We start from the raw sequence: 72,089 nt of genomic DNA, 5'->3' as shown, positions 1-72,089 counted from the left end.
ACCACTCAGTTAATCCCTATCAGGGAATTAAGTCACTGATTTGGTTAAGGCTCTCACAACCCAATGATTTCGTCTCTAAACCTTTTTGCATTATGTCACGTGAGTTTTGGGGGGATACCTCACATCCAAACCATAACGACTAATTAATTGCTAGTGAGAATTCAAAATGGGATGCCCACATTACAAATGGGGAGAAATATAATTTTTCTTACCCTTTGTAAATTCACAGTTAAGATAGTCTCCTATATTCAAAGATAGAGTAATAAGAGAAAAACAAGCAAGTTTATTAACATGTGCAGTGCACATTACATGGAGAAACCTCAGTTCAAAAGTAACCTGAGTGGCACATGCCTGTAACCCCAGCTGCTTGGGAGGCTGAGGCAGGAGGATCACGAGTTCGAAGCTAGCTTCAGCAATTTAGTAAGGCCCTAAACAATTCAGTGAGACCCTGTCTCTAAATAAAATATAAAAAGGGCTGGGGATGTGGCTCAGTGGTTAAGCACCCCTGGGTTCAATCCCCAGTACCAAAAAAGAAAAAAAGTATCCTGAGGTGATGGTTTAATGTCCTGGCTTATATAGAATCTTTAAGAAAAAGCAATACATTTTGGAAAAGAGACAGGTCAAAGAAGAAACTAGTGTTAGTCAGCTTTCCATTATTGGAACAAATATTTGAGATAAATCAATTTAATATGAGAAAGTTTATTTTGGCTAACAGTTTTGGAGGCTACAGCCTGGGGTCAGTTGGCCCTGTTGCCTTAGGCCTGTGGCGAGGCAGCATATCATGGCAGGAGTGTGTGATGGGACAAGATGCTCATCTCAAGGCACCCAGGAAGCAAAAGAGTGAGGAAGAGACCAGGGTCCCACAATCTCCCTCAAGGGCGTGCCCCCAATGACCTAAAATCTCAGTCCCATTTCTTAAAGGTTCTGTTGCCTGCCCATAGCTCTGTGGATTGGGGACCAAAGCTCTAACCCATGGAGAACATTCCAGACTCCAAACTACAGCAGTCCCAGGCTACCAAAAGCAGGACAACTGAAAAGAGGTAAAGTTGCTCCCAGATTCCCCTAGTACTGCCGTCCTTGAGCGGATAAGGGAGTGTTATGAACAAGAATTTACATCCTGTCTTTAGGTGGGGAAAAGAAGGAAAAGGGGGAAAAGGTATTTGTGAATCTCTGTCCAGCCAAACAGGGAGAAGACAGAGAGGTCTCTACATACTGATCGTCTTCAGCACATCAATCCTTCTTCATATTTTGGGAGAAATACTTTTGATTTCTTTCAATACATTTGTTCAAACTCATAGAACCTACAATACAAAGAGTGAACCCAAATGTAAATTATGGACTTGTAAAATTGTATCAATATTGTAAATATTATAATATTGTATATTGTAAATATCAATATTGTAAAATGTATCAATATTGGGTCATCAAAAAAGCACTTAAAATATAGGTATAAGTCAGATTGGGTGGGGCAAAGCAGCAGAGCTTGGAGACAGGGAGCAGTGGGAGCAGGTAATGCTGGTGCTTGGGAGTGAGGTTGGCAAGTCTGGAAATACACATTGAAATGGGGTTTGCAATGGATGTAAGAACAATCTGCAGAACTATCAATAAATATGGATTCTCTAGGGATTAGGCCTTGGAGCCTGGGTTTTTCTTAAATAATTCCAGTTGATTCCTAGGACCAGCCTCCATTCAGAATTTCTGGTCTTGAGGTTCTTACTGTGTTCCTGACTTAGGATTCTTGGACTTGGCTGTTCAGTCCTAAGACTAACGGAGAAGTCACCTCAAAGGCAAGGATCCTGCACTTGGGCCCCTGAAAGCACTTGCACATAGTGAGCTATTCCAAACAGATTTCTTCAGTTTTTAGATGAGGAAGTTGAGCAAAGGAAAGATTTGCTCTGAGTGAACAGCCTATAGGCTCTACCCTCCCTTGTCATTCAAGCCTCTGCCTCTGGCTGGATTTGTCAACTGTTCAGGCAGCCTTCTCCTCCCAGGCTTTGAGCCCCCCGCGCGCTGTGGTACCACGGGTCGTGAGGTTGTCAGTGAGAGTGTCAGTGACTGCCTATAACTCTCTTGGTAGAGGTATCCTGTGCTTAATGCCAGGATCTCTCACCTGTGCCTTCCAGACTCTTGCTACTCAACTGTGTTCTAGTGGCCAGTAGTATCAATGTCACCTGAGAACTTGTTAGAAATTCAGACTCTCAGGCCCCACCCACCTAACAGACCTATATTCTCGTAAGATCTCCAGGTGATTCGTTCGCATTCGAGGACACTGTGATCTCCCCTGCACCTGCCAGCCTCACCTGTCTTTCTTTTTCAGGTTTGCTTTGCATGCCTGTGGACTTCATTGCCATCTTCCAGGCTTTCCTGGGTCTCTGGACATTCGTCTCTGTGCCACCAACTTCATTATCACCAGCATTTCTCTGATGAGCTACCTGTCAAGACCCGCGTGGTTGGTGAGTTGGCAAGAATCATTACAGGAGAAAACAGGTCTATTATTTCATGGGGGTTTGTTTTGATCTTTTCTTTCTCCCTTCCTTCTTCCCTTCTATCCTCCCTCCCTCCCTTTCTTACTCCCTTCTTCCTTCCCTACTTCCTTCCTTCACTTTTTACTTCTTCTTGCAGTGGTCTCTGTATCCATAGCATCGACATCACCGGAGACTTTATGAGTAATGCAGATTTTCAGGCCCCAGCCCAGTCCTGTCAAATCAGAAGCTCAGGGGAGGGCTAGCAGCCTGTACATTAACAAGCTAATTCTTCCTTGCCATTCAGGAGAGGCTGTGTATGGAATGCCTCTCTGTAAGAGACAAGCCATTTCAGGTGAAGCTACCAGCTTTCTTAAAGCGTCACAATTGGTATATTGATTCCCATCTGTCCCATGAATTTATTGACTTGGAAAACAAAATACAAGATACACGAATGATGAATGACTATTGAACTGGCAGATCATAATACCTCAGGTAGGCTTTTGGTTCTTTGGTATTAGGATGCAGAGAAGAGTTTCCTACATCTAATCATTGATTTGAGAAGGAGCAATTTCAGTCCATTTTGTGAATCCAGCTCCTTTTGCCTAAATAGCAGGCTATTCTGCTTTCCAGATAATTATAGGCCCTCCTTCCCATGCAGAACTCACCCCATGTGGTGGCAAAATGATCATCAGTCTGAATGTTCTAAGGAAAAGAAATATCAGATTCAGAAGCAATTTTTCTGTGCAAAAAATATAAATTGTTTCAAAAACATATGTCCTTCCAACAATTCCAGGCATCGTTTTTGTAAGTCAGAGATGAATGGGAGAGTGAGCATTTTAAAAGTAGCTCAACACTTTAATTATATAAACAGCAAAGTTTCAGTGTAAATGTATTTCAAAACTTACTTTTCACCTTGATATTACAGTCCAAGTCCATTGTCATAAATAAATGGGGAGGAATTGTTGGGACACAGAAATGAAACCTCGAGGTTAATTAAGGCCTCTTTTTGCAGACAGAAATCTACGTCTGTGTCCTGGGATTTGGAGGAGACAAATAGTAGTGGCATTAGCAGAGGAAAGGGTCAGGTTGGACTCTTTTCTCTGAAACCAGGGAGCCCCCATGGCACCTTGTGCCCTGTGGCCATTTATCTACCATGTCTAATCTCTGGGCCTCCAGGCCTCCCCACACCCTACATGCCTTTCTCCCTCTGGAGGCTAATTCCTACTCATCCCTCCAGTCTTCAAGTCAACTCAGAGAGGCGTTCTTTGACCTCCCAGACTAGGTTGGATCCCTTTGCTCAGCTGTCTCATGGAACCCTTGTCCCTGCTTCCTAATACAGAGCAGGTTGAACTATCTATAATTTTTCCCTCTGCAGAGACAGTGCAAAATTACTGATGCTGGTTAGTTTAAAGGTGGCCACGTGGGTAGGTAGGGTCAGCTCACCAGCAGAAAGGCCTGGTCCGAAGATGGCCACTACAAGTGCTTCTCTTGCCTATTCTTAATCAACTCTCCACCCTTCCAATGAGCATATGAAGACCTGAAATTGGGTTTTTAAGGTGGAAAACAGTTGAATGCTAGCAATAAGTCCTCATTAGAGGGAATTAGAGGAGGTCAAAATGTGTGGACAGAAGATATTCTCACCCTGTATAAGGGTGGCCTGCAGCACTTAATGCTCACAGGCTTGACTCCAGTGGTCTTGTTTGTGACCTTTGTTCGAAGAGGAATTTTGGTGCCTGATGCCAACAGAATTCTATTTAAGGAATTTACTCTTATCTGGCATAAACTTTCCATGCAAGAGGATTACTTGGAAACTTAAACTGAAAACTGGGCCTTCATCAAATTTTAAATCAGTTATCTAAACTATTTTGGGCTTGTGAGCAAAAACAAAACCATTTGTTAGTAAGTGCCTCAGTGTGGGGCCAATTTTGGTGTAAGGCTTGCTTTTATTATAACCTGACAGAGAGGTGGAGGGCATAGTCAGCTCTCAGTCACTTTGAATTTCTTCAGGACTGTAATTAGCCTAGTGAAAAGGACCCAAGGACTGTGCAAGACCCATTTGTGATTATTTGCCTTAATTCTGATTGTTCCTGGTCAATTGTCAGTTCCAAAGGACAAGAACCAATTACTAAAATAAGTCATGGGAGCAATGTTCATTCTGGATGGATGGATGGATGGTCAAAGTGACTGGGCCCAAATATATACAAGAAGGTAGCCCAGGAGCATGCCAGAGAAAATGTAAACAGACATGTAAAGAATAAGTATGAGAATGTATTTTCCAAAAAAAATGAAATTTTTAAATGAAATTTCACAGAAAAGAAGGATTATAGGATAGCAACATAGCAAGAACTTTCATATGCTGATTTCCTTATTGACTTTTTTATTTCAAGTTTTGGTTCTTATTTTCCATTCTTGAAAATGCCCTGCTTCCATAACAATTGGAGATTATGTACTACTCTGGGGTGGGATGCAGTGATTTTTAATATTTTTATTTTCATTATTTTTAAATTACTGAATTTATTGTAAAATTATCAACACCTTTGTTTCTGTCTTTTTGGGTTTTTTTCAAGCTTGTGTATGAGCAGGAAACAAATAATGCACATGTAAGAGAAAACCAATTTTTTTTAAATGGAAAAAATATACTCCAAGTGCAGATATGGTGATAATTATCAGTTAGATTGAACTGAAAAAAGTCCAGGCTTCCTTCCTTCTGGTGGTTATTGCCTTCATTCATCATCAGGAAAAGAGCCTGCAAAAGACAAAAACCCTTTACACCTGACTACTGATTATTCTGGATGCATGACTTGTCAAGCCTGTGTATTACTTTAATTGGACCAACAAGGAGTTGAAGACTAATCACTGTTGCTATAGATTCCACTCACAGCTCTGCTGTGCAACATGGCGCCAGTGGCCAGGTAGCCATGGAACACTTGGATGTGGCCAGTGTGAGTGGAAATGTGCACTGAGTAAAATTATGTGCTGGATCTCTAAGATTTGATATCAAAATGGAATGTAAAATCTCTCCATTGTGATGCTTATATTAATCACATAAAGCTGAACAAAGGCTTTAAGGATTTCTTAGCTTCCATATTAATTAAGTCAAGAAACTCTGGGAGAAAATAACTGACTTCATATGAGGTACTTAAAACACCTGTATTCGTCCTTTATTTTTGATTGACTGAAATAGAAGAGCTTCATCACTCATATTAGACAAACATTAAGCAGTCATCTCTTGTCACATATTGAGTCAGTTATGGTCTGGGGTTGTGACCCTGAGGTGGCATTGGGGGTCCCAGTACTTTCCCCTTAAGTCGAGTGAACTGGTAGTTGGTGCTCATACCAGGAGGTGAAGCCCTGTACGTCTCCCTCTGTGGATTGAGAGGCAGGTGTTTAGCCAGGTATTGCTAGTGCCCTCTCTCATCCAGGCTGCCCCTTGGTGGATTTGGTACTCTTTGGGTTTTTATAGGCCTAGGCCTGAAATGGACATCATATTAACCTTAGAAATAAAAATTGCTTTAGGAAAGAGTATACTTTGTGCCCTCAACTCTTGCTCCAACTTTTCATTTGGAATAATGTCCTCTTGTTTTTCTTTTTTGGTGCTGGGAGTGGAACCCAAGACTTTTCTCATACCAGCCCAGTGTTCTACCACCGAGATACACCCCAGCCCAATGTCCGTCCCATTGCAAATAGAAAAGTTGGAAGAATGATATAGTGAATGCACTGTACTCTCTTACCAATTGTTCACATTTTGTACATGTCTCTTCTCTCTGTCCTCATACAATTTGCAAATCAGAAGGACCATAATACTCTTTCTCAGTTTTACAGTATGTGTCTCACTGTAGCAAAGACATTCTCCTATGTGATCAAAATAGCATAATCACCAAGAAATTTAATTTTAAAAGTATCAATATTATCTAATATGAAATCCACATTCAAAGTTCCCAATAGTTAACTAATGTCCTTTCCTTTACTGGCTGATGTTCTCTTTAAGTTTTCTTTAATATGGAGCAATCCTTGCCTTTTTTTGTTTGGTTGTTTTTTGTTTATTTGTTGGATACTAAAACAGGCCACTTTTGCATATTGATATTTTTGGAGGGTGGACAATGCTAGGGATCAAACCCAAGGCCTTGGGCATGCTAGGCAAGTGCTCTACCACTGAGCTACATTCCCAGCCCTGGATTATTTTCAACAGAAGACAGTTGAGAAACAGCAGGTATAAGAAGGCATCTGCCCATTCCCTTTTTGCCTAAAGCCAGGGCGTAGATTTCCCATAAGAAATATGCCCTCCCTATACTTGTAAATGGAGAATATCCTGTCATTAAAGAGTACGAATGGATGCTGAGATGAATCTGTACAAATAAACCTTAGTAAAATAACCCTTAGTTTCCCCTATTTTTTGACAGTCAAATCCCCTCTTTGTCTTGTCACTTCTCCAGAATGTATAACTCTACGTATATAAGCTCCCCAAACTACTTCCTTGGGTTTTTCACTTCTTTCTATGAAGTCCCCATACCATATAATAATATTAATATCAAATACCATTTATATATTTTTTTCTTCTTGTTAATGTATCTCTTGTTAGTTCAACTCACAGAAACTTATGAGTCCAACTCATGTATTCAGAAAACCTAAAAAGAAGTCTTTCCTCCTCTAATAACTTTTTTTTTTTTTTTTTTGAGGAGCTTAGGCTGATTTTCTTATGGAGTATCCACATGTCTGATGTTCTCGGATGATGAGGCCTTGTTAAACGTTTTTGGCGAAAATACTACATGGGTGGATGTGTGTCCTTCCCACTGTGTCTCATCAGGAGATGCTCAAGTCAGTTTGTGAGCAGAGTAGACATTCATGAATTATGTGCTTGAAATAGTCCTGGATGAGAGATAACTCTTAATAGTTTCACCTGCATGACCCAAATGCAATGAATAAAGCACCTGAGAGGTCTACATTTATCCAGTTATTTATTGATAAGATCTAACTTAGATGCACAGAGAACAATGGAAAAGAACATGTTCTTTTGGGGGTCCTGCCAGCCATGGAAAAAGGTTCACCTCTCTCCCTGCCTGTTCCCTTGGGCAGCTAATGAGATGTTAATATTATGTTAATCACCCTCTTGCTGCCTCTCCAGCTCATATTTATGAAATATTCCTCCTAACAAAGCTCTGCCTATACAACTCTGGCCAAGGCTTTCTCTCCTCCCTAGGGAGACATTTTCTTCCCTTGCACATGTGGAGTTGAACTTTTCTTTTCTCTTCATTCTGCTTAGTAAGCAGACCCTGAGGGACTCCACACCTGCATCTGATTCATTCTATGACCTGAGCCAGAGGGTAAAGAAACTGGTGTTCAAGGGAACCGGTGGGCTGGGCGCACCCCTCAGTACTTATCTTCCCTGCCTCTTTTCCTATGAAGTGAGGTAATTCGGAGGTTTCATAAAGCTCAGTGTTTTGGACCGATCCATCATGATGCTCACTGTTTATTGATTGATACATACATCCAGAGTTCATGTCCGGGCTGGGGATATAGCTCAGTTGCCTCACAAGCACAAGGCCCTGGGTTCAAATCCCCAGCACTGAAAAAAAAAAAAAAAATGTAGAGTTCATGTCCACTGAGAGTCAATTCTTGTTTCCTTGTTACTTCTCTTTCGGTTGAACAAAAACCCGACTCCTTATTAGGATCCTAATAAGGTGGACTTTGGAACAAAAGAGAAAAGAAAAATGCAGATTGTTTGTTTCCCAAATTTAACATTGAACATTTTCATACTAAAAGCATTTTTATACTGATCACAAAGATGGTAGCTATTGCTTAAATAAACAGACCACTTATTTGAGAAGAGAGTCATTAACGTAAGACCAAATATCTGGGTCCTTGCTATTAGTGAACATGGGCTCCTCATACATGATTACAAACCCTTACCAAATAAGTGTACGTTATCTCTGTTGTCCCAAAATGCTGTCACTGGGGAGCTTCTTAACATGGAGTTAACATTACCAAACACATTGCCCAGATCATATTTGTTTTTCTATGAACTAACATTTAGGTCACATTCTCCCTCCCTTTCTCAAGCTGGGCATGAGCAATGACATTTCTGATGGAATCGCTTGCTGACTAAGAGCTAGAATAATGATTTCCCACATAACATCTGAGCAGTTAGGCCAGGAGGCTGCACATCCCTATGTCAACATGCCTTTTCTTACTCAAGGGGTACTAAATACAGCTAATTTTTTTTTTTTTTTTAATCATCTATTCTGGGCACCCTGTTAAGTGTCTGTAAAGATAGCCTTATTTATTCTGCATCTTTTGAGGTAGATGGTAAATAGGATACTAAAAGCAAAAATAATTTCCAAAAGCAGATGAATAGGATAAACAGAATGTGGCATACAACAGCATATGTACAGCAGCATACGTACAACAGCATACTTTTCAACCATAAAAATAAAGGAAATTATGGCATTTGCTACCACATTGATGAACCTTAAAGATATTCACCTTGTAAGTGAAATAAGCCAGTCATAAAGGGACAAGTAGTGTATGATTCTTCTTATATGAGGTTTCTAGATAGTTGAATGTATCCAGACCAAAAGCAGAATGGTGATGTCCAGGATCTGGGGAAGAAGGAGATGGAGTTAGTACTTAATGAGCTCAGATTTCAGTTTTGGAAGACAGCAAAGTTCTGGAGTTGGGCATTGGTGATGATTGTACTTGATGGTGGTAAATGTACTCAGTGGTACAGAACTGTACCCTTAAAATATCAAAAATAGTAAAGGTCACATTATATCTATTTTTGCCACAATAAAAATATAAACATATTGTCATGTGAGAAGTTGATGTTACAAAGAGGGTTACTCATTTGATAAGTTTAGGAATTCCCATTCAAAAGCTTCCATTTTTGGAAAGCCCACTATCTGTACCTTTAGTCATTTTGTTTCATAATGGTGGAGTCGGTTTTTTCTCAACTATGAAAACTTGTATCTAAGAAACCTTTATATAAATATCCTGGACAAAGGAAGTTTCTGTTTTCTGTTGACAGTTGTATATATTTAATTTGCTTCTGGAACAATAGGGTAACTTTCCTAAGCTCTCTTGAATGTTTATCTCCTGGGTTTATTTCCACTTCCTCCTTAAAAACTCTGAGGTAAAAGGTTCCAATCTATGCAGCCTGAAGTAATGCGGCCTAAACTCTCTTTCACTAAAATGAGTCAACTGTAAGGATGTGTGGTGGTATTGTGATATGAATGTGGTTTGTCCCCCAAAGTTTCATGTCTTGGAAGCTTGATCTCCAGTGTGGTGACATGAGAGGTTGTGGGATCTTTAAGAGGAGGAACCTAGTAGAAGGTGGGTAAGTCTTTAGGGGGCACTACCCTTGGAAGAAATAAGTAGGTTTCCTGAGACCCCAGTTCATTCTCACCAGAACAAGTTGTTATAGAAGAGGAAGCTAATTCTTCACTGCTCTCTGGCTTTCTGTCTTGCCATGTGATCCTTTTCATATGTACCCCCACTGTGGTTAGATATTTTCTTGTAGCAATGGAAAATGACCTAATACAGATGAGATTTATCATGATGTGGGCATTTAAAATATGGCCATGAGTGAAGACTAATGGAACAGAATTGAAAACACAAAGACAAACCCACATAAATACAGTTACCTCATACTAAACAAGGGTGCCATAAACATACATTGGAGAAAAGATAGCCTCTTCAACAAATGGTGCTGGGAAAACTGGAAGTCCATATGTGGTTGAATGAAATTTAATCCCTATCTCTCATCCTGCACCAAAACTCAACTCGATGTGGTCCAAGAACCTGGGCATTAGGCCAGAGACCCCGCACCTACTAGAAGAAAATGTAGGCTCAACACTCTATCACGTCAGCATAGGAACCAACTTCCTCAATAAGACTCCTAGAGTGCAAAAAATAAAAATCAAGAATCAATAAATGGGAAAGTATCAAACTAAAATGCTTCTTCCCAGTGAAGGAAACAATAAAGAGCATGAAGAGAGAGCCTAGAGAATGGGAGAAAATCTGCATCTCAGTCAGAATATTAATCTCCAGTATATATAAAGAACTCAAAAAACTTAACACCAAAAACCCAAATAACCCAATCAATAAATGGGTAAAGAACTGAACGGTCACTTCACAGAAGAAGAAATGCAAATGGAAAACAAATATATAAAAATATGTTCAACATATTTAACAATTGGAGAAATGCAAATTGAAACTACACTGAGATTCCATCTCACTCCAGTCAGAATGGCAATTATCAAGAATACAAGTAACAATAAATGTTGGTGAGAACGTGGGGGAAAAGGTACCCTCATACATTGCTGTTAGAACTCCTCTGGAAAGCAGTATGGAGATTGCTCAGAAAACTTGGAATGGAACCACCATTTGACCCAGTCATTCCACTCCTTGGTATATATCCAAAAGGACTTAAAGTCAGCGTACTACAGTGATACAGTCATATCAAAATTTATAGAAGCTCAATTCACAATAGCTAAGCTATGGAACCAACCTAGGTGCCCTTCAACAGATGGATGGATAAAGAAAATGTGTTATATGTACACAATGGAATATTACTCAGCCATAAAAAGAATGACTCAGAAATGATATTATAGTGAAACAGATCTTATTACCTCATATAAATGTATGACTGCATGACTGATGTGATCCTGCAATATGTATAATCAGAAAAATGAGAGATTACACTCTATGTATGATCTATCAAAATGTATAAATGCATTCTACTGTTGTGTACAACTAATTAGAACAAATAAAATAAGAAAAAAAAAATGACATGACTTTTGCCAGCAAATGGATGGATCTGGAGACTATCATGCTAAGTGGAATAAGCTAATCCCAGAAAACCAAAAGTTGAATGTCCCCTCTGATATGCAAACGCTAACACACAACAAGGGTTGAGGAGGAAGAATAGAATTTCAGTGGATCAAACAAAGGGGAATGCAGATAAGGGAGGGGGGATAGGAACAGGAAAGACAGTAGAATGAATCAAACATAACTTTCCTATATTCATATATGAATACATGACCAATGTAACTTCACATCATTTTACAACCACAAGAATGGGAAATAATACTCCATGTATGCATAATATGCTAAAATTCATTCTACTGTCATGTGTATCTAAAAAGAACAAATAAAAAAAAATATGGTCATGTGTGGAAGGCACTTCCTGGCTATTTTTCATGATGGAGACCATTTCTGAAATACAGCACCCTAGAAAATCATTGCCAGGGGTGGTTGATTTCCTTTGGAGATGTTTTATATTTTGTGCTGGTGATAATGACATGTTATTACCTGATAATTTGTTATTGTCCTTTATTACCTGTCAACTGCCTTGATTAACTCATTGGATCCTCACATTTAGTGGGGTGACTGTGACAAATGATTTTTATTATTGGGGGTGTGGTGAGTTGAAGGACATAAGATCAAGGAAATGAAGAGATTTGCATCTGACGAAAGTTCTCAAATTTGAGTGTTTCAGAATTACCAGGAGGACTTGTAAAAACCCAGATTCCCGGACCCAACTCTCAGAGTTTCCAATTCGGTCAGTCCGGTCCAGGGCCTGAGAATTTGTGTTTCTTACTAGCTTCCAGGTGGCAGTGTTGCTGTTGCCTAGAGGATACACTTTGAGAAGCACTGGCCTAAGGTCCCAGAACTGTCTTCTGGTAGAAACCAAAACCAGTGTTCCTTCCACTTTGAGCAACGCCTATCTATTGATGAGAATGTGGGTAGAAGGGGTGATGTCAATTCATGACATAGAAACCACAAACCATTCCTTAAGACCATTGTTTTATAACCAGGCAATAGACGGCAAGTTCCTTGAAGTCTGGGATCCTGTCTTTTACTCCGTCCCCCACCCCCCAGAGCTTCTAGCCTGGTGATCCACGAGTGGTTACAGATTAATAAGGAAGATATAATTTACCAAGATAAATGGTATTCAAATCAGTATATTGATTTCTAAAGTGTATTTTTCAATCCCAGAGAAAACCGAAGAGCCAAGTGCTTCTTCCCTCATACCGTAACCTAACCTGCCGGAATGTCTCCCTTGTCATGTAGCTCAACTTGGACTTGATGAATTGAACGCCCCTTCTTCCTGCCTGCCACACAGAAGGCTCTGCTTCTGGAAACAAGATCTATAGTAAAACGCTGGAACGCCCATAAATCTCCTTTTAATGAATTGGGCCTGCAGGCTGAGTTAAATATGAAGCTGAGCAACGTCTGCTGCTGTTAGCCAGGCCAACAACAATATGGAGGCTGCTCATTGTCATCAGGGCATCGCCAGCTGCCCAGAGCAGCTCCAGCTCTCTGAGAGTCACCACATCAGTATCACATTAATGCTGAGACCAGACGATTGCATCAGGAATTGCAGTGTGCCTGGGAGGGTCTGCATTAAACACACACACACACACACACACACACACACACACACATATTCATACACAGGGACATGCATGTTCACACTGACATATGCAAATACTCACTGACACTCATTCCTCCAGACACACAACACATTGACACACACAGATATCCATATACATCGACACACACATCTGACACCAAAATGCACTACACACTGACACATACACACTGACCAACACGGACACACATGCACACATATGCACTGACACTCACACTAACACCTATACACACTGATACATGTATACATACCCTGACATACACAGTAATTTATTTGTTCAATCTTCTACATGAATACTTTTCCATATCCTTGTTGTGGTACAAATTATTTTAACTTCTGTTGTTTTAACTGTCTAAACGTGTGAGTTTCCATTACTGTCAAACACAAATAATTATATTTGATGTGTCTGTGTGTTTTGGAAGTGAAGGAGAGGTCTATCCAAGGCCTCGGCCCTGACAGGAAAAGGGTCTGTTGCTTTAGAAAACCCAGATCCTGGGTTTGTTTGGGCTTTAACTTGTGAGGTCCATGAATCCACCCCGCCATGGCCACAGACCTCCGAGGCTGTGGATCTAGACCTTGATGTGGAGCCATCTTAATTATTTGTTTCCACTTTCCTTAGCCCTGCCAACAACAATCAGGAGTTTTTTGGTTTATGTTCTGGTGAATGTCAAAAAAATTCAGGCATACTGAGCCTGTTTTCATTTAAAATGGTGGTGTTTTGTTCATTGTGGATTCTTTAGCATATGTTTATAATGTCGCATTAATATTTTATTTATCTTAATTAGAGTTTTTTGGTGCCCCCTTTAAATTTTGCTTATGAAACTAGGGCCTCTCTTCACCCTAATCCAGCTTGGAGTTTGTGCACAAATTTTAGATGACCACATTCCCAAATCCCCAAGTTACATAGAAAATCTAGGGTAATGGTGGGTGGGATGGGTAATGTACTTTACACCACACACCTTAGGTTTATGGAGTGCTTTGTGTTTGCTGGGCACTGTTCATGGCTTCTCCATCACAGTGGTTGCTGATTTACTTATACTGGGTCATACTCATGTTCTCCAAAACAAGGCCAGACCCTAATACATATTAGGGTGCTCGATACATATTAGTTGGATGAATTCAACCCTATAAGGTTAATCTCACTATTATCCTTATTTTATTATCCTGTTGTTTTGGAGGAATTTTGAAATGGCTCTAATTTATGCATCCAGGCAGAGTTTAACTCGGTCCACTCTAAGTCCTATTCTCCTGACAAGTAACCTCTTTATTCCTTATATTGTCACATAATTCAAGGATTCCATCCCTCAAATTGTCCTGTTGCCCCTCTGTGTTGATGGTTGTTACCTCTTGAAAAATCAAATCAAATAAAACTCTGTGGTTTGCATTTTACTTGTAGAACATAAGCATTTTTATATTGCAGGGAGTTGCCAATCCTTCCACCTTCTTTTTGAGAAATAATTTTAGTTTGGGAATATCTGCCCTGCCTGTTTTTAGGAACCGAGATACAAGGGCATCTTGTAAGCTGCTGCTGTCTTTCTCTGGAAGTCAGGCCTTTGAGAGAAACCATACATATGACAGCATCTCCTTTAAGTACTACCAGCAACTCTGACTTTGATGGGATCTGATTAAAATATCCTAAGCATACTGACTCTGAATACCAATCTAAAATAAAATACCAATGCCAGTGGCTTTCCTGCTTTATTCTTATTTATTCTGTAAGACAAGAATACATAGAATTATAGGTAGTTGCATGCATGTAGCCACAGCTTTCCTTTTAGCTAGGAAGAGGGAAAATGGCCTTTGCTTTTTGGGCACAAGGCAAGGGGAGCCCTGGTCTCAGGACCAGTAAGGCCAGGGCGAAAGAAATTTAACTATCATCAATAGGAAACATACTGATCAAGAGCAGAGATCAGCAAACTTGTCTGTAAAAAGCCAAACACAAGTATTTCATCCTTTGCAGGCCATGTGGCCTCTGTTACAACTACTCAACTCACCATCAAAGGCAGCCACAGACAATATGGAAACACACAGGCTCAGTTGTGTTCCAATAAAACTTTATTTATAAAATCAAGCACTGGGCCAGCTTAGGCTTCACAAGACAAGCTGTGACTTGCCATATTTGATCTAGAGTGCATTTCTCTTTACAGAAAATATTAATTTATCTTTGTATTTCCAATCCAAATAAAAAACTATTAACAATAATTGTTACTAACATTTATAGAACCTTGTTACTGATTGCATGCATGCAAAGACCCTCTCTGGGGCCTGCACCAACTAACACCTATCCAGACCACTCCATCTCCTATTCCACCCTAATCCAGGTCCATTGTTCCTCACCTGAATGATTATGATGGAGTCTTAACTGGGCATTCCTTCTCCCACTTCCTCCACTCCTTTCCTGTCCAATTAATTTTCTATACTAAATCCTGAATGAGCTTTTAAACAGACACATTGAATCACATCTTCCCTCTGCTTAAATAAAACCTTTCAGTGACTTCATGTTCCTTTTAGGACAAAATCTCAAATGTACCCTCTGACCCACAGAACACTCCAGGGCCTGGCCCTGCCTACCTTCCTTCCCTACCACTGCCCCTCACTCTCTGGTCTTTCCCAGTTCCCTGATTTAATTGCCACCTCAGGTTTCCCACAGCTATTCCCTCACCCTGAAATTTCTCCCTCACGCCTCTTTACTCTTGACTAATATTTCTGCATCTGTTTCAACTGTCGTTTTCTTAAGAAAACCTCTCCTGACCCTCAGATGTGGTCAGAATTCACTATTATCTGTTCACTCAACTCTGAATATTCACTCCTAGTGCTCATTTCAGCTAATAAATTATTTTTCACTCATCTATCTAGTGCTTGGCTCCTGTTTAGACCATAAGCTCCACAAGGGAAGTGACAATCCCTGCAATATTCAAGTTATGTCCCTAGCAAAGACTCTCTCACAGAATGGATACTCTGTAAATACTTAGCCAAGGAGCACAGAAATAAATTGAGGCATGAATATGCCCAATGTAATCAGTTCCCTTACCCAAGGTATCAGCATCAGGTGTAGGTTCGTTTATAGAAAGGAGAGAGTCACAAGAAGGTAGAGATGACCAAGAAACTGAGAGTGTCATTCATCCTGGAGAAAGGTGTGGAAAGGGTCAGCTGTGTGCAAAAGGAAGAGGGGGATTACAAAGCCCATTGCAGAGGGAGCAAGCAGGACAGCCCTGAAGGGGAACCAAGCAAGCAGGCCTGCTCAAGATGGGGAAGCAGACATCTGGGTCAGGACTCTCAGTAACTACAAAAGCACATTTTATCATAGGCCAGTTAAAAGCTTTCTGCTTGTCATTTCCTGGTCTGTCATGTTGAGATCAAAAGTCTGCTGTCCAGCCCCCTGTGTTCCTAGATATATAGTTAGCCAAAAAACATTTAGACTTGTTTGCCCTTTTGGTCAACATGTTCAAATACCCTGTGGATGTTCTAACAATTGAACACAAACTTATAGTCAGAGATTTTTACACGGGTTTATTGTATGTGAATTAACAAGTTTTTAAAACTCACATTTCCCTTCTTGAACATGCGGAAGCAACATGGCGTATGGTTGGCATCATAAGATCTGGAGTCTGAATGTGCATCCCGACTGCACTGCCTGTAGCTCTTGGCTTTATGACAATGACTCAACCACACTCCACTCCACTGTTTCACCTATAAATTGGAGGAAATCAGAATGCCTACCCCAAAGAATAGTTGCATGGATTAAATGACACTATCCAAGGTGGCGGAGTGCCTAGGCCACTATAAGCACTTAGTAACTGGTGTCTCCATTATTCCATTATTATATCAACATCAGACAGTGGGGCCATCTTGGCATAAAGGAGACTGAAATGATGTACAGGCCACGTTAGGATCTGGAAATTTCTTTTCTTGCTTGAATATGAAGTGGTCCTTGGGACTCTAGTGTAACACATAACTTCTGTCCCACTCTGGTTCTAGGACCATCAACAGAAAGGACTGGAAGAATGGAATTGGGTGAAAACCAGTACACCCTTTTCCCACTGCCATTGAATTGCTGGCTTCCACTGTCCAGAAGAATCACAGGCTTTCTTTCAGGCTCCAAAGCGACCCACTAACAAAGTGTGGGGGCTGGGGAATGTGTCTTTGATCTCTGTCTCATTCATTCTTCCCAAAATCACAGACCCAGGACCTCCCGCCAATTTCTGATCTTTTGTCCCAAGTCCATTCATGAACAGTCATAAATTGCTTTGAAGATGAAAGCACCACATCAGTGCACCAGGATACCACTATTATTTTAATAAGTGGAGCTTGCACATGTCTTTTTGACATATGAGCTGTTCAAAATATTTGTCTTGTTTTTCAGTTCAGCTGCATGAGAAAAGGACTTGTGTTGTCTCTCGTGTATACTCCTCCATATACCACTATGTGGAATGAGTACTGTTTTCATAAAAATGTTTGCCTCTTCTCCAACAAAAGAAATTGATGTTTCTCTCGAGAATTCATCTCTTTAAGCCAAAGCTTGAGTAATTATTTTGAGAGATATGTACTTTTGTACTTTTAAAATGTCTAATTTATTGCAATGCTTACAAATGCCAATAAAATGTACTACCATATTCAAAAGGCCAACAAAAGTCAATGCACATTGAAAATAAATGAGAAGAAATATATATGTGAACATAATAATGGAGTCATCAGCAAACATAAGAATGGATTCTACTTGCAGAGGAAGAAGAGAACAGAGAATTTTATTCTGTACATCTACCATGACAGCTATTCTATACCCAGGCCTTTTAAGGGAATTTCTCTGGGGAACATATTTCACCACATCATGGCACATTACTTCAACCACCTCTCACTAATGCTTCTGCAAGCACCACCAAAATGTAACGTGTTTTCATGGGCTCAGCTTCATTGGCGGTCCCCCATGAGCTGTCAGGGCTGGCCTGGTATCTGGGACTGGGCAGAGAATAAGGCAGGCTGCTGGAGCAGGTTAATGAGGAGCCACTGCCAGAGGCTTAGCAGTGCAGTCAGTCCATAAACCCTGGACCTTGGACTAGCACCTAGGAATGTCCCTCACATCTGCCACAGGCTACAGGCTTTGTCACTTGGTCTCCACTCCAACCCTGACTGTGGTGTCTGTGTCAGTCTGATTGTGCCTCTCATCCATTGATGAAGGAACTCCATGGTGTGCTCTACTGGGCCATGCCTCAGAGAAGAGATGACTTCATAAAGCAAAATAGGCCCACTCTTTGGGAGGAAGTTGGAGCTTTCCCAGGTAGCCAGGGCTTCTCCTCCTCCTTGGGCTCAGATCCATGGGATTCTGACTAGAGACATTTTTCTAATTCCTGCTTCCTTCAAATGTTTTCTCAGAAGCTGATCTGTCTTTCTATAGATCTGCCTCTCTGGGATTGACCTGAGCCCCTTATATGGCTCTATGAACTGCCCTATGAACTGCTCTTGAACCTCAGTGACCTCCCTGACCACTGATGTCACAGAAGCCCTTCTCTCCCCTGAACAAGGAAGGAGCTGCTGCCTGCTCCCTGCATGGCCTCGTGGCACCTCAGGCATGGCTCAGCACACATTGCACTTTTCACATATGCCTTGTTTTGCAGAGTAATTTGTGTCAAGCAGGGAAGGAAGGAGCAACCTGGTTAAAACCACTCCTAAGAATTTCAGTCCCAGGATGGCTGTGGAAGACTGGCATCCACTGGGAGTCAGTGTCCCTGGCACATTTTAGACTAGGTGCACCCGAGGCTATCTTAACACCCTCCACAAGGCAAGAATGGGTTCCAGAATACTCCCTGAAATACCTTCTCAGGGAGATCACCTCCACTAATAACAAAATTAATGAATGCTTCCAAAGGTCTTGAATTCACAAGAGCAAATGGACCCTGGTTCTCCTTGCTCCATCACTGCCCTACCTCCATCCCCTCTCTCACCAACTTGCCAGGTGAGCTGATGTCAAAAACGGAAGCCCTGAAGTCAGGCATGGGCATAGGTGGACTTTGTTTGAGCCATGGGTTTCCAGGAAGGAAGAGATTTTCTTTTCCAGACCAAAATATTGGTCTGGTTTTACTGATGATTTCCAGAAAGCATCAACCTCACTTTGGGGTGCACTTCAGCCTTCAATGTGATCAACAGTATTGGGTCTGTAGTGGAGTCTATGCCTTTCTTCCATCTCTGCCCCACAAGCATGGCTAGAGGAGGAGGCTGCTGCCATCTGTATGTTCAGCCGTCAAACTGCTGATGTTGCCTTTTTTATTGCTCTTCCAGGGATCAGTCTGCTTCCTTGATGCACCAAATCTTACAGAGGCAGGATGCCTTTTTTCTTGGGTCAAACTGAACTCCATGCAGCTAGCTGGATTTGCTGGCAGTTTTGAACACGGGATGGGAAATCTCTATCCTTGACAGGTCCAGCCAAGCAATAGGCATGTGTCCCAGTCCCCATATGCTGCAGCCTGAGTACACTGATCTTCTCTTCCAGATAGCCAAATGCTCAGCTGCAAAAGCCCAAGAACACAGACATTCAGCCATGTATAATTGATGATGTAATAAAAGCTGCTGTGGCTGCAGGAGGAAATATGATATGGCATAAATCACCCTGCCAGGGGGAATATGAAGTTGAGATCCAAAATCTTAAAATGATGATGGCTTGCTAAAGGCATCATCAGATAAGGCATTCTTCCCATATCACAAAACCTCTGAATGAGAAGGGGGAAGCTTCCTTTTCTGTCCAGGGAAGTGGGAGAATGGGAAAAAGGGAAGGAAATTGCTCTTCTTGGGGTTTCTGGATGTACTGGACACATCACTGGTGAGGGCTTCTTATTTAACCCTCCTGGCAAGCTGACTAGTACAGATCTTGTTTGGCAAATTGGGGAACTATGTTTCAACTGGCTCAAGCTGCTATAACCAAATACCATGGACTGGGGGCTTATAAACAATAGAAATTCATTCCTTTCTGTTTGGGAGTCTGGAAGTCTTAAGTCAGGGTACAGCATGACCAGGCTCTGGTAAAGGCCCTCTTCCTGATTCATAGATGGCATCTTTTGGTTGTATCCTCACATGATTGATGTGTTAAGTGGGTTCCCTTGGGTCCTTTCTATAAGGGTGCTGATCCCATTCATGGGGGGTCCACTCTCATGATTGACTTGCCTCCCAAAGTTCCCGACTTCAAACACCATCACGTTGGGGGCTAGGATTCAACATACGAATTTTGGGAGGGACACAAACATTCATTCTATAGCAGAAAGACTCAGGAAATTAAGAAACTTATATGTGGGCATACTAGGAACATGGGTTGCACATATAATTTGTAACTAAATCTTTTTAATTCAGGGCCCCCTTTTAATACCACAAGGTCAAAATAAGACAGAAAGGACCAGGGTCCCAAACTGCCAAGACAAGAAGCCTTGGGGAGGTTCTAGTGAAAGTAATGTGCTACTCAGAGAATAGCAGGGCCAGTGTGGGCAGCCTCTTGGCAGTCAGACAGGCAGGTGGAGCCCTGGCATTAGGCAGGGAGAACTGAATCCAGGAACGTATACTTCCTGAGTGAAATGTGTAACTGTATCTCAAAATCTGAATACATTCTCTCTGATATGACAAGACTCATACTATGATGGGCATATTGAGTTCTTCTCTCTCCTATGGTGCCTAATTAAAGCATTGCACATAATAGGTGCTCCATAAATATTTGTGTCTGTATGAGCCCACTATAACCATCACCCTTGCTTTTGCTCTATCGTTAACTCCTCTTCTGCATTTCAGTGAGATCAAGCTGTGTCCAAAGTTCTCACTGTTATGATGATATTATCGATGGAGATGATCCTTGGTGATAGGTCTCTAAATTCCTTCTTTTGCTGTGTTGCCTCTGAGAAATGTCTCTAAGATGCTTCCAGCAAGATTCCAAAACCATCTAGACTGTGAGGGGTGCACAAAGAGTGCTCGTTCATTTGCTGCCCTCTTCCTCTCATATACCTTGCTTCCTTGGACTGGGTTCACCTCCTATGAGATAGATCCCTGGGACAGAAGAATGAGCTGGGCAAGCAACACTGGCTGGTTGACAACTGTTTTGTACAAAACAAGAGAGGATGTCTCTTTGCAAGGATGAAGACAAGAAGCAGTCCCTTAAGACCAGAGCTTAGGGCCCTTCCAGGTTGTTTGTGAGCCATTCCCTGCAGCTTCCAAAGAGTCTGAGCCTTGCCTGGCCATGGTCAAGGCCTTTCCCAGAGGACTCAGAGACACCAGGATAGACTGTTTAAGCAGTAATGCCTGACTTCCCTGGGGGATGACGGGAATCAGAGCCAAGCAAGAAAGCAATGAGGGAGAAAGTCTTGGCACCAGAGATGTGACAGAGGGGCCAAATTGTGCCAAAAAAGAGAAATCAATCTATGGGTTGTCACTCCTGCAGCTTCATACCAGAGATCCCAAGGCATTCAAAAGTGAAGTCTCCAATTTGAACAAAATGTTTCTCTTGCTACCAAACATGCCCAGGTATTCCTGTCCAGGTTCAAGTCTAAATATCTGCTTATTTCCAGTCTCACTAGGAGCTGGAAAGAATAGGAAGAAAAGGGAGGGTGTAGCAGCTCACCAGGATCTGGGTGTAGGACCTTTCTCCATAGGCTCTCCCTAGAAACCATGAGAGAGGGAAGGCAGGGAACCTGATAAGAGGTGAGAATGGAGCCTTCTTATAGGAAGCCTGGGTAAAGAGGAGTTCTACAGCTGCCACTGCTGCAATATAGTGTATTTTCCATGTAGGTTGTCTTTGTTTTGTACTACCAAAACAGAATACCTGAGGTCAGGTAATTTATTTTAAAAATAGAGATTTATTTTTTTACAGTTCTGGAGGGTGGGAAGTCCAGACTTGAAGGGGCCATATCTGTGAAAGGCCTTCATGCTGCATCATTCCATGATGGAAGGCAGAAGGGCAGGAGAGCTCAAGAAAGCAAGAGGGAGCTGAACTCACTTTTATAATAAACCCACTCTGATAATAATGGCATCAATCTCATTCATGAAGACAGAATCTTCATGATCTTATGTCCTCTTGAAGGTTCTACTTCTCAACATTGTTGCATTGGGAATTAAGTTTCCAACATATGGACTTTGGGGGACAAATTCATACCATAGTAAGGGCATATACAATGTGACTATTTAATCCTCTAAGAAAGACATCAAAGTGCTAACAATAATTATGTATGGATAGAAGAATTTTAGATGATTTGTTCTTCTTTTTCTCTCTGGCATATTCTCATTTTCTGCAACAAATATAAGACTTTGTTACTAAAAGTTACTTAAATTATTATTTTATAACTATTTGAATTTTAATTAATTAATTTTACATTTAAGACATGAGCCCTGCCCTGAAGTTGGAATCTGTTGAGGAAGACAACACTGACCTTAGGAAAATAGAAAAGCAGTTTAAGCCATGGTGTGCTCAAGTTCTGAGGCATACAGTACACAGCCTACCCTTCAGATACTCAGATTAGTGGGAGTGTGGGGCAGCCATGGTCTATGTGAATAAGAAGTTTCCCAGCATGAAGGCACATTCTTATCCTCTTTGTCCTGGTCACCTACACCTTCCTTTCTGACTCCTGGGTTAGTGTGTCACACATAGTGTTTGATAAGTCCCTGCCCAATTGGAGCAGAGTTTGATTACATGGTATAGAGGGTTGACCCTTGGAGGGCTTGGAGCACAGTCAAAAGGGCTTTGCTTATGCCCCTTCAGTCACTGAGTGTGACTGATCTCCCCAACAGTGGACTAGGAATGTCTTAGTGCAGAATTCATAATGGCTCAAGCTTTACCACTGTCTTTAAACTGAGTTACACCAAACTCTGGGGAATCTGAAACTTTTCAAAGGGTTTGTGGACACTCTAGGTTGAAGGGAATCAATTTCTGGATCCTCAATCATGGCATGCATACCAAAGATAAAATATTTGCAGCACACTCATGGTAGAAACAAAGCCAGCTCTGGCATATACATATCTTTTGCAAATATCCTTTTCTTTCTTTATAAGAAGATGTCCTAACCTTCCCATCCCGACTACTCCTACTGCACTAATCTTGAGTGTGTTCACTCTAGTGAGAAATGGGTAAACTTAGCTAATATCACCCTTGGTTACTGTCTCATGATCAGAGTACAGGCATGGTCTAGCTGAGTCCTCCACTTCAGGGTCTCTTATGAAGCTGCATCCCAGTGTCTGCCAGGGCTGGCATCTCATCCAAAGCTTAAGTGGGAAAGGATCTATTTCCAAGCTCATGAGGGTTGAGGAAGGCTCAAATCCTTGTATGTTATTAGACTGAAGGCCACAGCTAGAGGCTGCCTTGAGTTCCTGTCATTTGGTCTTCTGCACAGAGTGGTTTACCCTGTCAAAGCCAGCAAGGGAAAGAGTCAAGACAGTCTGCCAGGAAGATGGAAGTTAACAATCATATATTAGAACCACAAAAGTGACATCTCAGTGTCCTTGCTCTATCCTGCTAACTAGAAGCAAGGCACAAGTTTTACCTGTAAGTCAACAGATCCCAGGATGTGGGAAAAATTGGGGGCCATCTGAGAGCCTGCTTGCTGCAGTGGACATTTCAAAGAAAGGGATCATCAGAAATATTGGTATCAGCCAGATTCAATGCAATTCCAATTAAAATCCCAATGATGTACCTTACAGAAATAGAGCAAGCAATCATGAAATTCATCTGGAAGAATAAGAAACCCAGAATAGCTAAAACAGTCCTTAGCAGGAAGAATGAAGCAGGGGGTATCGCAATACCAGAACTTCAACTATACAACAAAGCAATAGTAACAAAAACAGCATGGTATTGGCACCAAAATAGACAGGTAAATCAATGGTACAGAATAGAGGACATGGACACAAACCCAAATAAATACAATTTTCTCATACTAGACAAAGATGCCAAAAATATGCAATGGAGAAAAGATAGCCTCTCCAACAAATGGTGCTGGGAAAACTGGAAATCCATATGCAACAGAATGAAACTAAACCCCATCTCTCATCCTGCACAAAAATCAACTCACAATGGATCAAGGACCTCAAAATCAGACCAGAGACCTTGCATCTTATAGAAGAAAAAGTAGGTCCAAATCTTGACCTTGTTGGCTTAGGATCAGACTTCCTTAACAGGACTCCCATAGCACAAGAAATAAAAGCAAGAATCAACAACTGGGATAGATTCAAACTAAAAAGCTTTCTCTCAGCAAAGGAAACTATCAGCAATGTGAAGAGAGAGCCTACAGAGTGGGAGAATATCTTTGCCACTCATACTTCAGATAGAGCACTAATTTCCAGATCTATAAAGAACTCAAAAACTCTACACCAAGAATACAAATAATCCAATCAACAAATGGGCTAAGGATATGAACAGACACTTCACAGAAGATGTACAAGCAATCAACAGATATATGAAAAAATGTTCAACATCTCTAGTAATAAGAGAAATGCAAATCAAAACTACCCTAAGATTTCATCTCACCCCAATTAGAATGGCGATTATCAAGAACACAAGCAACAATAGGTGTTGGCGAGGATGTGGGGAAAAAGGTACACTCATACATTGCTGGTGGGGATGGAAATTAGTGCAGCCACTCTGGAAAGCAGTGTGGAGATTCCTTAGAAAGCTTGAAATGGACCCACCATTTGACTCAGCTATCCCACTCCTTGGCCTATACCCAAAGGACTTAAAATCAGCATACTACAGAGATACAGCCACATCAATGTTCATAGCTGCTCAATTCACCATAGCCAGATTGTGGAACCAACCTAGATGTCCTTCAATTGAAGAATGGATAAAGAAACTGTGATATATATATATACAATGGAATATTACTCAGCTATAAAGAATAATAAAATTATGGCATTTGCAGGCAAATGGATGAAATTGAAGAATATCATACTAAGTGAGATAAGCCAATCTCAAAAATCCAAAAGGCAAATGATCTCACTGAAAAGCGGATGATGACACATAATGGGGGGTGGGAGGGGGGCAAGAATGGAGGAAGGAGAGACTGTATAGAGGGAAAAGAGGGATAGAAGGGGTGGGGAGGGAAAATAACAGAACAAATCAAACATCATTACCCTATGTAAATGTATGATTACGCAAATGGTATGCTGTTACTCCATGTACAAACAGAAACAACATGTATCCCATTTGTTTACAATAAAAATAAATTTAAAAAAAGAAATATTGGTATGAGCAATCCATCCTTTAGTGAAGGCATCATGACACCCCTAACCATCTCATTAGAGACACATTTCCAACAAAAGTTTACTGTTTATATTTGACAATTATTTAATCAAAATTTAATTTTTGTCAAAATGTGGGCCAATATTAAAAAGTGATGCCCAAACCCAGAATAAATAATTTTTATATTTTTCACTTTCATACACGTTTCTGTGACAAAGAAGATGGGTAGTCAATAAAAATTTTAAATCATAAAAATACATTTTCTTCAAAGAAAATTTGCTATCAAAGAGGAATGGAAATGCAATATAAAGACATTAAACTTCCAACAGCTAAAGAAGAGAACATTGTGTATTTTAAATGGATAATAATTGGTATCAAGCCATTTTTGTATTTATATTCTAATAGTATATTTTAAGGAGTAATAAAACATTTTATTTGAAGTGTCAATATTTACATTATGCAGAAAAATCTTTTGTAGTTATTCAAATTATTGAAGAAAATTTTAAATGTCATCTTGAAAATGTGCAACACCAAGGAGGAACACCATTTTTAAAAATCCCTTAGAGTAGGTTAGAAAGATCGGAAAATGGTAGCTTTACAGAATTCAGGGTTACTAGATTGGAGGTACTAAAGAACAAACATCTGCCTCTGCCAGGGTATCTTATTAAGAAAAATTCTGGAATTTTATATCGAATTAATTATTTTTGCAAGTTTATTGACTTAACAATTACATGCATTTTTCTAAAACAAGATGAATCCCTCAGTTGGATTTATTTTCCCTAAATTTTATCTATTTATATATTTTTGGGGTGCTGGGGATCAAACCCCAGGGTCTTGAGCATGGCAGACCAGTGCTCTACCACTGAGCTACACCCCCAGCCATCCCTAAATTTTTGATCATCTTATCGTGTTTGGGATTCAGGCGGTCGGAGGCAAGGGTGGCAACGTTAGCTGGATTTTACTTACCGGCAATGTTGAATATATACAACTGAATATATACATATAACCAAACATAACATTCATATTTGCCTGTCCATGGACAGAGACAATGAGAGTTTGGCCATCCCCTTTAGAAAAAAATATTATAATCTTGATCAACCTGAACAGAGTTGGGCAATTTGTTTCCTGATTTTGGGGAGAAATAGCTGTTTGGAAAGTTACGTTGGACCAGGGCTGGATTCTCTGCCCAGATGGCATGGGTTTTAAATAAAATGGACACTGGTTAGCAAAAAAGGAATATGTAGGTTCTGGTTTTGAATCTTGGCTGCCACATCTCATTCCTGGGTTTCTATGAAATGGGAAAAGAAGAGACAAGGAGACCTGAGCAAAGGAGTCCCCTTCTCAGGAGGTTGCAGCTGGCTGCTGTCCTTCCAGTGGTGGCCTGTGTTTATTTTGGGAGAGCTACAGTGCTGCTGTGTTTCTGGAATTTTCCATACCCACTGCCAGCAGGTGACTGTACTCATCTACCCCCAGGACATTTGCACAGCCAGCTGAATACCCTCTGTAAGCTGAGGGCTGTGGAAGGCAGATCTTAGTTCCATACATTTTAAATACATTAAAACTTCAGGGACTGGAAAATCCTATATGGTCCTAATCTATTTGCATTTTAAATTCCCATCCTTTGATTTTACTTATTTATTTTTGTTTTACTTTTCAATAGACTTCACTTTTTAGTGCAGCTTTAGGTTCACAGCAAAATAATTCTCATTCTTTTCCTAAACTGACTGGCTGGCGGCCAAGTTCCTTTGTATTCATCGCCTTTCAATATATTCATCTGCTGACAGTACTCAGTAAGGGATGGCTTTAGGCCCACATTTCTAAGAGAAAGAATGAAAAGAAAAGGAAATTAAACTATATGCCAAGCGGGATAAATACTGAAGGATGTGCAGTGTAGAAAGCCTTAAAAGGATAGAGGTCCGTGCTCCATAAAGTAAACAAATTCCATGGAACCTGGACTGACTTAGATCTATAGTGGGAATCAAAATTCCCCTTAACCCCTCGGGGATGGAACCTGCAACAGCTGGTAATAAATTAGAAAAAACTCAAGGAGGTGCTAGGATTTTAGATGTAGTGTTAAAGAGGTCCTGAAACACTACCATTAGCATCAATCATACCTAGAATTTTAAAAAATTCTCAGCTATTGTGACACTGTCAAACCTCACAAGTGAGTAACAGCTCTTCTTGAGTTCACAAGTTATTCTTCCATTTCCATCCATTCTAACTCCCCTTATTATTGTTCTACATCTGCAAGAATAATCCTGAGTGTGCTTCCACAGAAAATATGCTTCCATTTCCCTCTCCTTTCAGCTCCAAGAAAGTGTGTGTGTGTGTGTGTGTTACCACCTCCTAATTGTTGATTCTTTCTAGAAGGTTCCTGGAATTGTTAGAAATACTGAGGTGCCACAAGAAATTAAACATATACTCGAAAGTGGGTGGACAAGGCAAACTTTTACTCCTGCCAAACAGGGTGTGCTACCGGAACCTGGCTAGCAAACACACCTGGGTGGGCAATTCACCTGTTTATATCCCTTTGCCCTGATTGGAGGAACTTGGCAGGATATAATTCACATGATTAGCTAATTTTAAAATTGGGGCAGGCAAAGGGAAGAGTCATAATTAAAATATCTACAACTGGATTCAATTAAGGCTATATTCTCAAAATGGATCACCAGACTTTCTATTTCTCATGGTAACTATAAAGTGTTGAGCTGAGGGGAGATCATTCCTGGCCTCCACCACTCCCCAGAAGTTTGGCATGTCATAAGACCTTCTCTTCCCTGGTTTTTGGTTATGGGATGGAGATGACCTCTCAGGCTTCCCTTAGAGGACTGAGTCACGTGAACCACTGTTGAAAAAGGATTCTGCTTGTAGTTTGAATAAGGTCTTTTTCATTCAGGCAGGCATTAGTATGGATTATAGGAATTTGTACCTATTATATTATATACAAGTCCCAAAACACCGGAGTCCAACACCAGCAGGGATTTTGGTCTGGTTCAAATGTTCTGCACAATGACTTGGTGAGGTTTTAAGGTGTTGTGTAGTCCCAGAGATTTCTCAAGAAAAGGAGACCACAAATTATTTTGAGGAGGCAGGGGGTGAAGCTCAGCACAAGGCTGAGTTCAATCCCCATCATGGAAAAATATAAAATAAAATAAAATCATGTCAAATGTATTATATATGTCATATTTATCCTAAACTAGATATGAACCCAATGTCTTGGTCAAGTTTTTCTACAAAAACCACAAAGTTTCGTAGAAAAAAAAAGAGCACACCTCAGGTGGGGCAAAGGCTAAATACATTGTTTTATAACAAAGCTTAAAGGTCTGGAATAGATTTTGGTGAAACCAGCTGAAGTTCTTTGCTATGCTTACACCTGGAGTAGATGGAGTTTCCAGATTTCAAGATGAAACCTGGCCCAGCAACAAGGCTTATTATGTATCATTTAGAAACATGTCTTCAGACCGGAGGCCTCTTCAGCAGGACCATTACTTGAAAATACTCTAAAACCCACAGAGAACATTTTCCCAATGAATCATAATCTGTCTGGGTAGTAAAAGAAATCAATCAAATAAGCATCAGTTTTTCCTTGAACCATTTGGACAATTCAGATAACGACACATTGTGGCCACAATCCACAGTTTTTTAGACCTTAATTTGAATTTGTTATTTGAATTCGTTTGAAGCAGGAAGTGAATGTCTGCAAAGATAAATGAAAGGGGGAATGATTTTAGCAAACAGACCTTGGATACATTTTCTAAGTGATTTTTCCAAGATTCACTAGTCCCAGAATTTAGCAGTCTCCTAGCCAAATCCCACTAAATGAGAAATGTCCAAATTCCTTTGCCGACTAGTGCCTGGATTCTTTCTATGAGTGCCAAAGGAAGAAGTTAATTAGGCTAGGAGTACCTCTCAGGCTGCGAATCAAAACAGCCAAGGGCAAAGAATCACAAACAAACCCTGTGAATTTCAGGCTCCCACTCTCCAAACCACACTGTGGTCTGTGGAATCCATGTTCCTTGCACCTCATCAAAGCCAGCTCAACAGTAGCTGCCATTGGGACTTGTTTTCACAGAGCCTGCCTGGGACAGGTTTTGTTTGACCCAGCCCAAGCCATGTGAGCAGCTGCTTCTATGCTTAGAGAGTTTGGAAAGCTGGTATCTTTCACATGGAGAGAAAGCAGTGTATGGAAAACCCGAAAGTGATAGTTTAGGGTAGCAGCTGGACTCCTGTTCACCTTTACGGTCTGACAGAATAAATTATTAATGAGGTTCAGAAGAGGAGCAGAATTTAAGCACGGGTCAACACATTTTTCAAGCATTTTTGAAAATACCTCTGTATATAACACCACCAACAAAAAAGGACAAGTGATTCTTCTCCATGTGCCAAATCCAGGTGTATTTTTATTACATCTGTGCATCCTGGCCAGGATCAGGGGCATTCAAAAAAGGGTCTGACTGCTTTGGAAGATTTCCTGCAGGAGATCTGGGGGAGACCCAACAAGTGGGAGTCCCTGCAAAAGAATTTAAAACAATTACCAAGGTGCACAGATAAAATAGGAGCATGCATATCTTACAATAAGTGTGAAAATAACGAAGCCCAGAAGAACTGGCCAAGAGAAGATGAACACACTAAAGGCACCTAAGGACTCGTCTGTGTTTGTTAGAGAAAGATACAAATCAGCTCCAAAATTCCTAGTAGCCAGTATAAAGAAGAAAATGTCATCTGTTCTGCTAAGCTACCATGTCCACAAGGTGGATCATGAATCTAGGACAAATACAGCCATTTGAGTTGGTAGGAAGGGGGACAGGGACAGATGAACTGTTTCCAGGAGTTAAAGGGTTTGGTGACAAGTTATCCTGTATTGCCTAGGACTGAGGGCTTCCCCCAATGTGACTCACTCAGTGCTAAAACCAAGAAAGTCCCAGGTAAACCAGGAAGAGTTGGTCACCCTAACTGGGAATGTCTGTCTGCCAGGCCGTCCTGGCATGAAGCTCTCTCCTTCCATCTAGCAGACACACCACTGTTCAAGGATACACATTTATTCTAAGACCCACAGCTGCAGGAGGTGACAGGTTCTGTGAGCACTGACCTTGGGGTTCTGGTGAGCTGTCGGTTCAGTGTTTATAAACCATGTCAAAGCCACAGGGTGTAGGGGACTGAAAGGACAGTACAGAGAAAAGGGGAGACTTTCCCATGGAAATCCCAGCAGAAGCCAGGGCTTTGATTTTGCTCAGGCAGCTGCATAAAGAGGAGTGGGTGAGGGAAAGGTGCCCATAGAGACTTGCGAAACAGAGTCTCCAGCTGCCTGCCCCAGTAGGTCCGGTGACTCATTCCCAACGACTCCTGGGCATGTACAGCTGGTGTCCCCAGAGCAGGGAAGCCTGCATTGCAAACCAGCTCGGCTCCTGTCCCTGACTAACTTTCCTTGCCTCAATCTACCTTGGACCTTTCTCATTAGTTCATGAGACAAATCCTTAGTCTGATCATTGGCAATGAAAACCGGAGATGTGGAACCTCAGACTAAATAGACTGCTTTCATGGTGGCCTTTTATCTAGTGCTATAGTTAAGAACTAAGCAGCCCCCATAAAGGACACTCCCTTCCTTTTATAACCAGTGCTGAAACACAGATATCCTGCGCTGGAACATTCTGTCCCTTGCCAGCAGAGCCCTTCATCTCAGCAGAGTGCATAAACAGAGGGATTCTTGCTGCCCTGTTCAAGGAATACAACGTAACTCTACCCAACCCTTCCATGGTCGTCCTCCTTAAAAGCTTGACAGTCACCCAGGTTCTCCAGGCAAGAGAATGCTGTCTCCTGGTAGTCATCATCTCCTCAGTCCCTCTCTGGATGTCGCTGTTCTTTCTTCCACTACGTTGACAGGCAGGAGGATCATAGTCCACTTTTACATGTATGAATTTCTTGCAAAGTTCCACCAATATTCTGGATCTCTTTAGAGAAAGTAATAGACCTCACAATGCTGTATTGCTTCAGCTGGCATGAATCTAAGGCTGTGAAACAGACTAGGGCAAACTTGTTTTTAAAACCTTGCTTTTTATCTATTGTGATTTAAAAACATTTTTTTGCATATAAACTTTTATCCTTCTGACTTTTAATTTTTTCCAGATTTTTAAATTGCTGTATTATAGTTATACATATTGATGGGATTTGTTATTAGTATCTGTACATGTACATAAAATGACAATATAATTTGACCAATATCACTCCCCATCTTTTTCCCCCTCCCTCCATCCTGCCTCCCACCTCTTGGTCACTTTTCTCTACTGATTGTCCTTTGAGTTTTAAGAGATCCACCTCACCTTTGCTTTCTTTTTCCTCTCTAGTTTCCTCATACATATAAACTTTTTAAAAACAAAAAATTCAATCTGTCTTTCTTGAAATAAACTTGCTAGACTTAAAAAAAAAAAAATGGGGGGAGGGTGTTCTCAAATGGTTGACTATCCCAATCACCATATTCATGGATTCCTAAATAAAAGGCTTATTCTGAATACTTTTCACAATGTGTTCTGGATACAGAAGTTAAAGGCATTAACCAGGCCCTTGAGAAAGTCACAGTTTATTCAGAGAAAAGGGTAAACAAATGGTTGCAATAATTGTGATTAATGTTATAACAGATATGTTTGGGGGGCTGTGGAGACCCAGTGCATGTCACATGCTTGTAACAAGGGACACAGTAAAGGAAGACTTCTCATAAAATGAAGGCTGAGTAGACTCTCAAAGGCCAAGTGGCATTAGCTGTATAGAAAAGGAAGAAAAGACATTTGAGAGGTGGCCTGTCCCTCAAAAGGCAGGGCATTAGATTGAAAAGGTAAAACAAAGCCAGCTCCCACAAGGCCCTGGGCATCCGGTTGAGGAATTTAGGCTTCATCCTGTGGGCAGTGGGGATTTATTGTCAAGGATTTTAGACAGGGAAGTAACATGATCAGATTTTTATCTGGTGTCTCTATGAAGAAAAGATTGGGGAGAGCAAACTCTCAAGGCAAATGAACGAGCCATGGACTTTCAGCGGTGGTCCAGATGCGGAGGGCTGGAACTAAGTGCTGGAAGTGGAGGTGGAGAGAAGCCAACAAAATCAAGTGACATTTAGAAGACAAAACTAATAGGATTCCTGAGTGCCGGCTGTGAGAGGCGAGGAGGAGGGGACATTGGGGAAACACCACTCAGCAAAGGCAGCGTACTCCGGAAGCACTTGTCTCCTCCTGGGGAGGCTTTTTCTTGTATGTGTGGGAGGTTAGAGACTGGAGCCATGGAGTGTTCTGGAGATGGTGAGTGTTCTCTTATGGCTCCAGACTGAGGGGCATGTGGAGAAGAGACAGGAGTGTAACACACAACTCCACATCCAATCTACAATATCCCTGTTGTTCTCATTTGCATGTGGAATGGGGAAGTGTCCACAGGGGATCTGAACACACTGATGTTCAAACCAAAATTCAGGAAATTTGAGGATATACTGAGCTTCAACAAGGAAAGGTGCTAAGGAAACATATTGTGGGAAAGTCATTTGAGAAACTTAGGTGCCTGTGCCGTCCCGTGGGCTGCCCCCTCCGCCCAGAATGCCAGCTCAGGAGAATAAACTAGGTCAGGTCTGTCAAGAGCAGAGACAGGAATCACAAGGGAAACGAACTGGTTACAACTGTGTCTATGTTGCCAAGCTAACTAGAATGCAGGGGTAGTGGTTCTTCTAGGATCCTCAGTATTCCTACCATCTCAGAAAACTTGATCTATGGAAATAGTTCCACAACTAATGTGCAGCTTGGGTGGCTTGGAAAAAGAAGGGATTTCCAACTAAATTTCCACTGTGTGCACATGGGCTGAGGTTCAACAATCCTACTTTCTGCACTTTCTTTGCACAATTTGCCTTTTGCTGGATTTACCATTAAGATAGAAGTTCCTTTAACCAAGTTCCACCTCAGACACTCCAGGAACTATAGCATCCCTTTTTTCAGGAGAACATTCACGCTGAAGCTCATGCTTCATTGACCACGTGGGTTGCTTAGCAGCCCTCCAGGAGAACTGTCCCTCCTGCTCTTAGCAGCCAAGCTGTGTGGGTACCAAGAGTCAGATGTGTTTGCTGCCAGATCTGTTTCTGCCAGTTGCACTTGTGATAAAAATTCTGTGATTTAGTTAACAGTATATAAACTGATGAAATACAACTACTGAAAAGAGCAGTTTCTATGAAAATGAAGCTGAATGCCTGAGAACACTCAACAACAGCAAATCAATGGAACTGCTTATTGCTGAATTATGTATTGGTGAGAGAAATCACAGAATGCTCTAGAAGGAGGCTTCACTCAGGTTGCTTCCCCAAAAGTTTTAAACCCAAATTATAGGGGAGGATTTCTGGGTATGGTTTATATCAGAAAACCAAAGACAAAAGCTCATTTGACCAACACAGACTCAACAGGCTTTGGCCTTATACCCATGACTTGCTGCTGAAGATGCTTTTGTGGTCACTTAAAGCAAAATGTTAAATGAATATATATTTAGCCATTGTTATATTTTATGGTGATGATTTTATTATTAAGGATCTCCCATTTCGCCTCTTGATGAAAAGGCAAACCCAAAGTCTTTACCCCTGCATCCCAATACTCACTCCTTTCTTCTTCTGACCTTGGACCTCCGACTTGACTGACCCTTTCTCACCTTTTCAGAAACCCCGTCTCCACACAATCTCCCTCCCTAAGTGCGTGTACTAGCTGCCCAGGACCCACCAAGTTCAAGGTCTGAGGCCTAAAACTTACACAATTCAGGGACCTCCTCAAGACACGTTTTAAATTGGAAAGAAAGCAAAGATTTATTAGGATGATAAAAGAAACAATTTCAAATTATAAATTTTAAAATGCTAACAAATGCATAAATGTCAAAAAGTCCAGAAAAAAAAACAGAATCCTTTTTGTTAATTAGGTTCCTGATTGAACTCCATAATGTTTTCTTCCAATTTTTTTTTTGCAACATAATCTTTTCTTTTTAAGACACATGACACTTTTATAATACCATTTTCTGTAGAAAAACATGGAAAACTAATATAGACTTTCCTCAGACATGGTTGATCTTTATTTTTATCTATAAATTTGTATTATGGATAATTCTAAAAGTTTGTTTCAACTTCACAATTCTTTATTAGTAATATTGAGTAAATTGTTAGAATTATGTCAAATTTTGGAAAACACATTTCAAGTTTCTTTCTTTAAGAGCTCAAGAATTGTAGGTCATTTCAAATTTCCTTGACAATACCAATTGTACAAACTCAAAAAATGACATAACTTATAGACCGGTTTGTCTTTGATATCTTTCTTTAGGGTCATATTTCTGAGTTTTACGTATCTTCATCAATGTCTATATTTCAGGTCAAATCAACAAGGAATTAGTGAGGATCTATAAGGATGTGACTGGGTAAGGTCATTTCAGTGAAACAAAGGGCATGAGGAAAAGAACAGCCCAGCAGAAGCAACGAGCCCAGTTCTGGTAGGGAGTTATGGACAAGTAGGTAACAGTGAGCAAGAAGGTCAGAGACAGGGGGGAAGTGCAAAACGGTGTCCAATACAGTCATCTTCTGGTCTCTTGGTGACCATGGGGATTGGTTCCTGGACCCCGGGCTTTTACTATCAGGGATGCACAGGACCCTTATGTAAAATGGCATTGTGTTTGCAATCACTTACAAACACCCTCCATATACTTTAAATTATCTCCAGATCACTTGTAATTCTGTAGAATATAAAAGCCATGAAATGGTGGAGCACCGTATTGTTAGGGACTGATGGTAAGGAAAAAGAGTCTGTCCATGTTTAGTACAGATGCAATTTTTTTCCAAATGTTTTCCATAGCAGTTGATTGAATCTTGGATGCAGAATCTGTGGACAGGGAGAGCCGACTGTTCTGGAAAATGACCGAGGACAGACTTGTCAAGAGGGAAAGCCATGTTCATGAGTCACGAAACTACCATAGGCAATAGAGTTCTTATATCATTGCATTAGACTCAAACAAGTCTCAATGTAAATCCCAACTCCATCTGTGAAACACTGCTAGCAATAGATTGACTATATATACAAATGTCTGCAAATCCTATACATATATTCATGGGGTCTCAGAAAAGGGTATGGCAGTAACTGTTTTCTCCTCAAGCTGGTAGTGTCACAGTACATTCAATGGGTGAGTCAGTACATGTCACTCTCCCATCCCTCCTCAATTCAAGTACTGAGTGTGACCCAGTGCAGAGGGTGATATCCCTCAAGAGTCCCTGTGGCATGGACAATGGGTCAGGGCTGAAGGATGCTGGGAAAGGGAGACTGACATTCCCACACCTTTCTGGGGCATGGTGCATGGGCAGATGAATCTACAGCTGGGGACTGTGCTCTCCATGAAAAAGCTCATTGAGTTCCCATTTATGCAGAGCTCCCTGTGGCTGTGGGGCCTGCATCAGCCCCTCAGAAACACATTGCCCCAATTAGAGCACAATATAGAAAATAAAAGGCACTATCAGGGCTGGAGAGACTGCAAAAGAAAGGACAAAGTTTTATAGATTATTACTTTAACAGTATTTCCCCTGCCTTTTGAACAAGGATGCCTAAAGTTTCATTGTGCACTGGTTACCACAATGGTGAAACCATTCTCCTCAGGGGGTGTCTTATTCCCATTGGACTAATATAACAGAATACACATACTGGGTGGCTTATAAATAACAGATTTTTTTTTTCCCTCACAGTTATAAAGTCTGGGAAGTCCAAGATCAAGGTCCTGTCAGAATCAGTATCTGGTAAGAGACCACTTTCTGGTTCATAAATAGCATGGACAAAGCAAATCTCTGAGGTCTTTTTTTGTAAGAGCACTACCTCCATGACCTGTTCACCTCCCAAAGGCCCCATCTTTTAATGCATCACCTTGGGAGTAGGACTTCATTTAACCTATTAATTTTGGGGAGACACAAATATTCGGGTCATAGAAATAGAAATGCAAGTTGACCGTTAGCTTTCTGACCTACGAAATGAAGGTAAAAAGTAAAATTCTTCTTGTAAATCTTTCCAATTCTAAATGCTGCCAGTGACTTTTTTTTTGTTTGTTTGTTTGTTTGTTTGTTTGTTTGAGGTGCTAGGGATTGAACCCAGGGCCTTGTGCTTAATAGGCAAGCACTCTATGAACTGAGCTATATCACCAGCCCTGCTTCTGTTTTTTTAAACACTGACAAAACAGGTGATGGCCAACTTGTATTGATTATTATTTTTTTAGTTTGTTCTTTTTAGATATACATGACAGTAGCATGTATTTTGACATATTATACATACATGGAGTATAACATCATTCTTCTGGTTGTACATGATGCAGAATTATGCCATTTGTGTAATCATATATGCACACAGGGTAATAATGGCTGATTCATTCTACTGTCCTTCCCACCCCCCCATCCTTTCACTCCCCTCTGCCTGATCCAAAGTAACTCTATTCTCCCTAGCTGCATCCCCCTTAATGTGAATTAGCATCTGCATATCAGAGAAAGAATTGGCCTTTGGTTTTTTGGTATTGGCTTATTTCACTTAGCATGATATTCTCTGGCTTCATCCATTTACCAGAAAATGCCATCATTTCATTCTTCTTAAAGGCTGAGTAACATTCCATTGTGTATGTACACCACATTTTCTTTATCCATGCATCTGTTGAAGGACACCTAGGTTGGTTACATAATTCAGTTATTGTGAGTTGAGCTGCAATGAATTATTTTTTGATACCTATTGGCCAATGTAAATCGCTCATTGGAAAGGTGCCTATTCATATTTATTGCCCATATTTTTAAAAGGAATTTTTATTTTTATCCTATTTGTAAATCAGTTTACCTATTGTGTTATCAACCCTTTATCAGATGCATTTAAAATTCTTTTTCTATTCACTTTTTCTTTTGATTCTCTTTCTAATATTTCTAACAAAGGCAATTAAAAATAAAAAAAAATAAATAAATGCAATTAAAAAAAACTGTTAATTCTTCTTTGTCAAGCAGTATCTTTCTTTAAAAGTCTCTAAGTTTTCTGCTTTTACTTAAAAAAGTAAAAGATCTTTTACTTAAAAGATCTCCACAATCCCTAGATAATAAAGATAGTCTGAAAAATACTTTTTCTCAGTTCATATTGTTTTATTTTTTATAGCAAAGCCTTTAATATACTTGAAATATATTTTGGGGTACAATATGAGGTATGATCAACTTTCTTTCAAAGAAGAGCATGTTTTATTTGCAACATTTATTCAATAAATTATCTTTTTCTCTCACTGAATTTGAGCTCCACCTCTATTGTATATAAAGTTCCTGTATATACCAGAATTTCTTCATGGGTTCTCTTCTATTCTTCTAATTGACTTGTGTATTTTATGTGAAATTCAGTAGAGAAGATGGTAATACCATGGGGATTATTAGGGTCCAAGGGATGGCAGTCAGAATTAGAAGAGAGAAGTTCTAAGGACAGATTCCTAGGGTGTGTTATGAGATTAATTCTGTTCTGTTAATGATATTTCAAGTCCTAACCCTCAGTACCTGTAAATGTGACCTTATTTGGAAATAAGATCTTTCCAGATATAATCTAATTAAGATGAGGGCATACTGGATTAAGGTGGGCCCTAAATCCAATTACTGGTGTTTAAAACCAGAGACACCAGGGAGTTTTTGATATTGATATTTGTTTTCATCAGCTTGCTGTCACTATGACAAAAAAACCTGAGATAATCAACTTATTAGGGTGAAAAGTTTATTTTGATTCATGCTTTCAAAGGTTTCAGTCCCTGGTTGATTGGCCCTATTGCTTTTAGTCCTGTGGAAAGCAGTACATCATGGCAGGGGCATATGGTAGAGGAAGCTACTCACCTCACAGCAGCTGGGAAGAAAAGAGAGAGGAAGAGGGGCCAGGGTCCCAATGTCCCCTGAGGGACAGCACTCGAAATGATCTAACTTCCTTTTACTAGGCCACACCTCCTAAATGTTCCACCACCTTCCCAACAGTGTCTTGACTGAGGACAAAGCCTGAAACACATGCACCTAGAGGGGACATTCATCCACCAGGGTAACACTGCACAAGGGAAGCTGGAGGAAGGGCTGGGAAAATGTTCTTCAGAGAAAGCAAGGCCAGGATGACACCTGATTTAGGACTTTCAGCTTCCAGAACTATGAAGACAAATACCTGTTGTCTTTATTCACCCATTTTGTGGTACTTTTTTAGTGGCTCTATGAAACTAATAGAGGGAACTTGAACATTTCAGGGATGGAGGCAGAGAAGCTGTAGGAAGGAGGTGAGAAGGGGATACTTGGGTCAAACGGTGCTGAGAGACTGTTGTGTTTGGCAAGTAGATTTGTTTAGTGGAGGGGTAGGAGAAGGAACCAATTATCTATGAATTGGAGAATAAATAAAGGATGAGAAAAATACTAAAAGTTAGTGCAGGAATTCTATCAAAATTTTTTGATGGGAACAAAATAGAGCTCTCTGAAGTTGGAAAGGGAAAACACCTAGAACCAGGACACTAACACCCACGGGGGTATTCAGATTAAACCAAGCCTAACCTAACAAAATCATCTGGATCATTCAGGCTGGATTAAAAGCACCTCTCCAGATGAAAACAATTCACAGAAGGGTGGCCCTACACTTATTTTTCAACAAAACCTCTAAAACCATGAATCAAAATTAATTTTTCTCCTCTAAGTAAATTAATCCAGTAAATTAATACCAAAAATTGAAATAATGCTCTATTTTCAGTACTTCTCAGGTTCCCATTGGAAGTTTCTCTACCAAAACTTCCTGATGTTTTCCTGAAAGCTTCCTCCAATCCTGTTTCATGAAGAAAGGTTATCCTAAGTCACATCCCCTGGCTGGTGTCCCTCTTGGAAAGGACTTGTCTCTAGTCAATTGAGTTTGAAACATTAGAAAAATGTGAGCAGGACTTACATGAAGCAGATGCCAGAGTCCAGGTTGCTGGAAGACTTCTCATGGGAATCATTTGCAATGAATACCATTTTCTGGCTTGCATCCTTCATCTGCCCTGGACACCACAAGTCCAGATTTTTCCATGTTGCATTCTATTTGTTCCTGTTTTTGTTTGGTTTTGAAATGTCTCCTTAAGGCTCATGTGTTGGTGCCCAGCTGGTGGTGCTGTTGGGAGGCAGAGGAGACTTTAGGAAGTAGGACCTAGTGCAGGGAAGTAAGTCATTGAGGGGCTTGTCCTTGAAGATGTATCTTGTCCCCAGACCCTCCCCCTCTGCTTTCTGCCTGCCATGAGGCGAGTAGCTTTGTTCCACAATCCCCTTCTGCCATAATGTTGTGCCTCACCAGAGACCCAGAAACAATGGAGCCAAGTGGAAAACAAAACAAAAAAAAACCTCTAAAACCATGAATAAAATTAGTTTTTCTCCTCTAAGTTTATTTTTCTCAGGTATTTTGTCACAGCTGTGAAAAACTTAACACATACCACCTGTCTCAACCCATTATGGTACACTGTGTTCTCAGTTCTCTTGTTATTGCTTCTTTCTTCTATGACGTTCTGATAGCAAGAAAAAAAGATGCTTGGGCTGGGGAGATAGCTCAGCTGGTAGAGTGCTTGCCTCGCAAGCATAAGGCCCTGAGTACGATCCCCAGTACTGAAAAAAAAAAAAAAAAAAAAGATGCTGAGAAGGAAGAGAGTCAAGAGTGGTCAAGAGCTCATAGTAGATGAGACAAGCTTAGTAGGGTCCACCAAACACTACACTTCTATGGGTAGCCTGTCTGTGGAAAATAAAACCTGAAGTTCTGTAACCCTGGCTCCAAAAGGACCAATATTGTCCATTCCTCTTGTCCCCTCCCTGATCTAACCAAGCAGAAACTGATGCTTTTCCCAGTGCTGTGTGGTGTTGCCTAAGGCTAAGAGTTCACTCCCCAGCAGATCAGCTCCAGAAAAGGTCACACTAATTCCAGAGCCCTCTGGAAGCCAGGGTCATTTGCTTCTGGAAATCTGTGTCCCAGTGCTGTTAGAAAAAACTTTGCTTTTCCAAATGAGCATATTTGGACTATGGACTTCCTTTGTTTTCTGTTCTTTTTAGAAACACCAAAAACAAAACTAATCAATCAGTCGAACTAACAAAGACCCTCATAATATTTACCATGGGTACTACAAAGGTAATGTTGCAGGTTTCAAATAGTGGTGACTCTTACAATAATCAGAGTGGCTACTACTTATAGATTATTTAAGTCACACACTAGGTGTTTCACTTACCTTATCTCATTAAGTCTTCAAAACAGTCCCAATGACATAGCAACAAACAAGATCCCAGTAAAGTTCTTTCTGTTTCCCAAAGTCAATACTAGTTTCTGAAAGGGTTTCCAAGTCACAGTCCTGTAAATGAAGAACTAATTTGAAAGACAGCTAGCATTTATATATGCATGAAATTAATTTGATATCTTTTTTACAATATATACTCATTGAACAACAAATTCTAGCAGTGGGAGCTAAAACAGAAAGCTCCCTTGCAGAGTGGCATGATGGGCTGTGTGTGAACAGAGGAGGAGGAGGAGGAGGAGAAGGAGGCAGGCTGCAGAGAAGGAGTGAGAAGGGAGCAAACTCCCTCAACACACACACACACACACACACACACACACACACACACACGCTCACATAGAGAAGCAGAAGCAGGGGTGATCTGTGAGATGCCTGGGGTAGCACAGGTATAATGCTTCAGACCTGACTTGCTGAGTCCCAGTGTATCCCTGGGTGACCCATCTGGACCAGAGGTCTTGCCTGTGGACAGTCATGAATCTGCTCTTTGGCCTTACAATAATTGCACCTCCCTATTTTTTTTTTTCTTGTGGGTTTTTGTTTTCTGAAAAATTGATAGACATTGGCAAAAACACCTACCATAAAATCTCTTATATAGAGATTTGATAATGTTCAAGATGACCCATTCCAACCTGTTCATTTTGCAGATAAGATTTGAGGCCTAGAGATGGCAAGTGATGTAGCCAGATCCCATAGCTGAGATTTATCCCAGACCCTTCCAACATATACTCTAAACCTCCTGTTGCCTCTCACGCAGCAAAGTGTTGTTAAACATAGAAGAATTAAGAGTTTTCAACTTGCATACTGCAATGACTTTTCTTGATGAGAGAATAAAGCTACTCTTTAATGCTATACCCCCATATCCACTTGGACCCCAATCATTAAAAATCAATGATATTAATTTTTATTTTTTAATTTATTTTTAACTGAAATATAAAACATAGAATTTGTGTATATTATTGGGAAACCATATAATGTTCTGATGCCTCTATCTATACATGTGTAATATTTACATCAGGTTAAACAAATCTATTTCCTCAATCATTTACTATTTCTTTATGGTGAAAATTTCAAAATCTTTTCTCCTATATTTTCAAACTATACAGTACATTATTGTTATCTGTATAAATTACATTTTTAAAAATGCCAGGTTGGCCTAGGAAGAACAAACAGTTTTCGACTACTTTTTTGCCCATTTATATGTTAAGGGAATAATTAATGCACTAATTACTTTAAATCCTATTATTTCTATCCAAATAGAATTTCTATTGTATAGATCGTGTTCATAAATATATGCTATTAGTAACTATATGCAAGAGAAGTAATGAAATTCTAACCTTCAAAGATTTCATAAGTGTGTATTTTTGTGTGTACATGCACATGTGTGTTGGGTATTGTTATGGTTTATATACAAAGAGTCCTCCAAAAGCTCACATGTGAGGCAATCAAGAAAGTTTAGAGGTGAAATGATTGGGTTATGAAAGTCTTAACCTAATCAGTGCATAAATCCCCTTGAATGGATTAACTGGGTGGTAACTTTAGGCAGGTAGAGTGAGGTTGAGGTGGGTCACTGGGGGTGTGCCTTTGTGGTGTATATTTTGTCCTTGCTGAGTGGAGCAGTCTCTGACTAACTCTCTCTGCTTCCTGGGGGCCATGTCCTGAGCCACTTTCCCCACCACATTCTTCCGCCATGATATTCTGCCACACCTGGCAAAAGAGCCAGGTATCTATGAACTGAAATCTTGGAAAACAAGAGCACCAAATAAACTTTTCCTCCTCTGAAATTGTTTTTGTCAGGTCCTTTGGTCACAGTAACAAAAAAAAGCTCTTAAACAGGCATTTTTGTTTGTTTTGCTTTATTGTTCATTTCAATTTTTATTATTTCACTATGGTCTTCACTTCAATTCATGTAAATAATAGCCCCCAAATGGAAACCATAGAATGGATAAACAAGTCAAAGTATACTCATGCCAGGGAATATAATCCAGAGATGGAAAGAACAGCTCAGATGACCCTCACAGCCGCCCTGCTGAGAGGAAGAAGTCTATGTGAAAGAGTACAAACAGTATTGTTGCATCTGTACGATATTCAAGAAGAGAGAAAAATAATCTGTAGTGGATAAAATTAAGAAAGTGTTTCTTGGGGTGGTGTAGGCGCAGGAATTGGCTGGGAAGGGCCACACAGGAATCTCCTAGAATGAAGATAAAGCTCTTGACATTGCTGAGGTTTGGGTTACAACACTGGATGCATTTTTCCAGACTCAGCCCACATACATGGAAGATTTCAAAATACATGGTGCATTTCACTGGGTATAGATTTTACCAAAAAAAAAAAAAAAAAAAAAAAAAAAAAAAAAAAAACAATAGACAAAGTCACGAATCACATGATTATTTCAATAGATGCAGAAAAAGCATTTGATAAAATACAGCACCCCTTCATGCTCAAAACACTAGAAAAAATAGGGATAGTGGGAACATTCCTTAACATTGTAAAGGCCATCTACGCTAAGCCCATGGCTAATATCATTCTAAATGGTGAAAAACTGAAAGCATTCCCCCTAAAAACTGGAACAAAGCAGGGATGCCCTCTTTCACCACTTCTATTCAATATTGTCCTTGAAACTCTAGCCAGAGCAATTAGACAGACCAAGGAAATTAAAGGGATACGAATAGGAAAAGAAGAACTCAAACTATCCCTATTTGCTGATGATATAATTATATACTTAGAGGAACCAGGAAATTCCACCAGAAAACTTTTAGAACTCATAAGTGAATTCAGTAAAGCAGTGGGATATAAGATCAATGCACATAAATCTAATGCATTTTTATACATAAGTGATAAATCTTTGGAAAGAATAATTAGGAAAACTACCCCATTCACAATAGCCTCAAAAAAAAAATAAAATACTTGGGAATCAATCTCACAAAAGAGGTGAAAGACCTCTACAATGAGAACTACAGAACACTAAAGAAAGAAATTAAAGAAAACCTTAGAAGATGGAAAGATCTCCCATGTTCTTGGATAGGCAGAATTAATATTGTCAAAATGGCCATACTACCAAAAGTGCTATACAGATTCAATGCAATTCCAATTAAAATCCCAATGATGTACCTTACAGAAATAGAGCAAGCAATTATGAAATTCATCTGGAAGAATAAGAAACCCAGAATAGCTAAAGCAATCCTTAGCAGAAAGAGTGAAGCAGGGGGTATCGCAAAATCAGATCTTCAACTCTACTACAAAGCAATAGTAACAAAAATGGCATGGTATTGGTACCAAAATAGAAAGGTAGATCAATGGTACAGAATAGAGGACATGGACACAAACCCAAATAAATACAATTTTCTCATACTAGACAAAGGTGCCAAAAATATGCAATGGAGAAAAGATAGCCTCTTCAACAAATGGTGCTGGGAGAATTGGAAATCCATATGCAATAGAATGAAACTAAACCCATATCTCTCACCATGCACGAAACTAAACTCAAAATGGATCAAGGACCTCAGAATCAGACCAGAGACCCTGCAAATTATAGAAGAAAAAGTAGGTCCAGATTTTCAACACGTCGGCTTAGGACCAGACTTCCTCAACAGGACTCCCATAGCACATGAAATAAAAGCAAGAATCAATAACTGGGATAGATTCAAACTAAAAAGCTTTCTCTCAGCAAAAGAAACTAACAGCAATGCGAAGAAAGAGCCTACAGAGTGGGAGAAAATCTTTGCCAATCATACTTCAGATAGAGCACTAATCTCCAGAATATATAAAGAACTCAAAAAACTCTACACCAAGAATGCAAATAATCCAATCGACAAATGGGCTAAGGAAATGAACAGACACTTCACAGAAGAAGATCTACAAGCAATCAACAAACATATGGAAAAATGTCCAACATCTCTAGTAATAAGAGAAATGCAAATCAAAACCACTCTAAGATTCCATTTTACCACAATTAGAATGGCAATTATCAAGAATACAAGCAACAACAGGTGTTGGCGAGGATGTGGGGAGAAAGGTACACTCATACATTGCTGGTGGGGCTACAAATTAGTGCAGCCACTCTGGAAAGCAGTGTGGAGATTCCTTAGAAAACTTGGAATGGAACCACCATTTGACCCAGCTATCCCACTCCTTGGCCTTTACCCAAAGGACTTAAAATCAGCATACTACAGAGATACAGCCACATCAATGTTCATAGCTGCTCAATTCACAATAGCCAGATTGTGGAACCAACCTAGATGTTCTTCAATTGATGAATGGATAAAGAAACTGTAGTATATATATACAATGGAATATTACTCAGCCATAAAGAATGATAAAATTATGGCATTTGCAGGCAAATGGATGAAAATGGAGAATATGCTAAGTGAGATAAGCCAATCTCAAAAAAACCAAAGGACGAATGATATCGCTAATAAGTGGATGATGACACATAATGGGGGGTGGGAGGGGTTAGAGTTAGGGTTAGAGTTAGGGTTAGGGAGGGGGGCAAGAATGGAGGAAGGAAGGACTGTATAGAGGGAAAAGAGGGGTGGGAGGGGTGGGGAGAAGGGAAAAATAACAGAATGAATCAAACAACATTACCCTATGTAAATTTATGATTACACAAATGGCATGTCTTTACGCCATGTACAAACAGAGAAACAACATGTATCCCATTTGTTTACAATTTAAAAAAAAACAACATATATGAATTCTCATTAATGAGATACATGCTGGAGTATTTAAGGGGAAGTATACTGATGACTGAGATTTACTTCAGAGTCCATCATATAAAACAAGAAAGATGGGTGCATGGATAGGAAGATGGAAAGATAAATATATCATAAAGCAAGAATAGTAATAGGTTAAGAGTAATAGGTTAATTATAAAATCAGGATAACAGGAACCATTATAAGATTCTTTCAACTTCACTGTATTCTTGAACACTTTTGCAATAAACTATTGTGGGAAAAGCTATGGTCTCTGTGCTTAATCCATGCTTACACAGAGCAGAAGAGAAAAGGCATCCTTGTTCTCCTTTCAGAAACTCTCTGGACTTTAGTAAGAAGTGGAGACACGGGTTGCATACCTGTGCTTCCAGTGGATCATGTTATAATACCCAAGAACATTTCCATGGCAACAAACAACAAGAACAGGAAGCAGAAAATAATTCCCTGCTCTAGATTTGGAGGGAAGAAGAGGAACAAATGTCTGAAAAAAAAAAAAAATGTAGACAGCAAGAAAAGCACAAATGTACCCGGAAGCCCTCACAAGAGTAGCACTGCTATCAGTGCAGACAGCAGTGTAGGGGAAAGAGAGTGCCTGAGCCAGGATGGGAAGCTAATTAATCTCTCCTGGAATTAAAATCATTAACTTGTTTTTAGCATATCTCAGGAAAGAGGCACAGATTTTGAACTTTGACTGTTTGAATATTATTTCTTCTTATCTCTAAGAAGGAAGAAAATCTGAACAACCATACAGTTTGCCCATATTCCAGTGTTTGGTTCCTAACAAAGACATGGTGCTCACTGGTATTTGGATCTTATCTCTTACTGACAACTTCTTTCACCCACCTCAAGGCAGTGTCTACCCATGCTTAGGGCAGAAATACTTTTTTTTTTTTTTTTAATATCCTACTCCCATACCTTAATGTTCCCTTTTCCCTTTCTTCTATTTACTTTTTTAAGGACTCACCAGTGAAGGTAGGAATTCTTAGGAAGCACTCTCTGTGCTCTGATCTGGGCTACCCTGTGCCAGGAAAGAGGGCACCATGTTCCTTGACAAAAATGGAAGAGTGGCCTGTCCCTCCCCCTTGGGGCCACTGTCACCACTGTGACATTGACTGTTCTGGACCTTGCACTGTATGAGGGACCTCAGGAAGGGAAAGCAGAGGCCAGGGATTCTCAGGAAGCCTCAGAGTCCTCAAAGCAAAAGTAAATTTCCTTGTCCCTGCAGAAGCCACACCTTGTGCATTGGCCCCTATCCACCTATGTCCAGTCAAGGATTTTGAGGTCATGGGTTCCACAACAGGGTCAGCATAATTTGTAATTTTAGGAATTTCCCCCTTTTCTAAGATCCCATTTCAAGTGTTGAAAAACATTTTCCAAAGTCAACAGAGTTGAAAAAAACAGGGAATTCTGAATGGAGAAACCCTGAGTTCCAGGCTCCATGATCCTTTCTGTCTGGTGTTAAGACCTCAGGCAAGTGGGGAGGTGACCAATAACAAGCCATGTCCAGCAAGTGGTTGGGAGGGTTCAATGGGACTCCATAGTGTATGGTGGTGCCCAGTGAATGTCTGGGGTGTGGGTAAGGAGGCAATGGTGAAAAGGGAAAGAATATGGGCATCTTTACAGTTTGGATCAGGAATGTCCTACAAAAAGTTCATGTGTTGAAAGCCTGGTCCCTCGTGTAGCAAGGTCCAGAGGTGGAACTTTAAGGAAATGATTGGATCACAAGTGTTCTGACTTCATCGGTGGATTAAACTGTCACTGGCTCTTTGTGGTTCCAAAATCCATGGATATTTGTCACCACCTGCAGCAACAACTTGCACGGGTCTTATGGGTGATGGAGTGGAAACTGAGGCACTTCCATCCTTCTCTTTAGTGCGCTGCTTTCTTGCTTGTTCATAGAGGATAGAGGAAACGAGGTTTACTTGCTTTGAGAGGAGAGAGAGAGAGACTTTGCTTATAAGAGAGACTTTGAGAGAAGGACAGACTTTGCTTAGAGCTTCCGCGATCTGCCTTCCGCTGCTGCCCCTACTCGCTGCTGTGTTCTTTCTTCTGGCTTTTCTGCTAATGGCTGCTGTTGCGTATGTCCCTACTAGCTACTGCCACATGTTTTTCCCTCTGGCTGCTGCCGCGCGTCTAGCTGCTTTTTTGCTAATGGCTGCTGTGGCGTGTCTTCTTCTCTGGCTACTGCCGCGCTGCGTGTCTTCTGCTAATGGCTGCTGTCCGTGTTTTTCCCTCTGGCTACTTCTAATGGCTGCTGCCTCTGTCTCGCTCCGCCTACGCTTATATCACCTCCAGGACGCGGAGAGCAGGGCCACGCCTCTTACGCAAAGATTAGGCCAGACGCTCCGAGCAGGCAATTAGTGCTCGAGGACACATGCGCATACATTGTGTGCGTGGACGAGAAAATCACCTGAGTGTGCTTATGTCAATTAACCTCCTCGCTGCGGATGTGACCAGGCGCCATCCCGGCGCCGCCAACATGGCACAGCCCCCAACATTAATCCATTTGATGGATTAATCCATCAATAGCTGAATGGACTACGGGGAGGTAGAACCTAGTGGAAGAAGTGGGTTACTAGGGGTGTACCTTGGAAGGGTTTACTTTCCTCTGGCCTCTCTCTGCTTCCTGGCTGCCATGAGGTGAACAGCTTTCCTCTACCATGTCATCCCACCATGATGTTTCTGTCTTGTAATGAGAAGGCTGTGGACTAAGATCTCTGAAACAATGAACAAAAATATATTTTTCTTCTAAGTTGTTTTTGCCAGGTGTTTTGTTCAAAGTGATGAGGTAGCAAGTGTGCTAGCTCAGGTCCCTCTTCCTCTTTTTATAAAGCCACTAATGCCATCATGGGGGCCCTATTCTCATGACATCAGCCAATCTTCATTACCTCCCCAAGGCTTCTTTCAAATTCCACGAACATATGAGTTGGGGAACTAAGTTCCAATACATGAACTTTTGAAGGATATATCCAAACCATATTGATTTTCCACTGCTAGACAACACATTGCTACAAATCATGGCTTTAACAACACACTCGTATTATCTCAGTTTCTATGGTCTGGAATCTGGACATGATGTATCTGGCCCTCTGCTCAGGCCACCTTCTTGTCCGACCCATGAGTTCCCACACCATGTGGACACTTACTTCTCTAAAACCAGCAGGACAATCACCCACTCTCTCTTCTAAGGTCTGCTATGAAGAAGACACATGTAATGTAAAGTGTCCTATCACTTTGCCCTGCAATGCAGCTTAGTCCAGGGAGTGGTACTCTCTTTATACTTACAGGTCCCCCCTACACTCATGGGAGCACATACAGGGCATGTGCCTCGGGGGCTGGAATCTTGTTGCCACCTTAGAATTAGAACCCGTGTTGTGAGAAGTGGGTGCAGAGCATCAAGACTTCCAGGGATGAGGGAAAGGGGCCTGGGCTGCCCAGTCAACATGAGTCCTTTATGCCTTTCCAGCTGTTAGAAGACACCATTAGAGTGAGAAAGTCTTTCAGAAGAGAGGTGGACTAAAGGCAGAGTAGGCCCAGTCTGGTCCATTTCCTATTTCTTGGAGAATCATACATATTTTAATAATTTTCAAAGATTGTGTATTGAAGAAGAGATTAGGGCAAGGGGTTGTTTTTGCCTCTGCTTCTCTAAATACTGTGGGTCTAGGTCTATTTTTGAGCCACGTGGCATGAGAGAGGAGTACAGAAATCATGCCAGACAGCAGAGACTTTTTCTTTGAGGACACGCTTAGAAAGGGTCTCCTCATGCTCCTTCAGGACTCGATGGCACTAGTTACTATCTCTCACCGGTGATACAGACTCTTGGTGTCTGACTGAAAGCCTTCAAGCTGAAGTTTCTTCTTTTTGTAGTTGCAGCAAAGACAGAAAATTATTCACAGATTCAGAGATAAGGAAGAGGGAAAGACACAGAGGCAGAGATTTGTAAATCATCTATCCCTCACACTAAAGGCTAATCAAAGTCTCAGGTTTAGGGTCGGGCTTCTCCAAAGACCAAGTGCCAGGCCAGGTTAGTTCTGCAGGTGCTGGGGAAAAACTGAAGCACAGTGAGACCGTCGTGGTCATCTCTGAGGAAAGTAGAAAATTAAGGTGAGAGGGGAGGTTGTCAGGAAAAGGCCTGGCTTCTCTGAAAAAGAGTTCCAGCCCCAGGAGGCTACAACAGCATGCTCCAGCTCTTCAGAATTTCCGCACTTCTACCGGGATGGTTCAAAGTCTTCCCTGTCTACCTTTCATTAAGGTTGCCTGGAGCAAAACCATTCCATGGGAGCTATTTATTACGTGCTTACAATGTGCTAGACTCAGTGGGAACTCAATAAAGAGGCCAGACATAAATCTGTGAAAAATTAAATGGCAGGACCAAATGCAAAGAAGATAAGATAAAAGATACCAGGGGGCAGTGAGTGATTAATTGCCAGATGGTGAAGATAAAAACCCTCAAGGAGTTCAGAAGGGACAGTGATTGCTTCGTGCTGGGATGTTAAGCAGGAAGCTGACTTGATTAAAAAAATTCAGCATGGGTTAAATTCAAACTATTTTTTTTTTTCCTTTCACCATCCTCCATTCATTTCCTTGCAAATCTTTTGGGTGTTTGGAAGTTAAGGTGTTTTCCAGAGCTCTTTAAAAAAAGTTGCTTTTACTGACTTTCAAAGAACAAGAAGATTCAAAGAAGTAGCAATTTTTAAAAATAACAATTCTTTTCTATTTAACGTGGTGTCTTACTTATAGCAGGAAATACAGAAAATCATAGGTTTGCTATCTTCTCCTTTTTCTTAAAGACATCTGGGCCAGTAGAATCAAAATGTTTGATCATTCTGTTTAATGCAACTTAATCCTGAGTCAGCAATGCTAAATCTATCCTAACCTGAGGCTGTTTGAGAAGTCATTCAAAAGTATTTATTGAGACCCTACTTAGAATAAGTTCCTAGAACTTAAGAGTTTATTGGAAGAGAGAAGTAACAGGTAATCACAATACAGTGTGTTTTCTTATCTGTTGTCATATGAAAAAAAAAAACATCTTAAAACTCAGTGGCTTGAAATAACAATGATTTAAATTTCCCACAATATTCTTGACACACTGGGCTTAGTTTAAGTTTTTTGCTTTGTTTTGTTTTTGCTTTGCTGCAAAAAGGTTGGAAGGTTCAAGCTGGACTCTGACACTCCAGGATCTCACATCATACAATAGCCAGGCCTGAGTTTCTTAAGATCATGGTGACTGATTTTTTTTTTTTTTTCTTAATTGGTAAGTTTGACCTAAGTCCAGTTCCACACCTGTGTGATAAAATTTGGCCTAAATCTGCCCACATATGTAGTGAGTTGCAATCTGACTTACTGTGTACACAAATTGCAAACTAACTTAGGAATGTATTCTTGTAATGAATGGCTGAGTCTTAGCCCATCACGACAGTCATGCTTCAGTCAGTCACAGTCTGCTAACTGATCAGACCATGTCCATGTGAGGCAGATGCTGACTGTGGCCAATCAGGTAGTTTCTTATGTCACTTCCTTTCAATTGGCTATAAATATAACCTGTGCAGTTAGTCAGGTTATGTTTAAACCAACTTTAGAATGCTGCAAGGTTCTACAAACTTTTTCTTGCTTAAATAAACCTTACTACATTTAACCCATTTTGATATTTAACCATTTCATGGGGGCATTTTCCAAGAGAACAAGGCTTTATCTATCATTTGCTTATATCACTCTAACACTCCAAAGGCCAAATGAACCATTCAATCAAACCCTCAGTCTGTGTGGGATGGTACCTCAGAAGGTCATAACCAGGAGAAGAGGTTCATTTCAAAACCACCAAGGTAGCTTGAGTGGCACTGACAGAGCACATGGGAGTGGCACCTCACCCAGATTTAAGGATCAGGAGTGACTTGGTAGAGGAACAGACATAAAAGCTCAGGTGGGCAGAATAGGCTGGCTTGTAGAGGACATCTAGATTTTGCCTGCTAAGCAATTCCCCAACTTTTTATTTCCTGGAACATCCCTCTAAGGTTTGTATTTGGTAGACTATACCTAAAAAGTGATTTTTTTTTTTAATTTGTCAAAATCAGATGTTAAAAGACAGGGCCTGTCACATGGCCATAGCTACAATCAAGGGTAACTGAATTGCTACCACTTCTCTCCCCCTTGCTCCTGTTCTGGTTCCTAACTTTTGATTTTACATGTTTGTGTTTCTTGTTCCTACTTTCAACATGATAGCATAGAGCTCCCCCTTCCACCTCCCCATACATCCCACACATACACACCTTTTTTTTTTTTTGTACCAGGGATAGAACTCAGGGGTGCTTTTGAGTTACCTGAGTTATATCCCCAACACGTTTTATTTTTTATCTTGAGAGAGAGTCTCACTAAGTTACTGAGTCCGGCCTTGAACTTGCAATCCTCCTGTCACAGCCTTCCTGAGCCACTGGGATTACGGGTATGTGCCACTGCACCCAGCAGTAGAGTTCTTATCAATACTGTCCCTATGTTTATTATTAAGCTTTAATTCTTATAAGATGATGATTTTCTCATTTCTCCACTGACTTTTCTTGGGATTCTGAAAAACATGTAGATTTCCTAAGAAAGAAGGGTGCTTAGGAAATCCCCTCATTTTGAAAAGAGTCAAAATGAGGTAGGGGAGATAGGAGGCACCAGATGAGAAGGGCCACATAAACAGTTGTAAACGAGATTTCCTGAGAGAATAAGGAAATCCCTGAGAAGTTTGAAGAGAACAATGTCATGATCAGAACTGCATTTTAGAAAGACCTCCAAGGCTGAAGTGTGGACAATGGGTTGGTGTCAGGAAACTCTCCTAGAAGGCTGGTGAAGTACTCCAGGAGAGAGACAATGGTGGTCTCAACTTGGGTAGGGACCTTGGTGCTGGGAGGAGTGAAGAGATTTGGGGAATACCTAGAAGGAACAGTTGACAAGTCTTTGTGATAGATTGGATGTAGGATATGTGGGTAGGTAAAATTTTTACAGTCAGACTTTGGCCTCATGTCTGTTGACCTGCCCAGGAAGATACTCTAGCTCCTGATTGTTTAAAGAGAACAAAGACAAACATCATCATTTTTTATAGTCACTTTCTTCCTCTCTTCCCTTTTCTTACTTCTTTATGCAGTATCTGTCTTAACTTGAGAATTTTTCAAACTAAGGTTTTCTTTAAAATTATGCTCTTCTATCATAATATACAAGCATCTCCCAGATACAACTCTATCCCATCATGTCTATTTTAGGTTTAAATAGTACCTCACTTCATTCTTGAGGCACAGCCAAGCCATGACAAATTCCAGAGTAAAATGCCACAAAGAAACAAAGTAATGAAGAAGATGCTTTTTCCTAGAACCCTGGTAAACTGAATGGTAACTTCAGCCCTCTGAGAAAAACATGACCCCTCTGGATGGACCATGGAATTTATTAAGTATTTTCCCAGTGGCAGGTGCTTTGATGTTAACCTCATATTAATTTTGTGTTGCTCTATAACAAATTACCACAAATTTAGTGGCTCAAAACAACACTTGTTGATTAGTTCCCAGTTCTATAGGTCAGAAATCCAGATGGGCTCAACTGGGTTCTCTGCTCTGGGTCTCATAAAGTTGAAATCAAGGTGTAGCCAGGCTGGGAGCTTTAATTTGGGAGCTCTGGGGAAGGATCTACTTTTGAGCCTAGTTAAGGTGTTTGTAGAATCTAGTGTCTTGCAACTCTAGGACTAAGGCCTTTGTTTCTTTGCAGACTGTCAGCCAAGGGTCTCTCTCAGCTTCTAGAGGACATTCCTGGTCTCTCTCTTCAAAGTCAACAATGGTACATGCTATCCTCCTCATGATTCAAAGTTCTCTGATTTCTCCGTCTGTGCTACCAGTCAGAGAAAATTCTCTGTTTTTTTCTAGAGTGATTGAAGAGACATTATGAGATTATTAGACCCTGACCGTTCTCAGAATATTGGGCAGTGTCCATCCCGCAGCTTCCTGGCAGAGCCTGTTAGTAGTAGATTTAGCACTGGAGGGGGTGACATGCTCTGGGACAGTTTGTGCTCCAGCATGGTGGCTGAAGTAGCATCATTGTTTCCATACCCTGAGTGCTGGGGAAGTAACAGAGTAACCAGAACTGAGGGGATGTACAGAAGGGAACAAAGGATCTTACTATGGCTGCCTACATGGATCAAGGACAAAGGCCCCAGTGAGATACTGGGCATTCTAGGAGGTAGTTGTGTGAGCAGATGACAGTTGGGCCATATGATGCCCACCCACTGTCTCCTTGGTGTGACATAAATCCCCCACACTTAGAAACTACCTCAGGGCAAAGAAAGGGTGAGAGTCCATCATCCTGATAGAAAGTGATCTTGAAACAAACTAAGTTGAGATGGAGGCAGATAAGCTGGATTTCTTGCACACTTTGATTTTTGCAAGATGGTCTTATATGTGAAAAATCACTTGGAGGCAGATGTATGGACTGGGTGAGCTTCCCAAGGTCATTCCAAGTCCATTATGCACTCCTTCCTTCCAAAAATGTTGGTCTTCTCCATTAGGCTTAGAGAGAAAGGGCTTTAACTGAGAGGGACACATTCAAAGAACAATTATTTGAGCACTTTCTGAGCCCTATTCTAAGGATCAGAGATATAGCAAGGAACTAAAAAGAAGTGGAATTTATATTCAAATAGGGGGGAAAGCACAAGATCAATAGTCAAGACTTATAGATGTTAGACTGTGTGAGGTGCTAAAGAGAACAATAAAGCAGGCCAAGGAGAATGCAGGGAGAGAAATGGATGTGTAACTTCAAATGGGTCCCTCATGAGTCCTCACTGAAAAGGAGACATTTAAATATGACTTGAGGAAAAGTGGAAGGGGGGCTTATGGATATCTGAGAAAAGGGTCTTCCAGAAAGAATATCAATGGCTTCCAAATGGGTGTACAGCTTACATTTGGGGTCATTTGAGGAGGTAAGGGCTAGAGCAGAGGGGCAGTTGGGATAGTTGTAGATGATGTGATCACTAAGATGCAGGGACCCAGACTGCATAGGTCCAAGCCCTTGTGAGGACTTCAGCATTTATTCCAAGTGTCATGGGGACCTCTGTCAGGATTTGACCTTTAGAAATTTAAGAGATTAAGACTGAGAGAAAGCAGGAAGGACTAAGAAACATAACTGTTAACCTTCTAAGACTCTAAAAGAGATATTTCACCATCTCTCCCTCTAGGAGATCATGTGATAATCTGAAAAATCACTGCATATCAGCACTTGCACAAACCAAAACAGCCCCCTGCTGGCGTTCAGCAGTTGCAGCAGGACAGGCATTTTTCTTAGACTTAATTATAGCACTTTTATCAGGGTGTTAAGTCCTGATTCTAATAGGCCTGGTAGGGCAGGTGTATTAGTCATGGTTCCCTAGAGAAATAGAACCAGTAAGACATATCCTATATACCCTTATCCTGGGTCTCCAAATTACTGATAGCAGATCATGGGACTTCTCAGTCTCCATAATCCAAATCTCGAGAAAGAGATTTATAATGCAAATACAGAGGCGGAGAAAACCTGGATTCTGGTTGTCTGCATATTGGGAAACAAGAAAAACGGATGATGTAGTTTTTTGGTCTACAAAAAACTTTGAAGGTCTGATAATCAAAGGTGTTAACAGTATAGATTCCAGTCTGAATCTGAACACCTAACAACCCAGAACACCAAAGACAGGAGAAGGACAATATCCCAGATGAAGCAACCAGGTAGAGAGTAAATTCAATCTTTAGCAAGGTGCTAAACAACTCAGTGAGACCCTGTCTCTAAAGAAAATATAAAATAGGGCTGGGGATGTGGCTCAATGGTCAAGTACCCCTGAGTTCAATCCCCAGCAACCCTCCCTCCTTGAAAAATAAGTAGCAACCCTCTAGGGTGAGTCCGGGTAAATGTCTTTGACAAACAACCGTGATCGGTGCCTCTCACTGGTTTCTCTGTGAATTTCTTATAGGGACTCTGAGATCCAGTCATTCTTCCTACACTGGGAGGGAGAGAGGAAAGCCCAGGGCCTTCCCCTTAAAAGTCTTTCCAGGACATCTCCCAGGAAAGGATGAAGCAGCCACAATAACGTGTTCTGGTGGGGTCCAGATGTGAGGCTGGTTGGGAGTCAACTCCATCTTCAGTGGTTTAGCCACCTATTTAAGACAAACCATGTTCTCAGGAGGAGGAATGGGAGAGGTCAAAGGGTTAGAATGGCCTGGACTTCCGGTCACTACTTTGTCCACCACCCTAAGCATCTCCCTCATCAGCCCTCTTCCTCCCATCCCACTGTCATTCAAAGTTATGCTGAAGAGGTCAACATGCTGTCACTGGGCCTTGCTCAGTGCTGGAGTCACTGCACCTCCCATCACATGTCCCTACCCACTCATCAACATCATTATGTGTAACCATGGGGGCCATGACCTCAGTCCTGAGTGGCCCTGTCTTGATGTGCTGTTGCCTCTGTGTGTTAGCCCACACTTATGAGGGTGGATGTCATCTACAAGTTGTGCTGAGTCAGTGTATGAGTTCAGGAATACCTGTGTACCTGTTCAAGAGCATCATTTAGAAGTTGATGCTTTATACCTTTGTGTTTATATAATGGGATCTTTACAAATGGTGGGAGATAAGAAAGGGGACATTCTCTTCCAAGGCATTCTTACCTTTTATTAAGAAAAAGGCTGAAGTAAGGTAGAGTTGGTATAAGAAACAGGAAGTGAGACAATGACAAATGCTGTTCAATTTTGCCATGATCAAACAGGATTTCCCAAAATACAGATTGCCATTTCTGTTTTGTGTTAGCCAGTTTTCTGCTACTGTGACAAAATGCCTGAGAAAATCAACTTCAGTGAAGGAAAGGTTTATTTTGGCTCACAGTTTCAGAACTGTACTCAATTGCTTTTGGTCCTGTGGCAAAGCAGAATATCATGACAGGGAGTATGTGGTGGGCCAATGCTGGTTACCTCATGGCAATTGGGGAGCACTAGAGAGAGACAGAGAGGAAGAAGTCCCAGTATTTTCTTCAAAGGCCTGCCCCCAGTGACCTAACTTCCTTCCTCCAGTCTCTACCTCCTAAAGGTTTCACTGTTTTCCCAATAGCACCACAGGCTGGTGACCAAGACTTTAGCACCTGGCCTTGGGGAGCATTTAAAATCTAAAATGTAATATGCTCCCTTTCCCTAATCATCATCAGGAACCTGTAGCCCTGTTAAATCTTTTTTCATGAACTTCCATTTGCCCAGAGAAAGCATCTTCTGCTAGGAGATTAAGGAATTCATGCTACAACTCGCCCAGGCTTTGGGCAAGTGTTCATGGTTGCATCTACTTTTTTCATGGAGCCTGAAAATGCTGGCATCCCAGGCAGGCAGGCTGTAAGTTGGGACCAGGCACAAATAGCTCTCTGCATTGTTCTACTACAGCACAGCTCCATGTGTCTTTTAAAAATAACTGTGCTGAATTTGAAATTTTAAAAAGAAGACACTTTTGTGTGTGTGTGTGTGTGTGTGTGTGTGTGTGCATGCGTGTGTGCACAACACACCCTCATCTCTCTGTTCTAAGGAGCTACTGAATTAGAACATTTCCTAGGAAAGGGGGAAAGAGAGATCATTAACACACACCTGCACCCACACCAAACGCTTTGCCTCATTTCAGAGAAGACTTCTCTGTGTTCCCCGCCCCGCCCACTGCCCCAGAGTCAATGCTTTTATAAGAGCTTGTTTTCTCTAAGCCACTAGGATTAATCCATAGAACAGTTTGTCCAAAAATAAATGGGCAGACAAGAATCAGCCTTGTTGGTTGAGATCAGTTAGTAAAAAACATCTCCACTGGGTCAGAAAGAGAGAGAGGAAGAGGGTGGAGTGATTTCACTACTGGACCAGGTGTGCTTTTCAAGGGCAAAACTGCTGACTTTCCAAGCAACTACAAAGTCACCTGCTTGGAGGACAGGAAGGAAGAATGTGCAGACCCAACTTGGCACAAAGCGGCTTGTAAATAGCACCAGGGGTAGGCAGACTCAGAGTGAAAGGGGACCCAGGGTGTGCTAGCCCTCGTTAGTGAAAATATGGTGCTTGGAAGTGACAGCTGGGATAGTTGGAATTGCGATGAGAAATTCCAAGAAGGCCAGACGCTTCTAGGGGGCCTGCAACTTGAGATGGGAAAGAATGTTCCATCTAGGGAAAGAAAAATGTTTAAAGAACCCTGTCAATCCCAACCATCAGCTCCAAGTTCCAAACTCAGGAAAATGCTCTTGGCCTTGGAGACCCAAAGTGGAAGCTCTCCACACATACCCCATGTGCAGGAGGTGACTGGCAATCCCTCCCATGGAGGCTCTGAGATCTTCCTACAAATCAAACCACTTTAATCTCTCCTGCTCTCAGCATCAGTGCGCCTGCTTCTAGTTCTCCTTGCACCCCCAGCTGCTCCCAAAGTAAGCTGTCTTCTGCTGCGGATCCTTCGTGCAAGCAGACAGATTACAGGGGCTAAGGGTCAATTCCTTTATCTACTCTGCTGATATTTTTGCCAGTTTCCTTCCCATTACTGGCTGCTGTTCACAGCTTCCTGCTGATTTCTCTTTTCAACTTTCTAAGGGAAGAGTCAATTATTTAGCACTTACTATAACTGTATATTAGATCCCGGCTAGGAAATGTACACACTTGTTCTCATTCGATCCTCATAATCACCCTCACGAAGGAAATCGTGTTACCTTCTATTTACAGAGGAATAAATGTGGGCGCAGAAAGAGTGCCACCTTGCTGACACTACTCAGCTAAATGCCAAGGTGAAGGCAGCAGCCTTTCTTATCTAGCTCACGGTCCTGTACCTGTCTAAACCTACATCTGTACCCACAGCTACTGTAGGCCAGCCCGTGGCATCAGGGACCGTGTGGGATGGCTTCACAGTGTCCTATAGTGGTCTCAAGTGAGTCCAGGCCAGGATCAGCTGCCAGATTTCCAACCCTCACCTTGGAGATTTCCAAGTTGGCTATTGCTACTGCTCCTCCAGCATCTGTGACGGCTTGGGACTCTGTTGCAGGATGAGGTCCCTACTTTACTGGTGTACTTTGCAGTTGATACCTTCACACACTGCAAGACTTTGGTGAAAAGAAAAGCAAGAGTTTTTACAGAAATGTTAGAGGCCCAAACCTCTAAGGGGCAGGAGGGAGAAGAAGAGAAACAGGAGAGCAGAGGAGAGGTAAGGAGGAAAAAGAGAAGAGAGGAGAAGAGGAGGAAGAGAAAGGGAAAAGAGAAGGAAGAGGTAGAAGGGAAGAAAGGAGGATAAAGAAAAGAGGGGAAGAGAAGGAGGAGGAAGAAGGGGAATGAGAGACTGATTCCTGCTCTTTAAACCGCTGGCTTTCAGCATTTCAGTAAAAATGATTTTTACCAGCCAGCAGGAGGCGGTTACATTTTTTACAAGGCCGGACAGAATGTCAGCAGGAGCAGCACCTGCAGGCTGTTTGTTCAGGTGGCCTGCTCCCACTCTGAGCCAATGCCCAGGTCACACATGATTATCAGCTGGCAGGAGCAGTTGCTCTGTGAAAAGCGACAGCTGGCCCTGATTGGACGCTTGAGCTTCTTAAGCAGGAAAACTGGATGTCAAATTTAATGAGAGTCTTTTGGCTCACCAGTTGAGGCAGAAAATGCTTTTGTTCTAGGAACTGCCATTATACTTGTGGGTGAGGAGGAAGGTGATCATAACAAATAAAGCCGTTTCTATAGGAAAGACATCAGCTGCAGGGATGGTCTTAGCTTGCACACTGAACTTTTTATTATTAATATATGTTAATTACACATATTAATGGTTCCAGGGTGATCTATAATTCCTATAGAATGCATTGATCATACCTAGCCACACATTTCTCCCCCACCCACCCTGGAATCCTCCCCAATCCCTGTGGTCACTATTCTACTTTTGAGTTGACTTCTTTTATTTTCCACATTTGAGAGAATGATGCCAAGGATGTGACCCAGTCCCCCACGGTCGTGGCCAATTTGGACATTTTTCAATAACATGGTCCACCTAATATGCTGAAATGCAAATTGGATCAAGAGGTACTGAGATTGGCTTCTCTGGGGGCTCCAACACTTTCTGACATTTCATGTGCCTTGTTGGAACATGTGCTTAGAAATATTAAATTTTCTGGGTAATGAAGGAAAGGCCCTGCTCAACAAATATTGCTGTGAAGATTGATATCACAATAATATTAAGGAAAATAAGATTGCCTTATCTAAAACTTCCCTGCTTCCTTTCCAAGTCATTACTAAGACCAGAAATGAAACAGATTCCTGTCACTTTAACCGTCACAAAGTACGGTAAACTTAGCCAAATCCATCAAGCAAATAACACACAGTTATTGTGTGCCTTTGGTTGGGTGTTACTAGGCAAATACCACAGAAAAACGGCACTTGGTCCCAGGACATAGAGCTTTCTGTGTTTAAATCACGATAGTCCTGGGCAAGTGGGGACAGCTGGTCACCCTAGGTTTAATACGCAATGGACCCAACACAGGCAATCCTCTTCTCTCCAACTAAATGACTCCTGCTGGCTTATCAAGGCTTTGTTAAGCTTTCCCATCCCAGCACCTGGATCCCAGGGACTTTCCCCACTCTGAGGATCCCCAGGGTACTATGATTTATCTGGTGCTCTCCTAGTCAGCTGAAATGATGTGCTATTCTCTTGTGCTTTGCTATTCCAACTATGTCCCCGAAGCACTGCGTCAGCCTCACCAGGGAGCTTGTTAAAAATGCAGACTCCCAGCCCCTGGCCCCAAATCTGCACTTTTAACAAGATCCCCAGGAGGTTGGTATCAAAATTTGACAAGCAGTCCTCATATTGTTTCAATTGGTTAGTTAGATGTGTTCCTTCCAAGCAGGACATAAACATCCTTACCAAATGAAGGTTTGTCTCCTGCTGTGCCAGGAATGTAAAGGATGCTTAAATGCCTCCCTGCTCAGAAGGTCTGGGAGGACCTGACCACATGCTGGGTGGGGATCACACTGTTCTCTACCTGCTCCCCCTCCCAGTTTCTATCACAGACTCCCTTCAGGGCCTATTTCCAGGTTTCCCTTTCCTTAGCCTCCTCTCCTGGAGCTTATCTCATTGCTTCTTGTGGGAGTTAGCAGACCAAAAAAGAAACCAGGCACATAGAGGCAGTACTATTGTATTTGGTTAAGGAGTGTGAACATTTGTCATCCTTGGCAACTTTGCATCTGAGCCCTTCCCTATGTGACGGGAAGTCCCCCATCTTAAGTCTTGGTGGGAGGGAGGTGATGCCAGATTTACAGTTTCCTTCATGGGCCATGCTTGGAGTAGTAAGACCCTAGGAACAGCACATCTAGGATGGAACACAATGGGTTCACCCCTTGGTGAGTGCACAGCCAATGAGCACCAGGAGATGAAGGAAGGAAGAAGACTTTGTTACTTGAATGAGTAAGGAGAGCACTAGAAAACTCCCAAAGCAGTGTCTCTCCCCAAACACTTTGAGGCAAGGGGATTGCATTATGAAAACTTATGCATATTTATGCTGGAAAGACTTCTCATCACAAGCAGAGGTGAATGCATTCCAAAACATGCTCAGTTTGAGATCATACTTCCTCACTTCACATGTTCAAAGATGGCAGGTAGAAATGCCTCCCAGGTGGAGAATTTAGCATTGTAATGAGATTATAATGAGCAAAATTCACTCTAGGTCATCTAGAAGAGTGACTCAGAATGACTCAGTGATTTTGGCTAGGACCAGAGGGTTTTCTCTGGAGGACCCCTATCTGAAACAAAAGGACAACTTGAAAAATTGTTAATAGTTATTTAAAAGGCCAGCAATTTCTTCTCTTACAAATATTAGAGCATGCCCCTAAAACTTCCTGCCTAGCAGCTAATCTGTCCTCAAGTGCTAGCTAAGAGTATAGATATTCATTTGGCTTTCCCCTTTAGAAACCTTGAAGATACATTGAGTTTTTCAATGATGGGGCCCAGCCAACACTCTCACTCTTAGTGTCTATGGTTGAGCAAGAGTCTGGGGGCAGAGGAGGAATGATGTGAGCTGGGTATGCAGAGCAAGATGTAGACCAGCAAAAGAGATGGTGTTTCCCACTCTGGGCTAGATCATGATGAGGGGTTTTTCTGGCCATAAATTCTTTCAATCTGAGTCTCAAATCTCCTAATCTTGTGAGGTATGCAATATACTTTCAGCAAATTGCATTTCTGTTTAGATGACTTCTTTGAAGAACATTTACTTGTACAAGGAGATAGGCATCCATTTGTGAAGATAAGAACCTTCCTTTCTAGACAAGGAGAGGCACAGGTACCAAAAAGGCAGGAAAAGCATGGAATTCAGAGGGAGTAATTAGTTCCTGAAAATCCATTTAGAGAGGTTATGACTTCCTACTATATTTTCTAAGCGTGGACCAATTCATGACTTGATTGCACTGGAAGATAAGCAAATCCTTGGGATACATGGGATAGTGTACATATTGTACTTTTCAACACAGGAAAAGAAAGAGCCCTGATTTGTTTTTTGGTTTTTTTTTTGTTTTTTTTTTTTTTTTTTTTTTTTTTTTCCACTTTGGAATCTGCTTGATCTGTGTGTTACTCAGCTTTTCATTGCTGTGCCCAAAATACCTGAAAGGAACATCTTAGGAGAGGAAAGATTTACTTTGGCTCATGATTTCAATTCATGGTTGGAAGCTCCCATTGGTTTGGGCCTGAGGTGAGGCAGAACATCATGGTAGAAAGCTGTGACAGAGGAAAGCTTCTCACCTCAGGCAACCCAGAAGCAGAGAGGAGAAAGGACTAAGGACAAAATAGACCCTTCCAGGGCATGCCTCCAGTGGCCTATTTCCTCCAATTAGGAACCACTTCCTTAAAATTCCCACCACCTCCTAATAATCTCTTTGAATTATTAATCAAGTGGATTAATCCACTGATAAGGTCAAAGCCCTCATGGTCCAATCATTTTCTAAGAGTCCCATCTCTGATACTAGGGACCAAGACTTCGGCACATGAACCTTTAGGGGACATTCCAAATCTCAAACCATAACAATCTGGCACAATAGAATCCAGTCAATCCATCAAAAAACTATTCATTGAATGCCTACCATATGTAGACTTGGCTATAACTTTGCCCAGTCTGCTTGGCACAGAGCATTCAAGCCTAGCTCCATATCGCCCTAGAACTGGAATCAGTTAGAGTGATTTGTAGTCTGCTTTAGAGAATTTTGAAAAATTAGATGTCTTGGAAATTTTCCATCCACCCTGCAGTTCTTTCTTTATTGTTGTCTGTCTGATGTGAGAAAGAGAAGGAAGGAAATGGTGTCCTCCACAAGGCATATTCATTGTGAGCAGAGCTTCATTGTTAAAAAAAAAAAAAATCACAAAGAGAGAGGAAAAAAAATCCTTTTTTTTTTTTTTGTTCAGGAATTTGCTACACTTAGCTTTTCTAGTGAAACTTGGCTGTCATTGGCTAGAAGTGTCATGTTGGTAAAACTCACAAAAGGAAAAATTCCTCAGGGGATAGCAAATGAAGTCCTGCCTGCCTTGAGTCTACTTGGGAAGCCTCACAGAAACAGAACTGCTGGTCCCTGGAAAGGATACCACAGCAGAAACATGGAAAAAGTCAGCAGACAGCATCTAGTCCCCAACAGGAATTCAGGACATACGGAGAGCCAAAACCAAAATGGGCCTGCTTCATTCTTTCTGGACACAAAAATATTGGTTCCTCTCAGTAGCAAATTTCTGAAGATGATCTTTACTTCCAGGTGAATGCTGCTGTACATGATGGAAGTAGCATGGGTTGTGACATTTTCACATTGGGAATTGCTGTTCAATGAGTTTACATCTTAGCAGTACAAAGTTACTGGTAGATTGACAAAATTTGGCCTATTAAGAATTTTTTTGAACTGTCAATTCTAAAACTTATTTGAAAATGCATAAAATTATGATATCCAAAATGATTTAAAATACAAAGTTGAATATTTTTACTACCAAATTTTAGATTTATTAAAGTTATACTAATCATGAAATTCATTTGGAAAAATGAGACCCAAGATAGCCAAAGCAATCCTTAGCAAGAAGAGTGAAGCAGGAGGCATCATAATAGCAGACCTTAAACTATACTACAGAGCTATAGTAACAAAAATGGCACGGTATTGACAAAAAAATAGACATGTAGACCAGTGGTACAGAATAGAAGACACAGAGACAAACCCACATAAATACAATTATCTCATGCTACACAAAGGCACCAAAAACAGACATTGGAAAAAAGATGGCCTCTTCTACAAATGGTGCTGGGAAAACTGGAAATCCATATGCAGTAGAATGAAACTAAATCCCTGTCTTTCACGCTCACAAAACTCAACTCAAGTAGATCAAGGACCTAGGAATTAGACCAGAGACCCTGCACCTAATAGAAGAAAAAGTAGGCCCAAATTTTCATCATGTAAGCTTAGGACCTGACTTCCTTAACAAGACTCTTAAAGCACAAGAAATAAAATCAAGAATCAATAAATGGTATGGATTCAAACTAAAAAGCTTCTTCTCAACAAAGGAAACAATCAATAATGTGAAGAAAGCCTAAAAAATGGGAGAAAACGTTTACCACATGCACATCAAATAGAGCACCAAACTCCAGGATATATAAAGAACCCAAAAAACTTAACACCAAAAAAATAATAATAATAATAATAAATAACCCAAACAATAAATGGGCTAAGAAACTGGACACTTCACAGAAGATATACAATCAATCAACAAACATATGAAAAATGTTCAACAACTCCAGCAATTAGGGAAATGCAAATCAAAACTAAGATTTCATCTTACTCTAGTCAGAATGTCAATTATCAAGAATACTAGCAACAATAAATGTTGACAAGGATGTCAGGGAAGAGCAACACTCATACATTGTTGAATTGAAAATTGGTGCAACCACTCTGGAAAGCAGTATGGAGATTCCTTAGAAAATTTGAAATGGAATCACCATTTGACACAGCTATCCCACTCCTCGGTTTATGCTCAAAGGACTTAAAATCAGCATACTACAGTGACACAATCACATCAATGTTTACAGCAGCTCAGTTCACAATAGCTTAACTGTGGAACCAACCTAGTCCTTCAATAAATGAACATTTGTTTGTGAGATTCATCCATGCCATCATTGGACACAGTCAGTTAATTCATTCACTTTTTTTGTTGTATGGTATTACAATGGGTAATCAAACTGCTACTTACATATCCATTCTACTTTTTATGGGCACATGGACATTACAAAGAGGGTTGCTATGAACATTCTCCTGTATGTCTTTAGCAAACAATCTTGCATTCCTGTTGGGTATGCACCTACAAGTAAAAGAGTCAAACCACAGGACAAACATCCTTAGCTGCAGTAAGTTGCTCCAAAGCAATTGTAACAGATATTACTTTTGAAACAGAAAAGTAATTTAAGAAATGTGATGGCACAATGCTATATATACTACAACATTTTCCTCATATGTTTAAATCCATTTATGATTGAACTCTAATTGAAAGGCTTATTTCCCAACAAATCATTATTTGCAAATCAATTTACTGGACATGGTAGAAGGTAAAAATATACTCCAAATTGAGTATTGATTTTGGGAAGCTAATAATCTGTTAAGGGAAGGTGAGATTGCAAGTGCTTGTATAGTCCCCAGCATGACACGTGTGACAGTCAGCTTTCCAGCACTGTAACAAATACTTTAGGTAATCGACTTATAAGGAGAAAAGATTTATTTTTGGCTTACAGTTTCAAACATTTCAGCCTATGATCTGATGGCCTATTACCTTTGAACCAGGGGTAAGCCAGCACAACATGGTGGAGAACACATGATTGAGCAAAATTGCTCACCTTAAGGCCAGGAAGTGAAAGAGAAGGAGAGGAAGGGAATGAGGTCTCATTTTCCCCTTCCAGGACATGGACCCAATGACCTAAACAGCTCCCATTAAGCACCACCTCTTAAAAATTCCACCAATTTCCAATAGTGTCAAACAAGAGACCAAATCTCTATCATATGGGTCTTTGGGAGACATTTAAGATCACTTCTTATGCTCCTGTGGGACAGGAGAATTTAAGAAAGGTTTCATCTGGCCAGGTATAGTGGTACACACTGTAATCCAAGCTACTCAGGAGACTAAGGTAGGAGAATAGCAAATCTAAAGCCAGCCTGGGTAACTTAATGAGAACTATCTCAAAAAAATAAGATATAAAGGGCTGGGAATTTAGCTCAGTGCTAGAGTGCCTGCTTAGCATGCTTGAGGCCCTAGGTTCCATCACCAGGAGAGAGAGAGAGAGAGAGAGAGATTTTATCTAAATAATGATGTTTGAGGTCATGTTTTAGTCAGCTTTTTCACTTCTGTGACAAAAGACCTGACAAGAATAATTTTAGAAGAGGAAAAGTTTATTTGAGGGTTCATGGTTTCAGAAGTCTTAGTCCATAGATGGCCACCTCCATTCCTCAGGGTCAAAGTGAAACAGAACATCAACGCAGAAGGGTGTGGCAGAGGAAAGCAGCTGAAAGAATGGACATTTTTTTAAGCTGTCTATTTTATCTCAACTCCCTAAGGTCTCCCTCCCAGTGACGGGAACAAAGCCCTTAAAGCTGTTCCAGGAAACAGCCCCAAACAGAGAGTAAAAGAGTAATTGGAGCAAGATAGTATTCAGGCAGTTAAGACACCAGAATCTACACCCTGTTGTAAAACATTGTGAAACATGTTGTATGTTATCAGCAAACCCAGACCCCCTTTGAAATTTCCCGGCAGCTTTGTTCCCCTTTTCCCTTTCATGTGCGACCCCTCCCGATGTGTGGTCTCTGCCTTTATAAACCTACAAGATTTTTTGCTAGGGACTCGACTCCTCGACTCCTGCGTGAGTCATGAGTCGGGTCCCAGTGCGCTGGAATAAACACCTCTTGCAGTTTCCATCAAGTGACGCCTCCTGTGGTTGATTGGGGTTGCCGTTGATCCATGGGACAGAGTTGGGGTTTCCTTTTTGGGGGCCTTACACAGCCAGGGACATGGCTCCAGGAAGCAGAGAGGGAGCTCTGCTCAACAAGGACAAAATATAAACCCCACAGTCACACCTCCAGGGGCCCACCTCCTCCAGCCACACCATACCTGCCTACATTTACCAAGTTAATCTCTATCAGGAGATTAATGAACTGATTAGATTAACACTTTCATAACCCCATCATTTCACCTCTTAACTTTCTTGCATTGTCTCACACAAGAGCTGTTGAGGGATACCTAATATCTAAACCATAACAAGTAGTATTGAGTGATAGGTGGATTTTGACTAGTGATGTGGAGACTTTGAAAAAGATACAGTGTAAGCTAAGGTACATCCGGGGCAAGGAGGCAGGAAATTCAGATTAGACTCACAGGTCCTTCAATGCAGTGTTAAAGAGTTTAGACTCAAGTATCGAGATAATGGGGCATCTTTGAAGTCTGTAGGTAGAGCGCATTATTGGTCAGGATGGGCCAGGTTATGCTGCTATAATAAACAACCACAAAATCCCAATGGCTCAAAACCACCAGCTTGACTTGTCCATGTGTATTAATTACCCTCACCAGTCAGCTTCAGGTTATGTTTCACAATATCCTCACTCCAGGACTTAGGTTGATGGGGTTGCTACTATCTGGGACCTACTGATGCCTCTGGAAGAAGGAAAATGAGAAATGGGAATGAAAAGAGAGGGACGAGTGTACACAATGTTACAGAAAAGGAATCTATAGATTATGTAGGTAGTGAGATAAAAGTAAGATTGGAAGATGGCTCCAGATCTCCAGCATAAGGATTCAGAGGAAGGTACCAAAAAGTGGAACAGGAGGTGAGCAGGAGGAGTGTTTCTACAGGAAGAAGACAGTTATGGTGAAGAAAGAATGGTAGCTTCACATGTTTTGTTATGCAAAAGCAAAGCACAACACAGCCTATTCAGCTGGCAAGTGCTTTGGAAGCACCTGCTCTGAGCTCAGCATGGCATATTCTACAGCCTCATTATCAAACACTGCCGAGAAATAAGCATTCTTCACTCCCTCTTACAAGTCATAAGTTTGAGAATTTTCAAATTGAAACTTGGCTCATTTGAACTATTTTGGATGGAAGATTTCCAAGCTGTATTATAGAATACCTAACATGATGCAATTCTGTTTAAAACAAGGGTTTTATTCATCTGCACAATCCCCACTTCTTTCATACTGCTCTGAATATAAAAGATGCTCAAATTGAATGAAAGAATTAGCCTTGGCTTTTCATTTCAACTTAAGGCCACTCTTGTGCACATTGACTGCATGCTTGTGTTTTCATATACAGTTATGTGTGCACAGTCTATTTAGATACACTTCTGCTTCGTTGTCTCTATTGTCCCTTTGTTGGTCTCTTTAAAATCATTTATGATTTCTGGAACTTCCTATGATAATCTTCAAATCCCTACCTTAATATGCCAAAAACAAACAAGTGAAGTAATTAAAAGTTTCATACCAGCAGAAAGTCAATATACTCAGTGGGAAAATAAGAATCTATCTTTTGAGAAAAACCATGCGCCTTAGTAGCAGTACTGGCAAGTATCTGCTCCACCCATGAAGACGGACATGTTCTCTGGTGGACTGGGCCACACACTGAGTGCTTCCTGCCCACTGTATCCAGTGCCTGTCTAAGTCAGGCTCTGCTATGAGGCTCATTTTGCAAATGAGGAAATGGGGGCTTAATGGGCCCCATAGTTAATGAGTGACAGAATCAGAATTTAAACCTCGGTTTTCTCCTAAGCCCATGCTTTCTACTAGGGTGTTTTGATCCACACAGGCCTTTTCTGTCTGCCTTTTTCTCTCCCCTCCCCCTGTCTCCTTTCCCCTTCTCATTTATTTTGACATTTAAGGTCTTATCCCAGATAGGGCATGAAATACAATGGAAGAACCATAGAAGATAATTTGTAACTCAGTGATCAGTTGGACATAACATGTTAGTAAATATCGAATTCCCACCACAACCTGTTTCTGTCCTCCTTGTCCATCACTTTATATCCACCTCTCCCAGTTGCCAAGCACTGATGTTTCTGTCTTGCAGAGTCCTTTCACACCTTCCTGTTTCCCTGAAATTTTACTTAGTCTTCCATACACAATTTAGGTGGTCAGGTCAAGATGGAAAACAGTATAGAAGCTCCTCAAAAAATGAGCAATTATATGATCCAGCAATCCCCATCCTAAAAGATATGTATTCAAAGGAAATGAAATCAGTATCTCAAGAAACCCACTGTACTCCCATGGGCATTGCAGCACTGTTTTTGGCATTGTAGCCAAAAAGTAGAAACAGCCTAAGAGTCTGTTGAGGGATAAATGGAAAAAAAAAAAAAAAGTGATATATGCATATGATGCACACACAAACACACACACCATGGAATATCATGCAGACATTTAAAAGAAGGAAATCTTGTTATTTGCAACAACATAGGTGAATCTGGAGGACACTATGTTAAATGAAATAAACCAGTAGGAGAAAAGTAAATAGTGCATGATCTAACTTATATGTGGAATCCAAAAAAAAAAAAAAAAAAGCACAGAAGCCCCAGAGTGGAACGGAGAAGGATGGTTGCCAGAGGTGGGGGGAGTGGGGGGAGTGTTGGGGAAAATGTACAAACTTTGAGCTTTGAACTATAAGATGAATCTGTTCTGAGGATCAACATACAGCACCGTGACCCTGGTCAATATTACTGTGTTATGTACTTGAAATTTGGTAAGAGAGGAGATCTTAAGTGTTCACACCACAATTTTTAAAAATGGAAGGAAGGAAATAGGTAACTATGTGAGGTGATAGTAATCATTTCACGGGTGTAGGTCTATTCAATCATCACATGGAACATCTTAAATACACAATTTTGTCAGTTATACCTCCAAAAGCTGGAACAAACACTATACAACTAAGGTGATACTTTCTCCAGGTGTTCTCTCAGCTTCGTCTGCAGTCAGGAGCATCCTTTCTGTGTTCCTCCTCTACTTGATTGACTCCCTCACACAGCTCCTTCCTGTTCTTCAGGGTTTATGATGGCATGCTTCTCTCCCACTAGATTATAGGTGAGAGGTAGGAACAATGTCCCAAACCTACACTGAGTCTACGAGTGCTCTTGTTGCAGCATGGTGGCTGAAATTTTCACGTGGGAAGAAACTATGTCTTTTAGTAGAATTATGCACAACATTCAACACAATGCAGTTTGGGGTAATTTTTCTAACTCTTAACCCATCAATGTTATCACCAGTAGAAAATGGTTTCTAACACCATAAATCTTGGGATGTGCTAAATTAAGTTGAAGTTTTTTGTCCTGTTCATGCTAAAATATGGTATGATATTTTGATTCCTCTCAATAGACTTAAGCTATCTAACAATTTAAATTAATACGATTTCAAAAATAACTTTACCTTGATTTTTATGAAGCTTGCCTTAATCTAACAAAATAGCTGCTGTAAGGAACTTTTTGGATTATGTTCTTAAGAACATGATCCACACCAAAAATTACAGAAAAGGTCAACAAAATAAATCAATGGCTATCCTTAAATGTATGTAGGCATTATCAAGAAATTCAAAAGTAATGGTGACAATAATTTTATGACTGCCCAATCAGTATGGAAAAAGTCAACATATAGATCTTTCATAACTTGCATTGAAAGTAATTGTCACTTATTTCCTTTCACACATAAGTATATCCTATTCAGTCACATGAAATGAAAACATGTATCAATGACAACTTTCAAGGATTTGGTGTGTTCTAGTTACTTACTTAACTTAAAAAATATTTATAAGGTGCTTGCTATGTGCCTGACACAATTCTAGGCACTTTAAATACAATAGTATATAAAGCAGATGTGAATCTCTGCCTTTGTGGAGCTTTCTTATCACCTGAGCACTGTGCTACGTAGGTTCACATTCCTGTAAGGAGCAGTTTATTGTGCTCATTTTATTGGTAGGAAACAAAGTTCAGACTGAATAGGAAGCTCTTAACAAGATCAAATAGTTTAGCCAGTAGGCAAGACAGAATTCACATCAGTTCTCTGGTTGCAAGTCTTGCTCTGCTACATTTCACCTCCCAAATTGGTGATCTATGACTACTCTTCCAGGAGGTAAATGTTTCATATGATGTGTTTGGGGAATTACTTTCTTTTTCTTTCTTTTTTTATTTTTTTTTTAAACAAAGGATCATCATATTATTATGAACAATTATGCAACAGCAAATTGAATAACATATGGTACATTTCTATGCACCTATAACTTACCAGATTGAATTATGAAGAAACAGGAAATCTGAACACAACAAGAACAAATAAAGAGATTGGACTTGTAATAGAAACTCTATCATCAAAGAAAAGATCAGGACCTGAGGATTTCACTGAATTGTACCAAACATAAAAAGAAGAACTGACACCAATTCTTCTCAATTTCAAAAAGACTGAAGGGAAGGAAATTTTTTGCACTCAATACTTTCTATACAGATTGGGTTCATCTAGAAGCAGATACTGAGATGCACTTTTGCATGGGTCTTTAGGACATGCTCTTAAGCTCAAGACATGGAGAAAGAGAAAGAAGCAGGATTAGTCAGAAGAACTTGAGCTGCTATGCAGTCCAAAGGGAAGCCTCAGCAGACACAGCAGGAGCTCTAAAGAGGAAATGACCCTTCCACTCTGTTCTGAGTTGGGGCAAAATGGCTAGGTCTTTATATCCTCCTGTCAATCAGTTGTTGGATGTGGTCTATCCCAGGAAGGGATCATGAACGGGTAGCCCTGTTCAGCTGAGTCAGTTTTTGAAGGAACTGAAAGCAAAGTGGTGGTTCCCAGGAGCACTGCCAGGAGTCTGGAGGTAACTGAATCCTGCATTCCTAAAACAGTATCTGAAAGCTACCTCATAGCATCCACCAGACTGTGATATTTGTAAGCATTAGATTAAATGATTATAAAATAGTTTTCTTTACTGTCATTTACTTAGAGTTTTTGATGGTCATCTGCATACTATGAATTTGAAGAGGGAAATTTATTATGCAGACTTTCACAATTCAACTTAAACTCAGGATAGTTTTGGAGGTACATATTTATTAGGATGTTCAAAACTATACTTAGGATGCATGTATACTAGAAATCATAGTGCAGTTGGACAAGTGCAAAAAGAGCAGATTCAAAAGGTAGTAGTGTACAAAAAGGAATTCAAAATGGACCACAAACCTAAAACTATAACACTCTTAGAAGAATGCATAGGTGCAAATATTTGTGATCTGAGATTAGGTAATAGCTTCTTAGATACAACACTTTTGACTTGCTTTTGATAAGTCACAAAAGAAAATAGATGAGTTGGGCTTTATCAAAATTAAAACATTTTATGCTTTCAGGAACACCAAAAAGAAAGAAAAAATTTAAAAAAACTCTACAGAATAAGAAAATGTATTTGCAAATTATATATCTGATAAGAGACTTATATCCAGAATATGTGATATAACCAATAAAAAGCTAACTAAAATACAGGCAAAGGATTAAAATTGACATTTCTCAAAAAAAAAAAAAAAAAGACCTATAAATGATCAAAAAGCACATGAAAAGACATTTGACATCATTAGCCATCAGGGTAATGCAAATCAAAACCACAATGAGATACCACTTCCCACCATTAGGGTGGCATGGTTAAGAAGACAATAATAATAACATTGGTGAGGATGTGGAGAAATTCGGACCCTCATGCATCGCTGACAGGAATATAAAATCATCTACCTACTTTTGAAAAGAGCTTGCAGTTCCTCAAAAGGTTAAACACATTTATCATATAACCCATCAATTCCATTCCTAGGTGTATACCAAATAGAATTGAAAAATCACATATCCACACAAAAACTTGTACACAAATGTTCTTAGCAGCATTATTCAAGATAACCAAAAAGTGGAAATAACCAAATGTTCATAGACAGAAAATGAAAATCAGGAATACTACTGATCTCAAAAAGAAATGATGAAAAGATACAAGCTAGAACATGGATGAATCT

The sequence above is a fragment of the Sciurus vulgaris genome (assembly GCF_902686455.1).
Source record: "Sciurus vulgaris genome assembly, chromosome: 12".
In the NCBI taxonomy this organism is placed as follows: Eukaryota; Metazoa; Chordata; class Mammalia; order Rodentia; family Sciuridae; genus Sciurus; species Sciurus vulgaris.
This window is presented reverse-complemented; position numbering follows the sequence as displayed.